Raw genomic sequence first — 71,564 nt, 5'->3', positions numbered from 1 at the left:
ACCAATCCTCTCAAACCCTGCCACTCCTCTATCAACTAAGTTTATGGAATATTCTAAGTCCTTTGTTGTTCTTTCCACAATGTTCACGGCATCTTCACCAGGAGTGGATTCCATCCCAAGAAACCACTTTCTTTGCTCATTCATAGTAAGCAACTCCTCATCCATTAAGATTGCAGCAATCTGGCTAGGTGCGGTGGCTCATGCCTGTAATCCCAGCACTTCTGTAGGCTGAGGCGAGTGGATCATCTGACGTTGGGAGTTCGAGACCAGTCTGACCAATATGGTGAAACTCCGTCTCTACTAAAAATACAAAATTAGCCGGGTGTTGTGGCACATGCCTACAATACCAGCTACTCGGGAGGCTGAGGCAGGAGAATTGCTTGAACCCAGGAGGCGGAGGTTGCAGTGAGCTGAGATCGCACCATTACACTCCAGCCTGGGCAACAAGAGCAAAATTCCATCTCAAAAAAAAAAAAAATTGCAGCAATTCACTCACATCTTCATGCTCCACTTTTAATACTAGTTATCTTGCTATCTTCACCACATCTGTGGTTATGTCCTCTGCTAAAGTCTTGAACCCCGCAAAGTCATTTATGAGAGTTGGAATCAACTTCTTCCAAACTCCCATTAATGCTGTTATTTTTACTTCCTCTGGTGAATCATGAATGTTCTTAGTGGCATCTACAATAGTGAATACATTTATAGAGCACAGGTAGAGTAGATTTAGCATAATTCTTAAGAGGTGCCCTAGGATTTATGGAATGGCAAATGAGCATTGGCTTGTAATAAGAGAGTCAGTCTGTCCTTTAAATCTTTTTTTTTTCTTGAGATAAGGTCTCACTCTGTTGCCCAGGCTGGATTGCAGTGGCATGATCTTGGCCCACTTCAGACTTGACCTCCTTGACTCAAGCAATCCTCCCACCTCAGCCTCCTGAGTAGCTGGACTAGTAGCATGCACCACCATACATGGCTTATTTTTTTTATTCACTTATTTTTGGTTAGAGACAGGGTTTCACCATGTTGCCCAGGCTGGTCTCAAACTCCTAAGCTCAAGCCATTCTCCCACTTCAGCCTCCCAGAGTGCTAGGATTACAGACATGAGCCACTTGGCCTGGCCTCTATATTCGTGTTATGGAGACTCATTTTCATGGTTAAAATGTCCTGAATTGACTGTGGCCTGTTGGGAGATGGGATGCAGGAAACTACTTATGGAAAATGAAGAAGAAAGGGAAGAACACCAGAAACAAGAAAGTGTCATTGATTTTTACATCAAGGACTCCATGGTAAAGAGAAAGAACAGGTAGCCTGTTTTCGTGGCTGACCATTGGACTGCAGACTGCACCTGCATCTACCAGGTTTTTCTGGATAGTCCCAGTTTTAAACTTTTGACCTGACGTTCATGAACACAGTGCTACTGGTCAGACCTTTGTCCAGGTTTAAGCTTCAGAAAATAAGGTCTTCATGCAGTGGGAGGCCTGGTTAGAATTATGATTCTGCCCTGGGGCATCTGCCCCTTCTGACCTGGAGGTAAGCTTGGCATCTACAATTTACCTCCACATTCGAACAGCCAAGGATGAGCTGAGCACAAAGGCTCACATCTGTAACTCCAACACTTTGGAAGACCAAGGCAGGAGGATCGCTTGAGGCCGGGAGTTGAAGTCCAGCCTGGGCAATACAGTGAGACCTTGTCTCTGTAAAAACAAACAAACAAACAAACAAACAAACAAACAAACAAAACCGAGGATGGGTTGGTGACAGGGAGCAGTTAAACATGGGAAACCATTAATCTGAGAGCTGGAAGGACCCTTAGACCAGCCCCCTGTTAACAGATGAGAATCTGCCCTGGGATTATAGCCTAAGGTAATGCATTGAACTTTTCTAGAGATTTGAAAATAATCAATCCTAAAACCCCCAAGCATACTGCTACTGTTTGCTATTGAATAGTCTTTTCTAGTCCAGGTGTGGTGGTTCATGCCTGTAATCCCAACACTTTGGAAGGTTGAGGCAAGTGGATCACCTGAGGTCAGAGTTCGAGACCAGCCTGGCCAACATGATGAAACCCTGTCTGTACTAAAAATACAAAAAATTAGCAGGCCATGGTGGTGCATGCCTGTAATCCCACCTGCTTGGAGGCTGAGGCAGGAGAATACTTTGATCCTGGGAGGCAGAGGTTGCAGTGAGCTGAGATTGGACCATTGCACTCCAGCCTGGGGTACAAGACTCAAATTCCATCTTGAAAATACTAATGATAATAATAATGTTTTCTACAAGCAAGGGGCTACTTTGTACTGGGAACCGGTGTGAAGGGATCCACCATGTGTCAGCTTTTGGATTGATGACAGTTATTTACAGATCATGGAGGTGGGAATGCTTGTTGATCATCTTCTATGTTCCTTGTTATATTGATTGATTTTTTTAAAAAGCTAGCATTTTTATAACAATAAAGTCATAAAAATAAGTAACTAAAATAAAGTAAAATAATCTAAAAAGGCCGAGGGCAGTGGCTCACACCTGTAATCCCAGCACTTTGGGAGGCCGAGGTAGGTGGATCACATGAGGTCAGGAATTCAAGACCAGCCTGGCCAACATGGTGAAACCCCATCTCTACTGAAAATACAAAAATTAACAAGGCATGGTGGCAGGCACCTGTAATCCCAGCTACTCAGGAGGTTGAGGCAAGAGAATTGCTTGAACCCGGGAGAAGGTGCTTGCAGTGATCTGAGATTGCGCCACTGCATTCCAGTCTTGGTGACAAGAGCTAAAATCCACCTCGAAAAAAAACAAAACAAAAATCTAAATGTAATTGAGTTGAATATTTAAACTTTTAACTGACATTTCAAATTAGATTCTAATTCCATTTAAAAGAGCATCTCATAGAAGTAAATGTACTCAATTATATTAACCTTGTGGTTTCATTTAAGTGATTTGTTTTGTGAAGGGACACAAATCCAACCAGATTTAAACAGTGTATAAATATATATTTATTACTTTAATTACAATGACACTACTCTCAACTCCCCATTTGAATAAAGGAGAGCATCTGATCTGTGTTCTGGGACAGCGTGCACTACAGGTGTGTGGAAATACTGATGCCCTCAGCTGTGTGGCAGGCTCAGTGGGACCTGGAGTGCAGGAGCCCCTGGGCCATTCACCTCTGGCCATAAAAGTCATTGTCCATTTACCCCGACTGCTATAGAAATATTATTTTCAGTGGTTGTCATGATGCAAAAGAAAAGAAGCAGGGAGATTTACTAAACCTTTACATATAAGTTATGTTAGTAAATAAAGTCTACTTTCTTCCGGCTTAACTAAAAATTTATACTAGTATTTACTCATTTTGGAAAATAAAGATGCCAATTTAAATATTATGAAGCAAAGTAATTGATTATTAAACAGCCAAGTACAACTGCAGAAATGTAGAGGTTATGTGTTACATGTATAAGAATATTTCATAGCAATAATCTTTTAAGACTATGTGAAGACACTCTACAGTGAAGCAGAAATTAGAACAGAATTAATAATACTATGTATGCTCTCAGTTCACCAATTTATCAAAACTAGCTTTATGATTCAGGAGGCTGTCAGCTCTTTTGCAATTGGAAGAAAAGAAATAATATTTTATTTTTCAACTCTTTAGATTTTCTTCATTAAAAGTATTTCCAAAGCTAAGTAAGGGAGTTGCAAGTAGCCCCAAGAGAAAAAAACAGTCTTGAGCAGCTTTTAAAGAATGGTCTTAAAATATGGAAAATGGAGCCAGGTGTGGTGGCCCACTCTTGTGATCCCAGCACTTTGGGAGCTTGAGGTGGGAGGATTGCTTGAGGCCAAAGGTTTGAGACCAGCCTGGGCAGCATAGCAAGATCCACATCATTACAAAACATAATAATTTTTTTTTAAATTAGCTGGATGAGGTGGTGCATGCCTTAGAGTCCCAGTTACTTGGGAGGCTGAGGTAGGAGGAGTTCTTGAGCCCAGGAGTTCAAGTCTGCAGTGAGCTATGATTGCACCAGTCCTCAAGCCTGTGCAACAAAGTGAGACCCTATCTCTCTCTATAAATAAATATATATATAATATATAATATATATATCCATATATAATATATTGATATTTTATTTAATATTTAAAATATTGATCTATTATATATATCTATATATATACACACATGGAAAAGGGAAGGGGCCAAGAATATCAAATACATTACTGAAGAAGAGGAAAGATTTGTGCTGGCAAATATCAGAACTTTTATAAAGCTACAGCAATTAAGACAGTGTGGTCTTCACTGATAAACTGACTAATGAAACAGAATGGAGAGTTCCCAAACAAATCTCCACAAATTTAATATTTGATATGTGATGTAGGTGACATGGCAGATCAGCAAGGAAAGAAAGGACTTTTCAATAAATAGAATAGAAAAATAATGGTTATTGTTATAGGAAACAAAATGAAATTATATTCCTACTTCACTCTATATACAAACATTAAATTCCAGAGGACCAAAGACTTACATGTCAGAAACAAAACTCTAAAACTTTTAGTAGAAAATGTAAGTGAATGAGACACAAAAAGCCATTTAACCATTAAAAAAGATAAGACATTTTGACTGTCACAAAATTAAGAATTTTTTACATCAAAAATTGGAAAGATAGGCTGGGCACAGTGTCTCAAGCCTGTAATCCCAACAGTAGATCACCTGAGGTCAGGAGTTGGAATAACAGAGCTAGACTCTGTGTCAAAAAAAATAGAAATTAAAAAATAAAAGTAAAAAAGTGAAAAGATAAACTATAAGTTAGAAGATATTTGCAGTACCTAAAACCTATGAAAGATTACATTCAGATCAACTAAGTATAAGGAGCTCCTATGAATTAATTTTAAAAATAGCAACCCAACAGAAAATTGGGAAAAGACATCAATAGGGATTTCACAAAAGAGAAAGCCTGCAAAATGTAAAAAATTTCTCAACCTCATTAGTAATCAGGAAAATGCACAAGATATTGCACATCTATTCTCCCCACAATTATTAAGAAGTTTGACAATACCAAATGTATTAGTCCACATTCACACTGCTGATAAAGACATACCGGAGACAGGGAAGAAAAAGAGGCTTAATTGGATTTAGGGTTCCACATGGTTGAGGAGGCCTCAGAGTTATGGCAGTGGATGAACAGCACTTCTTACATGGCAGTGGCAAGAGAATATGAGAAGGAGGCGAAAGAAGCAAAAGACAAAACCACTGATAAGCCCATCAGATCTTGTGAGATTTATTCACTATCACAAGAATAGCATGGGAAAGACCAGCCCCAAAGATTCAACTACTTCCCCCTGGTTCCCTCCCCAAACACGTGGGAATTCTGAGCAATACAATTCAAGTTGAGAGGTGGGTAGGGACATAGTCAAACCATATTTTTCCACTCCTGGCCCCTCCAAATCTCATGTCCTCTCCAAATCTCATGTCCTAACATTTCAAAACCTATTATGCCTTCCCAACAGTCCCCCAAAGTCTTAACTCATTACAGCATTAACCCAAATGTCCACTGTCTAAAGTATCATCTGAGACAAGGCAAGTCTCTTCTGCCTATGACCCTGTAAAATCCAAATCAAGCTAGTTACTTCCTAGATACAGTGGGGGTAAAAGTAATTGAGTAAATGCAACTCTTCCAAATGGGAGAAATTGGCCAAAACAAAGGGGTTACAGGCCCCATGCAAGTCTGAAATCCAGCAAGGTAGTCAAATTTTAAAGCTCCAAAATGATTTCCATTGACTCCATGTTTCATATCAAGATCATGCTGATGCAAGAGGTGGGCTCCCATGGCCTTGGGTAGTTCTGCCCCTGTGGCTTTGCAGGGTGTAGCCCACTTTCTGGCTGTTTTCAAGGGCTCATGTTGAGTGACTGCAGCTTTTCCAGGCTCACAGTGCAAGCCATCAGTGAATCTACCATTCTGGGGCCTGGAGGAGAGTGACCCTGTCCTCACAGCTCCACTAGGAAGTGCCCCAGTAGGGACTTTGTGTAGGGGCTCCAACCCCACATTTCCCTTCTGCACAGCCCTAGCAGAGGTTCTCCATCAGAGCCCCACCCCTGCAGCAAACTTCTGCTTGGACATCCAGGTATTTTCATACATCCTCTGAAATCTAGGTGGGGATTTCCAAACCTCAATTCTTGACTTCTATGCATGTGCAGGCTCAACACCACATGGAAGCTGCTAAGGTTTGATGCTTGTACTCTCAAGGCCATGGCCTGAGTTCTATATTGGCCCCTTTCAGCCATAGCTGGAGGGGCTGAAATGCAGAGAACCAAGGCCCTAGGCTGCACACTGCACTGTCAACCTGGGCCCAGCCCAGAAAACCATTTTTTCCTCCTAGGCCTCTGGGCTTGTGATGGGAGGGGCTTCTGTGATGATCTGTGACATGTCCTGTAGAAAATTTCCCCATTGTTTTGGGGATTAACATTCAGCTTCTCGTTACTTATGCAAATTTCTGCAGACTGCTTGAATTTATCCTCAGAAAATGGGATTTTCTTTTCTATCACGTTGTCTGGCTGCAAATTTTCCAAACTTGTATGCTCTGCTTCCTTTACAAAACTGAAGGCCTTTAGCATCACCCAAGTCACCTCTTGAATGCTTTACTGCTTAGAAATTTCTTCCAGCAGATAACCTAAATCATCTCTCTCAAGTTCAAAGTTCCACAAATTTATAGGGCAGGGGCAAAATGCTGCCATTCTCTTTGCTAAAACATAACGAGAGTCACCTTTGCTCCAGTTCCCAACAAGTTCCTCATCTCCATCTGAGACCACATCAGCCTGGACCTTATTGTTCAAAACACTATCAGCATTTTTGTCAAAGCCATTCAACAAGTCTCTAGGAGGTTCCAAAATTTCTCGCCTTTTCCAGTCTTTTTCTGAGCCCTCCAAACTGTTCCAACTTCTGCCTCTTACCAAGTTTCAAAGTCACTTCTACATTTTTGGGTATCTTTTCAGCAGCACCCCACACTACTGGTATCAATTTACTGTATTAGTCTGTTTTCACACTGCTGATAAAGACATACCCAAGTCTGAGAAGAAAAAGAGGTGTAAAGAAAAAGAACTGTAACTGGATTTACAGTCCCACATGGTGGGGGAGGCCTCAGAGTCATGGCAGGAGGTGAAAGGCACTTCTTAAATGGCAGCAACAAGAGAAAATGAGGAGGAACCCAAAGCAGAAACCCCTGATAAACCCATCAGATCTCATGAGACTTGTTCACTATCAAGAGAATAGCACAGGAAAGACTGGCCTCCATCATTCAATTACCTCACCCTGGGTCCCTCCCACAACATGTGGGTATTCTGGGAGATAGAATTCAAGCTGAGATTTGGGTGGAGACACAGCCAAACCATATCACCAAATATGGAGAGACTGTGGATCAACAAGATCATCTCGAACTAATACAGGAGGTGAGAGTTTAAATTAGAACAACCACTTTGGAAAACAATTTGGGTTATGTTATAATGTTGAGCATTCTCATACGTTATGGCAAAGTAATTTCTCTACCATAGGCCCTGGAGAAACTCTTGCCCATATATACCAGAAGTATTTAAAAAAATGCTCATGTAATGCCATTCATAATATCAAATATATGGAAACAAGCCAGATGTTCATTAACAGGAGAATGGGTAAATAAATTATACCCTTAAAAAACTAAATAATATGGCATTTAGGGCAATCAAATATATGCAATAAAACAATGTTTTTTTAAAGGCAGGGAATCCTAAACATAAATTCAGGGTAGTAGTTACGCTGGGGCTGAAGGGTGTAAATCAAGAAAAAGGACAGAGGAGGAGCAGATATTAGGTCAGAACCCTAGTTCTTGGGTCGTGTTGTGGGTTCACAAGTTATTACCATACTATTCAAATACATTCAAATACATTTACATAGAAGCCCAGGCACAGACAAGGGTGAAATAGGAGCCAAGGTATGCTATGACCCAAAGAATATGATTAATCAAATTTTGTGCACTTTAAGCCATTTGAAAAACAGAAAAGCAAAACAACAAAATAATTTTAAAAAATTGAATATAGAGTGCTATGTTCTGAATGTATCCCCCTAAAATTAATCACAATGTTATAGGATTAGGAAGTAGGGCCCTTAGGTAGTGATTCAGTCATGAAGGGAGAATCTTCACGAATGGGTTTAGGGTCCTTACACAAGGACTGGAGGGAGTGGGCTTCCCCTGTTTTGCCCTTCTGCCTTCTGCCACATGAGGGCACAGTGCATCTCCTCCTGAAGGCAGAGTGCACAAGGTACCATCTTGGATGCAGAGGCCAGGCCCTCACCAGACACCAATCCTGCTGGCACCTTGATCTTGGACTTCTAGCCTATGGAACTGTGAGAAATACATTTCTCTTCTTCAGAAATTACCCAGCCTAGTGTATTTTCTTATATAGTAGCACAAACTCATTAAGGCATAATGCTTCTTGTCATTTTCTTCTACAATTTTCTTTGTTGCCTCTTTAGCAGTGGGTCATTTTATATGTGATCCTTCATAATATCTCTTACTTTTGGTTTTTCACATTTCTGTTCCAAGTGTATTCTTAGATACATATTTTTCACTATTTGTTAGTATCCGGGTCAGAAAGTCCAGGATACATTTTTTTAAGGGTTTAGTTTCTGCAACAATGAAGTATTAATGCCTTCTGTAAACTAGGTATTTCCTTTCCAATTGTAACTGCCGTCTGGAAGCAAAGTGGAATTATAGGCTATGAGTGTGAGGTTGATATTTAGTGTATCTAGAGTATGGTTAAATGCTGGTTTTTAATCACACAGATACATCGATTGCTTGGCACACTAGGGTATCAGTTGCTAGTTATCTCTGTATTTATCCAAGCTGTTACAGAGGGAAAGTACAGACTGTGAAGTTGGACCAGCTGTCATACCCACAACATTTGGGGAGCTTTGATTTTTTTTAACCTTTAGCTTCTTAACTGTCACACGTAGCAGCTCAGGTGAAAAGCACATTTATTGTGGGGACTTTCCCTTAGTGCTCTGTGGCACAAAAGAGCAGACCTATGTAGAAGCATTTAAGTATTTTGTGCATCAACAGGACAATTAAAGGAACAAATTCTTATTGTATCCTTTAGTCCCTGAAGACAAAACCACAGTGACAGTAACTAGGTCATGGTATTGTATCCAGAGAGGGTCAGCCTTGGTCTTTGATAGTGAGTCCCCCTTTACCCCACTGTCAAGACTCACTGAGCAGACGGGAAAGTTCAGGTGGAACGTGCAGTGAAGAGAAAACACGGTGGGGGGCGCTCACTGTCAAGCCCTGCCATGCCCCCATGGTCAGCAGACCAGTCTTCTACTTGACAACAGGCAGGTTGAGAAACATTTTCTTGGATAGTTTCTTGATTCTTGCCAGTTGTGGCAGGATGGGCTGACTTAGAGGAGGTCAGGAAGGTTGTTAAACAACACAGAAACACAAGATGAATTGTACTCCTCAGCAGACCTATGTTAGAGCAGCAGGTCCTTGAAGCCTCAGCCACTCCTGGGACACAGCATAATGCCCCTAATGATTTGAAATTTGGTGGAGAGTGGGCTGCTAATCCCTGTGTCCAGGGACAAAAAGAGACATAAACAGCAAAAAGTTATAAAATACGTGGGCCTAACATCTGCTTATTGTGGAAGGTAGGGATTTAAGATATAAGAATTTAGCTGCATGTGGAAGCTCACACCTGTAATCTCAGCACTTGAGGAGGCCAAAGCAGGAGGACGGCTTGAGCCCAGGAGTTTAACATGAGCCAGGAAACACAGTAAGTCTCCATTCGTACAAAAATGTTTTTGAAGAAAAGTAGTTGAGTGTGGGGGCTCATGCCTGTAGTCCCAGGTAAGTGGGAGGCTGAGACAAGAAAATTGCTTAAATCTGGGAGATTAAGGCTGCAGTAAGCTGTGATCACAACAATGCACGCCAGCCTATGAGTCCGGAGACCAGAACCGGCACCCTGAAGCAGGGACCACCTCCACCGGTAGAAATCGGCTCAAGGAGGTCCTGAGGACAGGACTCCAGGGGGTCCAGCCCTGGGGGGCCCGAAGCCCCCACTCCCAAAATGTCCCCTACTACATCCCCGCTCCAGCAACCACCGCGAGTGCCACAGAAACCCCAGTCCACGCATCGCAGAACCTGTTTAAAGGAGCCACAGCCAGGCTTTGAACAGCAAAGCAGGAGTCGGCCTGGGAAATGCGCATGCGCGAGGCGCGAGCCCATTCTCCTGTCATAGTGACTCCAACGGTTGGCTGAGGACGACTCCTTGAACCTTATCAAAGCAGGAGCCCTTCAGGGCAGTGCGTCCGTGTTGAGGCTCCAGCCTGACCAATCCAGGGGCTTGAAAAAACAGTTTCAGGACACCACGATACACGGAGGGCTGACCAGGATGCAGAAAAAGCAGAGGGAGTCCTGGGAAAGCAGCGCAGCATCTCAACCTCAGGCCTGCACGGACGGCGTTCGGGTGAGTCCCCACAAAAGACGTGCCCCCCGTGATCTCGAGGACAGGTCGGCCTGTGTGCCCGTGGGCTGCTCTCTCACCCTAGGGTCGTACTCCCGAAGAGCAGAACCCCGCAGACTAAGGGATTGCCTGGGGATGTGCGTTTCTCTGCCACTGCTGTATATCTGTGTGCCTCTGTCTCCAATTCTCTCTTCTGTCTATGTCTCTCACTGTCTGTTTCTCTTGCTTTCTATCTCTCTCTCTCTCTCTCTCTCTCTGTGTGTGTGTGTGTGTGTGTGTGTGTGTGTTGGTAACAATGTGCCCAGTGAGCTACAAAGAGGTTTCATGCATGTCAGCGTGTCTTTAGTGGGCCTCTTTCTGCATTTCTGCCTGGGTCATGTGGCCGGTTGTCCATAGTTTCCGGGGCAGTTCCACATTGGTTTCTGAAGGCCTTGACGAAGTGAGGAGATCCGTCGGCCTCAAAGATATTGAAATTTCATCCCGATCCTCAGCTGCCTCTTTTCTAAGATCAACATGACCACACTGCAGGCAAAAAAAAAAAAAAAAAAAAAAAAAAAAAAAAAAAAAAAGTCTCAAAGGAGCTGCTTGTCTTGCAGGAGGGGAGCAGACCGACGTGAAAGGAGATGGTACTATCTCCTCGTGGCTCTTGTCTGAGAAACAAAGCCACATCACAAAATCTAAAAGAAGAAGCTAAGAACAGGACATGGCATGATTCTTCTCAATGGAACCCTAACCTCTCAGGACAAGTCACCCGTTTGGCTCTCCTGCCCTTATGCCCGTGGCGGTGGTTTCCAGGTGTTCTTTGATTTTCCCCGACATTGATGGAAATGTCACATTTGCCCCACTTCCAAGGGGCACATGCCTGGACACCATTGTTGGTTTTGCCATCGCCCCATATGCCTCCGGTGACACACATTCACACCATCTGCTAAGAGATACGCCAAGGCCACGCGTGATCACATTGTCTCCACCTCGGATTCACCCTGTCCCTATCTGCACGTGTCCTGGAAAGAGGTGTCAGCTTGCAGGAGCCCCAGGGCTTTTAGAAGCCCGGCAGGCAACTGCTCTTTCAAAAGAGTAGGGAGGCAGAGGGCTCATGGATCAGTGAATTTTCGGCTGACAACACGCCTTGAGGGCCATGGGATCATTCTATGCTGCGGTGAGGCCCTGCCTGAATCAACAGACACGGTGAGCCCAACCTTTCTCACCCGGAGGGGACCAAAATCGGATCTGAAGAGGAGTCCTCAGAACCCAGCAGGCGCCCTGAGGCTCCCCCACAATCGGTGGAAGTCGGCTCAAGGAGGTCCTGAAGACGGGAATCTTGGGGGCTTAACCCTGGGACACCCGCGGCCCCCTCTCCCACGCGGCCCCAAACTGGACCCAGGATCCAGCTGCAGCCGCGACTGCAGCAGCAGCCCAAGGTATCGCCGCACAGCCGCCATTATTTAAAGAGGACGCAGCCTGACTGCCAGGAGCAGAGCGCGAGGCGGCCCAGCCAATGCGCACGCGCGAGGCGCGAGCCGATTCTCCAGTCACAGTGGTTCCCACGGTTGTCTTAGAAACCAGTCCCTGAGGCTTTGCAAAGTGGAAGCCCTCCCTGGCAGCGCTTGGGTGTCGGGCCTCCGAGGCTCCGGCCTGACCTCTCCACGGGGTCCACAGGAACGTCTCCGGCTGCCAGGAGTCCCAAAGGGCCGACCAGGATGACGAAACCACAGGCAGAGTCCGGGGGAAGCAGCGTGGCATCCACGGCCTGCCCTGACGGTGTTCGAGTGAGTCTGCCCAGAAATTGTGCCCCCGAGATCTCCAGGACAGGTCTGCCTACGTGCCCGTGGGCTGTTCTCTCACCCGAGGGTCATTGCCATGGAGAGCAGAACTCCGCAGCCGCAGGGGTTGCCTGGGGGTGTGTGCTTCTGTGTCACGTCTGTAGGATTGCGTGTGTGGGTGTCTCTCCCATTCTCTCTTCTCTCTCTGTCTCTCACCCTCTGTGCTTCTTTCCCTCTCTCTGTCGGTGTGTGTGTGTGCCCGTGTGCGTGTGTGTCTTTGCACGAATGTTCCCTGTGCGTAAAAAGTGATTTCTTGCATGTCGGCCGGTCTTTGGTGAGCCTCTTTCTGCGTCTCTGCCGGGGTCCTGTGACTGGTTGTCCATCGTTTTCGCGGTGCTTCTACTTTGGGTTTGTGAAGGCCTCGATCACGTGAGGAGATGCGTCCGTCCCGGAGTAATGGAAGTCTCATCCCCATCCTGAAGGGCCTCTTTTCTAGGATCAAGTGGACCACACTCCAGCCCAGGACAAAAGCCCCACAGGAGCACATTGTCCGGCAGGAGAGGAGCGGACCCATGTCCAAGATGATTGTACCTTTCCTTGGCCCTTCTCTGCGAAATAAAGCCACACCACGATACAATCTTGAAGACGAAGCCGGGAATGGAAGACGGCAAAAATCCCTGTCCCTGGAACGCTGGCCTGTCTGGACAAGCCACCCATTTCACAACCTTCCCCTTATGCCCCTGGCGATGGCACGGTGCTGTACCCTTCCTGGGCTCTGGCCTCTGCTCTCTCCTGCCGCCTGCTCTGTCTCCGCTGTTTCTGAGGGGCCTAGATGCCTCTTGGTCTGGCTGAATATCTTCTACGAAGGTGACTTCCAAGTCCATCAGGGAGACACTTCCTGGAGATCCGTGTCATGACTGTATCTCTCTCCAAACATGTTTCTGCTGTATTGGGCAGGTATGATGACCCTGGAGCTCTTGGCTTACATACCTCTCTCAGGCAAGGAAGCTTCCTGGGACTCCATGTTTCACCTCATGGGTGGGCGGATTGCCTAGCATCAGCGCTAGGCGACCGTGACTGGCCTTGTCTTCTAGGACAGGTGCTGTCGCATTTCCTCTGCACTTCCTGTCTCACTCTTGGGGGACATCCTCTACTCTGCTCAAAGGCGGACTGACTCACTGAATTTTCTGGCTGTAAGGAATGTCAGGAAACCAAAGGGACTGCGCCGGACTGCGGCTGCGGTCGCGTGCAGGGGAAGATGTGTCAGGCGGTGGAGGCTTGGGGGTGGGGTGAATCTTGCAGAAAGCTCTTTGCTCCTCTGGCAGGCATTTCAAACTGTGGCTTGCACTGAGGCACAGGTCCCCTCCTGGTTCCCAGGTCTTCTTTCATTTCCCTTGGCACTCAGGGAAAGGCCACTTGCTCCCCCTTGCCACCGGGCACAGGCCTGAACACACTTGTTGGTTTAGCCATGGCCCCATATGCTTCCGGTGACATGCATTCACGCCATCTGCTCTGGAATACGTCAGTGCCGCGCCTCAACGAATCGTCTCCACCTCGGATTCGCCCGGTCCCTGTCTGTACGTGTCCTGGAAAGCGGTGTCGGCTTGCAGGAGCCCCAGGGCTTTTAGAAACGGAGCAGTCCACTGCACTTTCAAAGGAGGAGGGAGGCAGAGGGCTCACGGATCAGTGAATTTTCAGCTGATACCACGCCTCGAGGTCCATGGGATCATTCTGTGCTGCAGAGCGGCCCTGCCTGCCTCACCAGATGTGGTGAGCCCATCCTTTCCCACCCGGAGGGATCCAAAATCACACCTGAAGAGGAGTCCTGAGAACCCCGCAGGTGCCCTGAAACTCCCATAAAATCGGTGGAACTCGGCTCAAGGAGGTCTTGAACACCTGAATCCTGGGGCTTGGTCGTGGGACACCCGCGGCCCCTTCCCACACGTGGCCCCAAACTGCACCCTGGATCCAGCCGCAGCCCGGGCTGCAGCAGGAGCCCCCTGTGTCGCGGCGCAGTCGCCGTTATTTAAAGAGGACGCAGCCTGACTGCCAGGAACGGAGCCCGAGTTTGCCCAGCCAGTTCGCTTGCGCGAGGCGCGAGCTGATTCTCCCGTCACAGTGGTTCCCACGGTTGTCTTAGAAACTAGTCCCTGAGGCTGGGCAACGCGTGAGCCCTCCGTGGCAGAGCTTGGGTGTCGCGACTCCGAGGCTCCGGCCTGACCTCTCCACGGTGTCCACTGGGCGGATTGCCCTAGAATCCTAGAATCAGCACTAGGCGACCGTGACTGGCCTGGTCTTCTAGGACAGGTGGGGTCGCATTTCCTCTGCACTTCTTGTCTCACTCTTGAGGGACATCCTCTCCTCTGCTCATAGGCGGACTGACTCCCTGAATCTTCTGCCTGTAAGGAATGTCAGGAAACCAAAGGGACTGCGTTGGACTGGAGCTGGGGTCTCGTGCAGGGGAGGATGCTTCAGGGCCTCCTGGGCTGTGGAGGGTTGGGGGTGGGGTGAATCTTGCAGAAAGCTCTTTGCTTCTCTGGCAGGCATTTCAAACTGTGGTTTGCACTGAGGCACAGGCCCCCTCTTGGTTCCTATGTCTTCTTTCATTTCCCTTGGCACTCAGGGAAAGGCCACTTGTTCCCCCTTGCCACTGGGCACATGCCTGGACACCTTTGTTTGTTCCGCCATCGCCCCATATGCCTCCAGTGACACTCATTCACGCCATCTGCTGTGGGATACGTCAGTGCCGCTCCTGATTGCATAGTCTTCACCTCGGATTCGCCCGGTCCCTGTCTGCACTTGTCCTGGAAAGCGGTGTCGGCTTGGAGGAGCCCCAGGGCTTTTACAAGCGGGGCAGTCCACTGCACTTTCAAAGGAGGAGGGAGGCAGAGGGATCACGGATCAGTGAATTTTCAGCTGACACCATGCCTCGAGGGCCATGGAATCATTCTTTGTTGCAGCGAGGCACTGCCTGCCTCACCCAATGTGGTGAGCCCATCCTTTCTCACCCGGAGGGGTCAAAAATCACAACCCAGCAGGCACCCTGAAGCTCCCGCTACATCGGTGGAACTCGGCTCAAGGAGGTCCTGACGGGACTCCTGGGGGCTAAACCCTGGGACACCAGCAGCCTTCTCCCACACGAGGCCCCAAACTGGACCCCGGATCCAGCCGCAGCTGGGGCTGCAGCAGGAGCCTCCTGTGCCGCCGCGCAGCCGCCTTTATTTAAAGGGGATGCAGCCAGACTGCCAGGAGCGGAGCGCGAGTTGGCCCAGCCAGTGCGCATGCGCGAGGCGCGAGCTGATCCTCCTGTCACAGTGGTTCCCAAGGTTGTCTTAGAAGCCAGTCCCTGAGGCCGGGCGCGGTGGCTCACGCTTGTAATCCCAGCACTTTGGGAGGCCGAGGCGGGCGGATCACGAGGTCAGGAGATCGAGGCCATCCTGGCTAACACAGTGAAACCCCGTCTCTACTAAAAAAATATAAAAAATTAGCCGGGCGTGGTGGCGGGAGCCTGTAGTCCCAGCTACTCAGAGAGGCCGAGGCAGGAGAATGGCGTGAACCCCGGAGGCGGAGCTTGCAGTGAGCCGAGATTGCGCCACTGCACTCCAGACTGGGCGACAGAGTGAGACTCCGTCTCAAAAAAAAAAAAAAAAGAAAAGAAAAAAGAAACCAGTCCCTGAGGCTGGGCAAAGCGTGAGCCCTCCGGGGCAGCGCTTGGGTGTTGGGCCTCCCAGGCTGCGGCCTGACCTCTCCACGGGGTCCCCAGGTCGGATTGCCCTAGAATCCTAGAATCAGCGCTGGGCGACCAAGACTGGCCTTGTCTTCTAGGACAGGTGCTGTCGCATTTCCTCTGCACTTCCTGTCTCACTCTTGAGAGACATCCTCTCCTCTGCTCATAGGCAGACTGACTCCCGGAATCTTCTGGCTGTAAGGAGTGTCAGGAAACCAAAGAGACTGCGCCGGACTGGGTCTGGGGTCGCATGCAGGGGAGGATGCGTCAGGGCTTCCTGGGCGGGGGAGGGTTAGGGGTTGGGTGAATCTTGCAGAAAGCTCTTTGCTCCTCTGGCAGGCATTTCAAACTGTGGCTTGGCCTGAGGCACAGTACCCCTCCTTGTTCCCAGGTCTTCTTTCATGTCCCTTGGCACTCAGGGAAAGGCCACTTTTTCCCCCTTGCCACCGGGCACATACCTGGACACCATTGTAGTTTCACCATCACCCCATATGCCTCCGATGGCACGCATTCACGCCATCTGCTGTGGGATACGTCAGTGCAGCCCCTGATCGCATCGTCTCCACCTCGGATTCGCCTGGTCCCTGTCTGCACGTGTCGTGGAACGCAGTATCGGCTTGCAGGAGCCCCAGGGCTTTTAGAAGCGGGGCAGTCCACTGCTCTTTCAAAGGAGGAGGGAGGCAGAGGGCTCAGGGATCAGTGAATTTTCAGCTGACACCACGCCTCGAGGTCCATGGGATCATTCTGTGCTTCATCGAGGCCCTGCCTGCCTCACCAGATGTGGTGAGCCCATTCTTTCTCACCCGGAGAGGTCCAAAAACACATCTGAAGAGGAGTACTGAGAACCCCGCAGGCGCCCTGAAGCTCCGGCTCCATCGGTGGAACACCGCTCCAGGAGGTCCTGAACACGGGACTCCTAGCGGCTTGGCCCTGGGACACCAGCTGCCCCCTTCTGCACGCGGCCCCAAGCTGGACCCCGGATCCAGCCGCAGCCGGGTCTGAGGCAGGAGTCCCCTATGAGGCGGCGCAGCCACCATTATTTAAAGGGGACGCAGCCTGACTGACAGGAGCAGAGCGCGAGTTGTCCCAGCCAGTACGCATGCGCGAGGCGCGAGCTGCTCCTCCCGTCAGAGTGGTTCCCAAGGTTGTCTTAGAAACCAGTCCCTGAGGCTGGGCAACGCGGGAGCCCTCCGTGGCAGGGTTTGGGTGTCGGGCTTCCGAGGCTCCGGCCTGACCTCTCCACCGGGTCCACAAGGCGGATTGCCCTAGAATCCTAGAATCACTGTTGGGCGCCCGTGACTGGCCTTGCCTTCTAGGACAGGTGCTTTCACATTTCCTCTGTGCTTCGTGACTCACTCCTGAGGGACATCCTTTCCTCTGCTCATAGGCGGACTGACTCCCTGAATCTTCTGGCTGTAAGGAATGTCAGGAAACCAAAGGGACTGCGCTGGACTGTGTCTGGGGTCGCGTGCAGGGGAGGATGCGTCAGGGCTATCTGGGCATTGGAGGGTGGGGGGTGGGGTGAATCTTGCAGAAAGCTCTTTGCTCCTCTGGCAAGCATTTCAAACTGTGGCTTGGACTGAGGCACAGGCCCCCTCCTGGTTCCCAGGTCTTCGTTCATTTCCCTTGACACTTAGGGAAAGGCCACTTGTTCCCCCTTGCCACCGGGCACATGCCTGGAAACCATTGTGGTTTCGCCATCGCCCCATATGCCTCCGGTGACACGTATTCAGGCCATCTGCTCTGGGATACGTCTGGGCCGCAACTGATCGCATCGTCTCCACCTTAGATTCTCCCGGTCCCTGTCTGCACCTGTCCTGGAAAGAGGTGTCGGCTTGCAGGAGCCCCAGGGTTGTTAGAAGCGGGGCAGTCCACTGCTCTTTCAAAGGAGGAGGGAGGCAGAGGGCTCACGGATCAGTGAATTTTCAGCTGACACCACGCCTCGAGGTCCATGGGATCATTCTGTGCTGCAGCGAGGCCCTGCCTGCGTCACAAGATGTGGTGAGCCCATCCTTTCTCACCCGGAGGGGTCAAAAATCGCATCTGAAGGGGAATCCTGAGAACCCCGCAGGCGCCCTGAAGCTTCTGCTCCATCAGTGGAAGTCGGCTCAAGGAGGTCCTGAACACGGGACTCCTGGGGGCTTGGCCCCGGGACAATGTCGGCCCCCTCCTCCAGGCGGCCCCAAACTGCACCCCGGATCCAGCCGCAGCCGGTGCTGCAGCAGGAGCCCCAGTGAAGTGGTGCTGCCGCCCTAATTTAAAGAGGACGCAGCCTCACTGCCAGGAGCGGCGCGCGAAATGGCCCAGCCAGTGCGCATGCGCGAGGCGCGAGCTGATTCTCCCTTCACAGTGGTTCCCACGGTTGTCTTAGAAACCAGTCGCTGAGGCTGGGAAACGCGGGAGTCTTCCATGGCAGCGCTTGGGTGTCGCGACTCCGAGGCTGCGGCCTGACCTCTGCACGGGGTCCACAGGGCAGATTGCCCTAGAATCCTAGAATCAGCGCTAGGCGACCGTGACTGGCCTTGTCTTCTAGGACAGGTGCTTTCGCTTTCCCTCTGCAATTCCTGTCTCACTTTTGAGGGACATTCTCTTCTCTGCTCATAGGCGGACAGACTCCCTGAATCTTCTGGCTCTGAGGAATGTCAGGAAACCAAAGGGACTGGGCCAGACTGCCCATGGGGTCGCGTGCAGGGGAGGATGCGTTAGGGCTACCTGGGCTTGGAGGGTTGGTGGTGGGGTGAATCTTGCAGAAAACTCTTTGCTCCTCTGCCACGCATTTCAAACTGTGGCTTGGACTGAGGCACAGGTCCCCTCCTGGTTCCCAGGTCTTCTTTCATTTCCGTTGGCACTCAGGGAAAGGCGCCTTGTTCCCACTTGCCACCGGACACACGACTGGACACCTTTGTTGGTTTCGCCATCGCCCCATATGCCTCTGGTGACACGCATTCACGACATCTGCCCTGGGATACGTCAGTGCCGCGCCTGATCGCATCGTCTCCACCTCGGATTCGTCGGTTCCCTGTTTGCACGTGTCCTGGAAAGAGATGACGGCTTGCAGGAGCCCCAGGGCTTTTAGAAGCGGGGCAGTCCACTGCTCTTTCAAAGGAGGAGGGAGGCAGAGGGCTCACGGATCAGTGAATTTTCAGCTGATACCACGCCTCGAGGTCCATGGGATCATTCTGTGCTGCAGCGAGGCCCTGCCTGCGTCACAAGATGTAGTGAGCTCATCCTTTCTCACCCGGAGGGGTCAAAAATCGCATCTGAAGGGGAATCCTGAGAATCCCGCAGGCACCCTGAAGCTCCCGCTCCATAGGTGGAACTCGGCTCAAGGAGGCCCCGAACACGGGACTCCTGGGGGCTTGGTCGTGGGACAACCGTGGCCCCCTCCCCCAGGCGGCCCGAAACTGGACCCCGGATCCAGCCACAGCTGGTGCTGCAGCAGGAGCCCCCTGTGACGCGGCGCAGCCGCCGTTATTTAAAGGGGACGCAGCCTGACTGCCAGGAGCGGAGCGCGAGTTGGCCCAGCCAGTGCGCATGCACGAGGCGCGAGCTGAATCAACCTTCACAGTGGTTCCCACGGTTGTCTTAGAAACCAGTCCCTGAGGCTGGGCAACGCGGGAGCCCTCCGTGACAGGGCTTGGGTGTCGGGCCTCCGAGGCTCCGGCCTGACCCCTCCATGGGGTCCACAGGGCGGATTGCCCTAGAATCCTAGAATCACCGCTGGGCGCCTGTGACTGGCCTTGTCTTCTAGGACAGGTGCTGTCGCATTTCCTCTGCACTTCCTGTCTCACTCCTGAGGGACATCCTTTCCTCTGCTCATAGGCGGACTGCCTCCCTGAACCTTCTGTCTGTAAGGAATGTCAGGAAACACAAGGGACTGCGCTGGATTGGGTCTGGGGTCGCGTGCAGGGGAGGATGCGTCAGGGTTATCTGGGCGTTGGAGGGTTGGGGGTGGGGTGAATCTTGCAGAAAGCTCTTTGCTTCTCTGGCAGGCATTTCAAACTGTGGCTTGGACTAAGGCACAGTACCCCTCCTTGTTCCCAGGTCTTCGTTCATTTCCCTTGGCACTCAGGGAAAGGCCACTTGTTCTCCCTTGCCACCGGGCACATGCCTGGACACCATTGTGGATTCGCCATCGCCCCATATGCCTCCGGTGACACGCATTCAGGCCATCTGCTCTGGGATACGTCTGGGCCGCAACTGATCGCATCGTCTCCACCTTGGATTCGCCCGGTCCCTGTCTGCACCTGTCCTTGAAAGCGGTGTTGGCTTACAGGAGCCCCAGGGTTGTTAGAAGCGGGGCAGTCCACTGCTCTTTCAAAGGAGGAGGGAGGCAGAGGGCTCACGGATCAGTGAATTTTCAGCTGACACCACGCCTCGAAGTCCATGGGATCATTCTGTGCTGCATCGAGGCCCTGCCTTCCTCTCCAGATGTTGTTACCCCATCCGTTCTCACGCGAAGGGGTCAATAATTACATCTGAAGAGGAGTCCTGCGAACCCCGCTGGAGCCCTGAAGCTCCCCATCCACTGGTGGAAGTCGGCTCAAGGAGGTCCTGAACACGTGACTCCTAGGGGCTTGGTCGTGGGACAACCGCGGCCCCCTCCCCCAGGCGGCCCGCAACTGGACCCCGGATCCAGCCACAGCTGGTGCTGCAGCAGGAGCCCCCTGTGACGCGGCGCTGCCGCCGTTATTTAAAGGGAACGCAGCCTGACTGCCAGGAGCAGAGCGCTAGTTGGCCCAGCCAGTGTGCATGCACGAGGCGGGAGCTGAATCAACCTTCACAGTGGTTCCCACGGTTGTCTTAGAAACCAGTCCCTGACGCTGGGCAACGCGGGAGCCCTCCGTGACAGGGCTTGGGTGTTGGGCCTCCGAGGCTCAGGCCTGACACCTCCACGGGGTCCACAGGGCGGATTGCCCTAGAATCCTAGTATCACTCCTGGGCGCCTGTGACTGGCCTTGCCTTCTAGGACAGGTGCTGTCGAACTTCCTCTGCACTTCCTGTCTGACTCCTGAGGGACATCCTTTCCTCTGCTCATAGGCGGACAGACTCCCTGAATCTTCTGTCTGTAAGGAATGTCAGGAAACAAAAGGGACTGCGCTGGACTGGGTCTGGGGTCGCGTGCAGGGGAGGATGCGTCAGGGTTATCTGGGCGTTGGAGGGTTGGGGGTGGGGTGAATCTTGCAGAAAGCTCTTTGCTCCTCTGGCAGGCATTTCAAACTGTGGCTTGGACTGAGGCACAGTACCCCTCCTTGTTCCCAGGTCGTCTTTCATTTCCCTTGGCACTCAGGGTAAGGCCACTTGTTCTCCCTTGCCACCGGGCACATGCCTGGACCCCATTGTGGTTTCGCCATCGCCCCATATGCTTCCGGTGACACGTATTCAGGCCATCTGCTCTTGGATACGTCTGGGCCGCACCTGATCTCATCGTCTCCACCTTAGATTCGCCCGGTCCCTGTCTGCACCTGTCCTTGAAAGGGATGTCGGCTTGCAGGAGCCCCAGGGTTGTTAGAAGCGGGGCAGTCCACTGCTCTTTCAAAGGAGGAGGGAGGCAGAGGGCTCACGGATCAGTGAATTTTCAGCTGACACCACGCCTGGAGGTCCATGGGATCATTCTCTGCTGCAGCGAGGCCCTGCCTGCCTCACCAGATGTGGTCAGCCCATCCGTTCTCACCCGGAGGGGTCAAAAATCGCATCTGAGGAGGAATCCTGAGAACCCCTCAGGCGCCCTGAAGCTCCCGCTCGAGCGGTGGAACTCGGCTCAAGGAGGTCCTGAACACGGGACTCCTGGGGGCTTGGCCCCGGGACAACGTCGGCCCCCTCCCCCAGGCGGCCCCAAACTGTACCCCGGATTCAGCCGCAGCCGGTGCTGCAGCAGGAGCCCCAGTGAAGTGGTGCAGCCGCCCTAATTTAAAGAGGACGCAGCCTCACTGCCAGGAGCGGCGCGCGAGATGGCCCAGCCTGTGCGCATGCGCGAGGCGCGAGCTGATTCTCCCTTCACAGTGGTTCCCACGGTTGTCTTAGAAACCAGTCGCTGAGGCTGGGAAACGCGGGAGTCTTCCATGGCAGCGCTTGGGTGTCGCGACTCCGAGGCTGCGGCCTGACCTCTGCACGGGGTCCACAGGGCAGATTGCCCTAGAATCCTAGAATCAGCGCTAGGCGACCGTCACTGGCCCTGTCTTCTAGGACAGGTGGTGTCACATTCCCTCTCAATTCCTCTCTCACTCTTGAGGGACATTCTCTTCTCCGCTCATAGGCGGACAGACTCCCTGAATCTTCTGGCTGTGAGTAATGTCAGGAAACCAAAGGGACTGCACAAGACTGCGACTGGTGTCGCATGCAGGGGAGGATGCGTCAGGGCTACCTGGGCCGTTGAGGGTTGGTGGTGGGGTGAATCTTGCAGAAAACTCTTTGCTCCTCTGGCAGGCATTTCAAACTGTGGCTTGGACTGAGGCACTGGCCCCCTCCTGGTTCCCGGGTCTTCTTTCATTTCCCTTGGCCCTCAGGGAAAGGCCCCTAGTTACCCCTTGCCACCGGACACACGCCTGGACACCTTTGTTGGTTTCGCCATCGCCCCATATGCCTCCGGTGACACGCATTCACGACATCTGCCCTGGGATACAACGTCTCCACCTCGGATTCGCCAGGTCTCTGTTTGCACGTGTCCTGGAAAGCGGTGTCGCCTTGCCGGAGCCCCAGGGCTTTTAGAAGCGGGGCGGTCCACTGCTCTTTCAAAGGAGGAGGGAGGCAGAGGGCTCACGGATCAGTGAATTTTCAGCTGACACCACGCCTCGAGGGCCATGGGATCATTCTGTGCTGCAGTGAGGCCCTGCCTGCATCACCAGATGTGGTGAGCCCATCCATTCTCACCTGGAGGGGTCAAAAATCACATCTGAAGAGGAGTCCTGAGAACCCCTCAGGCGCCCTGAAGCTCCCGCTCCATCGAGGGAACTCGGCTCAAGGAGGTCCTGAACAAGTGACTACTGGGGGCTTGGCCCTGGGACACCAGCGGCCCCCTCCCCCAGGCGGCCTCAAATTGGACCCCGGATCCAGCCAAAGCTGGGGCTGCAGCAGGAGCCCCCTGTGACGCGGCGCAGCAGCTGTTAGTTAAAGAGGACGCATCCTGACTGCCAGGAGCGGAGCGCCAGTTGGCCCAGCCAGTGCGCATGCGCGAGGAGCCAGCTGATTCTCCCAACCTAGTGGTTCCCACTGTTGTCTTAGAAACCAGTCCCTGAGGCTGGGCAACGCGGGAGCCCTCTGGGGCAGCGCTTGGTTTTCGGGCCTCCGCGGCTCCGGCCTGACCTCTCCACGGGGTCCACAGGGTGGATTGCCCTAGAGTCCTAGAATCACCGCTTAGCGACCTTGACTGACCTGGTCTTCTAGGACAGGTGCTGTCGCATTTCCTCTGTACTTCCTGTCTCACTCCTGAGGGACATCCTTTCCTCTCCTTATAGGCGGACTGACTCCCTGTATTTTCTGGCTGTAAGGAACGTCAGGAAACCAAAGGGACTGTGTCGGACTGGGTCTGCGGTTGCGTGCAGGGGAGGATGCCTCAGAGCTACCTGTGCGGTGGAAGGTTGGGGGTGGGGTGAATCTTGCAGACAGCTCTTTGCTCCTCTGGCAGGCATTTCAAACTGTGGCTTGGACTGAGGCACAGGCCGTCTCCTGGTTCCCAGGTCTTCTTTCATTTCCCTTGGCACTCAGGGAAAGGCCACTTTTTCCCCCTTGCCAGCGGGAACATGCCTGGACATCTTTGTCGGTTTGGCCAGCGCCCCATATGCCTCTGGTGACACGCATTCACGCCATCTGCTCTGGGATACGTCAGTGCCGCACCTGATCGCATCGTCTCCACCTCGGATTCGCCCGGTCCCTGTCTGCACGTGTCCTGGAAAGGGGTGTCGGCTTGCAGGAGCCCCAGGGCTTTTAGAAACGTGGCAGTCCACTGCTCTTTCAAAGGAGGAGGGAGGCAGAGGGCTCACGGATGAGTGAATTTTCAGCTGACACCACGCCTCAAAGGCCATGGGATCATTCTGTGCTCCAGCGAGGCCCTGCCTACCTCACCAGATGTGGTGAACCCATCCTTTCTCACCCGGAGGGGTCCAAAATCACATCTGAATAGTCCTGAGATCCCTGCAGGCGCCCTGAAGCTCCTGCTCCATAGGTAGAACTCGGCTCAAGGAGGTCCTGAACGGGGGACTCCTGGGGGCTTGGCCCTGGGACACCCGCGGCCCCCTCCTCCACGCGGCCCCATACTGGACCCGGGATCCAGCCGCAGCCGGGGCTGCAGCAGGAGCCCCCTTTGCCGCGGAGCAGCCGCCTTTATTTAAAGGGGACGCAGCCTGACTGCCGGGAGCGGAGCGTGAGCTGTCCCAGCCAGTGCGCATGCGCGAGGCGCGAGGTGATTCTCCTGTCACAGTGGTTCCCATGGTTGTCTTAGAAACCAGTCCCTGAGGCTGGGCAACGCGGGAGTCCTGCGTGGCAGCGCTTGAGTGTCGGGCCTCCGAGGCTCTGGCCTGACCTCTCCACGCGGTCCACAGGGCGGATTGCCCTAGAATCCTAGAATCAGCGGTGGGCGACCGTGACTGGCCTTGTCTTCTGGGACGGGGCTCCCATTTAATTATCAAGCCCAAACCTCCAGTGGGCCCTGGATGATGTCCTACAAACTCACTCATTTCCTGAGTCTTAAGTCGGCCTGGCTTCTTTATTTTATTTGTTATCTTAATATAAATATATATAATATTCTAAGAATGTTATGAATACCAACTGATTTAATTATCATAAAACTCTATGAATCTGTTCTATAATCATCACCATTTCACAGCTGAGGAGATGCCAGCACAGGAAGAGATGAAGTGACTTGCCTTGGAGCCCAGGCACCCAGCTCTGGACGTGCTGCCCTGTCCCCAAGCAACAGTATCGTGCCCTCTCCTTCCTCCTTAAACCTCTAAAACCTTCGCCAGCCTTACTTACACCTGCTGCCGTGCTTCCTATTTCAATTTGAAAATAGATGCAATAAAGAGAGAGCCTTCCCTGGATCCCACCCCCCACATCTCCCCAGCTGCTTGCCTCTTTGCTTCCTTCTCCACCTTCGTTTCTTATTGTAGCTGGAGTGTCTGCACTCATATTAGGGGCGACTTTTCTCCATCATATCCACATTTCAACCCTCAGGTTCTTTCCTGAGTGTCCGCTTTGCACCTGCCCGTTTTCGCAATGCAGCTATCCTGCCCATCTCACACCCTGCATGCTTACTTAACATCATCTGTTCTGCTCTACTACAGTAAGGGCTACACAGGGGCAGGGATTCTGGGTATCTTACTCACTGCAGATTCCAGCATCTAGAGCAGTACCTGGCACCTAGAATGTGTTGGTATTTAATGAAGTCAGTCATTATATATATATATATATATATATATATATACACACATATATATATATATATATATATCAGGCTCTGGCCTGGTGGTGGGGACACTGGGGTGATTCAGACAGGTCCCTGCTTATACCAAGTTTACAGTCCCATAGGGGAGACAAACACATTACCTGACAGATTTGCAGGCAGCCATTTATATTTTACATCTTACAAAGCAGTCCTTATCGTACTTGAGAAGAAATGCACTCAAGCGGTGAGCGGCAGCCCCACCTCCCCTACTTCAGGACAGAAAGCCCTGGGCTCCAGCCCTTACATTCCTGGGCCTCTAGGGCTCGCAGCACTTTAGGAAACAGCTAGTAAGGGAGTCTAACTCCACTTTGACTCAGAGCTGTGGGATGTCAACAAGGTGCTTCCCCTCTCTGGTCCTCAATGTCTTTGTGTGTTACAAGAGATGATGGTGCCAGCTCAGCAAGCTCCACGGGGCTGGGGCAAATGGGACAGGGAGGGTGACAATGCTTTGTGGACAGAGAGGAGGAATTCTGAGTGGCTACCGGAAAGGCACCATGTTTATTTGACAATTTCAAACATGACAGAACTGCAGAACACAGACAGCAAGACTCCCCTATAATTCCATTTGGAGTCTAAAGCTTAGATTTTGTTTTGTTTAAGCAGTGGCAAACATTATGTATAGATATGTAACCAGTTAATTGATATGGGATCATAACATGTGTTTAAAAGTTATTGATGTGGGACAACTTTACATATCAATATACAAGCATTTATTTTATTTGTTTTAATCACTGTGAAATATCCCACTGTATGAAGAGACTAAAATCTGTCCTTCTATTGTGGATATTTGGATTGATGAACCATTGGAACAAAACAGAGAGGGCAATCAAAGCATTTGACAGCCTGGCAGATCAAAATGAGAGGTTTATTATGGAAGACAGTAATGCTAAAAGAGGAGGAGAGCTAAGTGAATCCACCTGCTGCAATCAGAGCCCAGAATCCCACCACCATAAGAGGCAGGAGACAACATGGCCAAAAGGGCAGAGGCCCCCAGGGCTCCCAGCAGTGTCAGATGCAAACCTGTTATCCCACCCTGTGTTTGGGCTTCTTATGCCCTGGACAGTCTTTCCTGAGGCAGAGGCTGTTTTAAGAGCTTAGAGCACCCATTCTACAGCAGAATTTCTTATGAATGATGTCCCTGTTCTGTGCTCCTCACCTATCCTGGGCCCTTTTCCCAACTTGACTTTGGGTAGTGGGTAGATGTAGGCCCCAGGTAAACACCAGGCCCCAGGTGGACATCAGGGCTCAAGTGGACACACAGGATCCAGGTGTATATCAGGCCCCAAGTATATACCACTTTCCTGGTACGTATTAGTAACCAAGGGGACACTGGACTCCAGGTGTACATCAGGCTCACAGGTGGACACCCAGGCCTGATATGGACACCAGCCTACAGCTGAGCATCAGGCTGCAAGAAAATACCCAGGCCTTAGGTAGATATCAGGCCCTATAAGGACACTAGGCCTCAGGTGGACATCAGGGCCCAGTTGGAGACTCAAGTTCTAGGTAGACACCCAGGCCTCAAGTAGCATCAGAGCCAAGGTGGATACTAGACTCCAGGTGGACATCAGGCCCTAGTTGTACGCTAAGCCCTACGTGTACACCTAGGACCCTGGTGACCATCAGGCCCCAGATTAACTCCAGGCCTCAGGTGAACATCTGGTCCCATTTGGATATCAGGCCCCAGGAGAACATCAGTCCCCCTATGGAGATCAGCTTCCAAGTTGACATCAGGCCACAAGTGGACACTAGACTTGAGGTGTACATCAGGCCTCAGATGGACACCCAGGCCCCAGGTGTATACCAGGCTCAGGTGGAAATCAAGGCACAGGTAACACCATGCCCTAGGTGGTTACCTAGGCTTCAGGTAGACATCAGACCCCAGGTGGACACCTGGGCCTCAGGTGGTCATCAGGCCCTAGGTGGAAACTCAGGCCCCAGGTGCACATCATGCTCCAAGTGGACACCCAGGCCCCATGTTGATACCCAGGTTCCAGGTGGGCACTGGGCCCCAGATGAACACCAGGCCCCAGGTGGATAGCAGAACCTGGGTGGACACCCAGCTCTGTGGTGGATATCGGGCTCCAGGTGGACATCAAGCCTCAGGTAGATATCTAGTCCCCAGGTGGATATAAGGCCCCAGTTCGACACCAGACTCTGGGTGGATACCTAGGTCTCGGGTGGATGCATCTTCAGCTGGACATCAGGCTCCAGGTGGACACCCAGACCCTAGGTCAACACTAAGTCTTAGGTGGACATTAGGCCCCAAGTGGACAACCAGGCCCCAGCTGGACACCCAGCCTTAAGATGGACATCAGGCCCTAGGTAGACAGCAGGTTCAAGGTGCATATAAGGCTCCAGATGAACACCGGTCCCCAGGGAGACCCTTGTCCCCAGGTTAAGACCAGCACCCAGGAAGACATCCACCTCCACCTGCACATCATTCCCCAGGTGTATACCTAGGCCCTATGGGAGCACCAGGCCTCAAGTGAGTACCCAGATCCATGGTGGCCATTAGGCACCAGGTTGACACCCAGGGCTTAGGTGGACATGAGGCCCCAGATGAATGCTACTCCTCAGGTGGGTAAATAGGCCCCAGGCATATATCAGGTCCGAGGTCTATACTCAGTCTTCAGGTGGACACTAGGCCCCAGGCAGACACCGGACCCCAGGGGGATACCAGGCCCTATGCAGACACCAGTCTGCAGGTGGACAGCAGGCCCCAAGAGGACATTATGCCCTGGGTTGACACCTAGGCTTCAGGGGAACACTAGACCACAAGTGGTTACCTATGCCCGAGGTGGACATCAAGCCTTAGTGGAATTCCTAGTCGCCAACTGAACATCAGGCCACAGGTGGATGCCCAGGCTCTAGGTGAATACCAGGTTTCACATGGACATTAGGCCCCAGGTGAACATCAAGTCTGAAGTGAATACCTAGGTTCCTGGTGAACATCAGGACCCAGGTGGCACTCAGGCCCTAGAAGGACACTCAGGCCAAAAGTGGAAATCAGAACATACGTGGACACTCAGGGCCCAGGTGGCTATCAGGCCCCAGGTTTATATCACTTTCCTGGTAGACATCAGTACCCAGATAGACACTGGATTTCAGGTGTACATCAGGTTCCTAGGTGGACACCCAGGCCCCAGGTGGACACCAGCCTACAAGTGGACATCAGACCACAGGAGGACACCCAGGCCTCAGATAGATATCAGACTCCAGAGGAGGACCCAGGCCCCAGGTGGACATCAGGTCCCAGGTTAATTCCAGGCCCCATATGGACCTCAGGCCCCACCTGGACACAAGTCCCTAGGTAGATACATAGGCCCTGGGGAACATCAGGCCTTAGGTGAAGTTCTAGGCTACAGGTGGACATCTTGCTCCAGTTGGACATCTGGTCCCAAGTGGACATCAGTCTCCAGGTGGACACAAAGTCCAAAGTTGGACATCAGGCACCAGGAGGACTTTAGTCCTCCAATGAACACCAGCTCCCAGGTTGACATCAGGCTACAAGTTGACACTTACGGCCCAGATGGACATGTGGCCCCATATGAACACTAGTCCCCAGTCAGCTAGGGCCTGGGTCCACCTGGAGCCTGATGCTTAGCTAGAGACTGGATATCCACCTGAGGCCTAGGTATCTACCCAGGGACTGGTGTCAAAGTGGGGCCTGATATCCACCTGGGGACTAGGTGTCAACCTGAGGCTTGATGTTCACCTCGAGCCAGATGATCTTTTGGAGTCTGATGTCCACCACAGGCCTGGGTGTCCATCTGGGGCCTGGTGTTGATTTGGATTCTAGTGTTTACCTGGAAACTGGGGCCATGTTGTCCACTTGGAGCCTGCAGTTTTCACCTAGGGCCTGAAGATCACCTGGGACCCAGGTGTCCACCTGGGACATCAGGCTCCAGGTGTACACCCAGGCTCCAGGTGAACAACAGGCCCTAAGAGAACTCCACACAGTATTTAAACATCAAGTCCCAGGTGCACGCCCAGGCCCCATGTGTACACCAGGCCCAGGTAGACAGTGGACGCCAGCTGAACATCAGCCCCAAGGTTAGCACCCATACTACAGGTGGGTATCAGGCCCCAGGTGAATACCTGCGTTTCAGGTGTGCATCAGTCCCCAGGTGGCCACAGATAGACATCAGGCCTCAGGTGCACATCTGGCTCCAGGTAAACATCAGGCCTTAGATGCATACCCAGTCCCCAGGTAGACATCAGAGACCAGGTTGACACAAAAAAATCCTGGTGGGTATCATGTCCCAGTGGACGTCCAGGCTCCAGGTAAATACCCCAGCCCCACTGTAACCGTAACCACCGTAACGAGAAATGGTAGGTCTAAATACCATCATGCTCCTTGCTCACAAAAGGATGCTTAGCTATTTTATTCAAAATACAACTCCATTCATCACTCTGAGCAGCGATGTGTAGAAAGGAAAAAAATAAACCAGGCCTCAAGGAATCCATCCAAAATGAGGTAGATATTATAAGGGACAGAAATCCCCAAATGAAATGTTATAGTTGACATAGAATAGTCTTTAAAACCCATTAATTTTCTCACACATTTGATACAAAGCATTATTTCCAGAGACTGAACCTAGAAAGAATTGCTTAAGACTAGGAGTCTTGTTCCAGCCTAGATCCCACACTGTTGAACGTCTATACTTAGTTCACCACATTATACATAGCACTGACATGACCTGTGTGTATTTAATTTTCTAATACTTGTTGATCTCTGGCATACTTTATATATATATATATATATATAAAACATACATACATACACACAAGTACACACACACAAAGTATATAAGGGTGGGATAGTATAATTGTGCAGTAACGTTTTCTGTGAAAGTGGTGGAAACTGGATTGCATTGGCGACATGCTAGAATATGCTTCCATTGGCAGAAGTAAGGCTTTCAAAACTAGTCGTTTTTATTTTTCTCTAGCAGCTGGGAATATTAATAATTGAAGATGTGTTGGTATAAAAATAATAATCACAATGAAGTGGTGTTAATAATTATATCACAAGATATAATAGACATTATAGATATTATAAGATGTCAAAAAAAGAAGATGTCATAAAATCTTTGAGATGATTGACACGTTAAATGCGGCCTCCTGTGCCGCCCTGGGGCGCCACTCTCACTGGGTTCTTGGCGGTGCTCACCCTACTCCAGCTGCTCAGCCCAGGCTCCTGTGCCCCCGGAGTCGCGCCCTGGGAGCGAGTACCTTGCCGCGGCCCTAGACAAGGACCATGAGGAGGGGGTGCACGTGGAGTCCCCGCGGAGAGGCTGGACGCCAGGCAGGAGCCTTTGCGCGGGTGCACAGCCTCCTCTGGAAGCCTTGGTAGCTGCCCGGTGCCTGCTGTGCCCTGCGAGTTCCGCGCCGGTGGAGCCAGGCCTGCGCTGCCGGCTCTCGGCCCCGCCTGCGGACCCTCTGCCCTTTGTCTTGCCGGTGGGGCCCGGGCCTCAGCTGGCCCGGGGTTCCTGATGTTAACTGACGATGGGCTGGCCTCTGGGACTGGGTCGTGGGCCTCGTGCAGTGGCCGCCGCGTCACCAACGCCAGGACTCTCCGCGGTGCTGCTGGAGACGCGGGATGCCCGGGCTCGGGCTCTGCTGGGTCCCCTGGCGCTGAGAACCCCGTCACCTTCCATCGCGGCCACCATGCTGCCCGCTGCTCAGCCCTGGTCTGCAGCCTTCCTGGGACCCCTCCGGCCCCATGGAAGCATCACTCACAGCCGCTTGCGACACCGGGGCCGCCTGAACCTCCGCCAGGGCTGCACCGCGCAAGTGCCTCAGCCCTGGTCCATGAGCGAGACTTTCTGCTCCCCGAGAAGATCGCCCTCGGCAGGCATACATGACTGTGGAGGATGCAGCAGATACCTTCCAAAGTTTGGGGACACTCTTCCGCCACACCAAAAGTTTCACCATCAGCTGCGATGCCGACTGGGGCGCAGAGACCCCTCCGTGATGTAGACCAGGCAGTGCCTTTGCTGGGCATCCGCAGTGCTGACCACCCCAAGTGCAGACCCTCACTTCGTGTTCCTCCTCCTCCACGTTCCACATCCAAAGTTCTCTCCTTATTTCTAAGCAGGAGAAATCAAAAGAGACTGAAATCAGAAAGAAAGAGAGAGAGAGAGAGAGAGAGAGAGAGAAAGCCAGGAGCCAAAAAAAAGAGCAAAATCTTTTGGAAAGCATAAAATGCCCCAAGGCCAAAAACTAATTCTTATCTCTTTTAAACCTTCTGCACTTCTCCAATGATGAATGATTTTTTTTTTTTTTTTTTTTTTTTTTTACCAAAGGCAATTAGTAATTATTAACTTCTCCGGCATTAATGAATAGAAATTGAATCACATGTGGGAGTATAATTTGTATTATATGAAGCTTTTCATATTTTAAAAAATAATTGTTCAGTTTTTCTCCAGGTATTAAAAATTAATGGGAAATTTTCAACATTGCTGTGTTAATGTCTCCTGAGATAATTAAATGTGAATAATTTTTATAAACAGAATTTCCTGGGTGGAATTTCTCATCTTTGGGAGCTCCATAAATAACCATATCCCAAGAGAACTGTGAATTTGGGAACTGCAAGAACTGAGTCTCAACTTTCCAGCCTGGAAGCTTTTGGGTGATCACTCTTGCAGGTGACTTCACTGCCTTCTGCTGAAGGGCCAGTGAGAGCCTGGGGATTCCAACCTGCAAGAGCCTTACCATTTTAGGGTTAGCATTGACAATGAGGAAAAGGCATATTTTTTGATATTCTCCGTATGTAATAACATAGTTATCAAAACAAAGCAAAATGTGAATGGTGACTATTGAGAGGACCCTTTCTATCTTTGCTGGATTCTCAGAGATATCTGGGTTTCTTTTGGAGTCAATAGTATTTCCATGTTAATTCTGAGCTCTTAAAACCCACAATATGAGTTTCAGCCAGTGACTAGAGTTGCAGCCAGTGACTAGTGTTGCAGCTTGTTAAACTGATCACTGGTGGTAGAGCCTTTTCATTCTGCTCACTTCTTAAAATGTCAGCTTGGTCAGGGATTAGGGCTACCATGCCAGAAATAAGCAGTTAGGAATCAAGTAAAGGAATCAGCTAAAAGCATAATTACTAAGTAGTGAGGTCACAGCTAGATGGTTGTTGATCTCATTTTTTCTCTGCTGCTGATTTCAAGGCTTTATACCGTGTTTTGATGTAACATAGAATGTATACTATGAAGGACAAATAGTCTGTTAGCTTCTTGGAGCTACACTCCATTACTGGAGCAGGGGACAACAATTTGAAGGACATTACTACTTAGACAGTTTAATCTGCCTTTGGCTAGAATAAACTTCAAGTTCCAAGGGCTGGGTTCAGTTGTTATGCAAATTTAGATTGTTGTGGTAAAATTTCCAAAAAAGAGGATAGGACTCTTTAGATGAAATAAGAATTTAACTGTATTTGAACTCTGTTGAAGGCAAGACAAATTTAGGCAAAATCCCACGACTGAATACTCTGTGATGAGTCCCTTTAAATTCCAACATATAATCTATGTTGGTAAATATGATACGTGCACTGGAAAAGGATGTGTATTCAGTAGTTGTTGAGTGTTGTGTTCTGTATATTCAGTTTATGTCAAGTTTGTTCATTGTGTTCATCAAATCTCCCTTTCTCTTACGGATTTTTTTTCTGTTGGTTCCATTGGTTTTTGAAAGGTATGTTAAAATCTGTATTGTAGATGAGTCCATTTTTCTTTTAGTTATATCAGTTTCTGTAGTAAATAATTTGAAGAGATATTTTATAATTATACATATTTAAAATTGGCATACTTTTCTAGTGACTGACATCGTAAAATCTTTTTTATCTGTAGCATGGTTTCTTGGCTTAAGTCTAAACTGTTAATAACATAGCAACATGAGCTTTGTGCTGATTAGTGTTTGCAGGGCATATGTTTCATTGTTTTACTTCCAAATGTCTGGATTCTTGTATTCAGATAAATTAAGTAAAACATAAATCATAAATATAATATAAAACATTAAAAAGTAAATATTCTAAAAATCCAGCCAGAGATGTTTCACTTTTAATTGAAGTGCTTAGGACCACAGCTCTCACACTGTGTGCTAAGGTGCCCTGAGATGCCGTGTTTAACTGACAGGGGCACCAGCACATCGCTTGTGAGTATATGTATGTGTGTGTGTTTGAGATGGGGGGTCTCACTCTGTCCCCCAGGCTGGAGTGGAGTGGTGAGGTCTAGGCTCACTGCAGCCTCTGCCTCCCTGAGTAGCTGGGACAACAGGCGTGCACCACCACGCCTGGCTAAGTTTTGTAATTTTAGTAGAGACGGGGTTTTGCCATGTTGCCCGGGCTGTATATTTTTGAGGGAAACAAAGCAACATTTGCTGGAGATCTTAAGAACTACTAGCCTGAGGCAGTTCATAGTTTCAAAAGCAGTTAGAAGTACATTTCTTTACCTTTAAGGTGGGTGTTGTTAATTACCACGATAAAAGCAAGTATTGTGCTAAAGTCAATGTGGAATAGGAATAAGGTCCAGTGGTTGAGATCCAGTCCGATTTTAAGATTTGAAAAGTTGTGCTGTGTGCCCAACAGGCACACACATCCCATTAGTAAGTAAATTGTGCTTTTTTAAGAATGAAACAAAAATACTGTTTCTACTTCCATTATGTGTTATTTTTTATATGTACTTGCAAATCCATCACCAAAATAAAAATAATGAACATATCCAGCACTCATAAAAGTTTCCCCTTGCCCTTTTATAATCCCAAACTTTCTGTATCTTCCTACCTTACCACTCTCCCTGGCAATCACCAATCTGTCACCATAAAATAGTTTGCCTTGTCTAGACATTTATACAAATGAAGTGTAGTATGGACCCTTTTATGGAGGGGTCTGGCGTCTTTCACACAGCATAATTATTTTGAGATTCAGCTATATTGCAGGCATCAATAGGTCATTAATTTTATTACTGAGTAGTATTCTATTGTGCAGATTGGTCTCAACTTGTATATCCATTTGCCTGTTGATTGGTTTTTGCATTGCTTCCAGTTTTGGACTTATACAAATACATTTGCAATGAACATTCATGTACATAAGTTCGTATAACTTTGAGTAAATATTAAGAGTGTAATAGCTAATAGGTTTAGGTTTAGTTTTAAGAGGCTGTCAAAATGTTTTCCAAAATGGTTGTACCATTTTATATTTTTATCAGCAGTATATGAGAATTCCACACTCTTGCCAACACTTTGTATGGGCCTTCTTTTAAAATTTTAGACATTTTCATGTGTGTACAATAGTATTTTATTGTGGTTCCATAATGCCTAATAATATTTAGTATCTCTTTATGTACTTACATGCCATCTGTATATATTTGGTAAAGTGTATGTTCACATTTATTTTTTTGCTTCTTCCTTTTTTGTTTTTTTCTTTGCTTATTTTCTCATTATTAAATTTTAATACTTTCTTTATATACTCTGGATTCAAATCCCTTATTAGATATGAGATTTGCCAGTATTTTCTCCTTGAGTTTTCTTTTTGGTTCTCATAACACTATCTTTCAAACAGCAGATGCTCTTAATTTTGATGGGGTCCAATTTATTAATTGTTCTTGTGCATTTGGTTTTTGGGGCTTCATCTAAGACATTTTTGATTAATTGAATATTACAAAGTTTTTTTCTGTATTTTCATCTAAAAGTTCATAGCTTTAATACTTTATTTTATGTTTAAGTCAATGATCCTATAAGTGACAGAACTTTAACCCAAGTCGCTGTCATGCTTAGCTGGATCCAGGGGCTTATATAAAATCATCAAGAAATGTTCTCCTTCCTTCTCTTGACACTTTTCCTTTTGTTTTAGCCGCATTTTTTCCTTCCGAAGATGACTCTCTTCTCTCTCTGTAGCAAGAGATAGTGCTACAAATAACCCAGTTTACTTTGTCCTTGCAGACCACAGCAATAGAAAAAGCAAGAGTCCTTCCTGATGATTCCAAAAAAAAAAGTACTGAAACAGTTGCTATGATCCAAGGGTAGAGTATTTTGCCAGAGCTGGGCATCATGATCACCTCTAGGGCTGGGGCTGGTAGGTTGGGTCAGGCCCAGTTGGTGCTCATCGAAATGGTCCTCAAAGAAAAGGGGGGCTGAAGAGGAGAGCTGCTGAACACCCCACCAAAAAATAGCCACCGCGTACATACCTACAATTCCCTGCCATTTTATAAGCAACTGTTTGGGTGGAAAATGACTAGAAATTCAGTTGTCATTAACTTTCCTTTATAATATCAGCAGAATGAGCCATACATTTCACATGTTGTGGGTTATGTCCATGATAGTCATTTCTGTATATTAGGTACCAATTTGGAGTATCATCTGAAGAAAGATACTATTTTGTGACGTTATCCTTAAATTAATATTTTCAGGATAAAGAATTATAGGATGAAAGAAAAGTCTAGGATAGAAATAAAAGAATAGAGAAAATGGGAGCATGGATATACTGCAGAAAATGGCCAAATAGGAAAAGTACTTGTGAGAGGTATTGAAGTACATAATTGATATCATGTAGACCTCCAGGAATTCACAACTACTGGCATAAGAACAAACTATCTGAATAGTCTTTGCTAATACTTAGTCTTTTCTGCTTGCAAAAGAAGTAAGAATGGTAAGGAATTGGGACATTGTTCAGATAGGCCTCAATGCATTTTTCATTTACCTGTTGATGGGGTTTGGTGGTATTAATGAAGGATGTTAATAAATAATAATGGGCATGTTAGGTAATCATAATTGATTTGTCCATTTGGTCTGAAGAAAATTTTGCCTACCTTCTTCTTTGTCGAGGAATTCACTTTTTAATGTCATGTTGTATTCTATGGGTTACTAAATGTGTAATTGCCTATTTATGGATTCTGAAGAATTTCATAAAATGTATTTACCAAACATTTTGAAAGCTTAGAACTTCTCCAAGGAAGAAGATCTTTAGTGCTTTAGTGCTACCCTGACAAATATGGTAGCCACGCCATGTGAATATTGAGAATTTGAAATTGGCTAGGCTGGACTGAGATGTGCTGTCAGGGTAAAACACACACCAGATTTTGAAGACTTAGTAGGAAATAAAATTAAACAGATCTAATTAATAACTTTTATATTGGTTAGACTTGAAATACTATTTTGTATAAATTTGACATACAAATATACATTCATGTGTATATGTAATTAATCTCTTCATATGAAATACTTATCAATTGGAAGAATGATGACTTTGTGGTGGAGAAATCTGGCACAAACTTGATCGTATGACTCCTGCTGTGATGTCCTAGAAAGATCACAGCATTATTTCTGTGGTTTTCTTGTGAACGATACATGACCTAAGTCTGGATGTGGAAAAACGTCAGATGGAAAAAGGTGAACACATCCTTCAGAAGGAAATTCTTATGTTCTTTGAAACTCTTAAGGTTGTGAAAAATAGGGCAAAACAGAGGATCTGTTTGAAGTTGAAGGAGCTTAAGAGACATGACAATTAATGCGGTTGGAAATCCTGGATTGGATCCTGGATTACGAAGTTTAAAAAAATGTATTTAGGGCACAACTGAGAAAATTTGAATGAGATTATAGCATCTGTTGATTGGACAGTAGTGCTGGGTGAGTGCTGATATCCTGATATGGATGACTGTATTCTGGTTATGAGAACCTTGTGTTAGTATCCTTGTGTAGGAAAGGCTACCAATAAAGGGCCATATGATGGCTGATCTGTGGATACCAGTCAGCCTATTTCCCAGCTTCCTCAGCTTTTGCCCAGTGGGTTCATGGACAATGTGGCGATGATAGCAGGAGAGGATGCTACATGTTTCCAATCACATGAACTTCCCTGCACCAGTGCTGCCTACTGCCCAGATGAGTGCCCTGACTGCCAACAATGAGCAATGCTGAGACCCTGGAAAGAGGAACTACCTTGCCTAGATCAGACAGATTTCTGGTAACATTGTAATAATATTCTTTCCCTTCATTCATGGAAGTGGTAAAGAATTGCCCTCACTGGAATAGATGCATATCAGAATATGGACTCCCCTTCATATGCTTCTCATAGCATCAAATTATTTACATTTGCTGAGTTCTTATTCTCTGCTATCATACAATTACTACTGATGATGGAGCTTATTTTACAAAAAAAGAAGTGATGCGATGGGCTTCAGCTTGTATTTATTGGTCTTGTGACATCCCACATCACCCAGAGGAACATGACCTCACAAGAATCAGTTACTCCACCAACTGTGAGACCCTGAGGGACTGCGTTTCTATCCTACAAGATATGTTAGATGCCCCTGACCCAAGATCCCTCATACCCAGAATGCATGGCTCCATGTAGCAAGGATCATTGTGATGGTGATGATTATGATGGTGAGGATGGTGATGGTGAAAGTGGAGGTGGTGATAATGAAGTGATAGCTATGTTGAGGATGATGATGGTGATGATGACGGTGAGAATGGTAAAGGTGAACATGGTGATGGTGGTGATTGTGATGGTGATGATAAGGATCATGATGGCAAAGGTGGTTTTGATAATAGTGATAGTTATGGTGAGGATAATGGCGATGATGATGATGACGATGATGGTGAGAATGGTGAGGGTGAGAATGGTGATGGTGATGATGATAGTGATGGTAATGATGATAATGATGATGATTATGAGGATGGGGAGGGTGACAATAATTATTATGGTGAGAATGGTGATGGCGAAGGTGGTGATAATGATAGTGATAGTTATGGTGAATATGCTGGTGTTGATGGTGAGAATGGTGAGAGTAAGAATGGTGATGGTGATGATGATAGTGGTGGTGACTGTAAGGATGGGGACGTTGATCATGGTGATGATGATAATGGTGCTGACTGGGCTATGAGGTAATGGAGGCAGAAAAGTGGCAGTTTCTAGGAAGTCTAGAGCCAGCTGGGAACTGCAAGGCAACCTTAGTGGGGGTGGAAGATGTCGGGCCCCTGCCTCATTTCTAGACATCTGGGGAAGCTCACCCCTCACAGTAGTTCCAGGAACCCCTCCATCCAGCATTTCCTTCTCGCAATCAGCATGGAGCTTTTCGGGTGTGGAGAAGTGTCTTCTATTCACTGCACTCTGTGGGAAGGGAAAAGGGGGAGTGCTATTTATGAACCCAGTATAATACAGTAGGGTCTCATCTAATATTGGAAGAATTTTCAGCTGAGGAGAGCAAGCCTCAGAGAAGTCAGGTAACTTTATCTTCAGTAAATCCAGTTGTGATTTTTTGAGCAGTTACTATGTGCCAGGCAACATGCTGGGTGGTTCCTTATTTGTTATCTCATGAAATCGCTACAGCAACACAAGGAGTCAGGCATAACTACCCCATTATAAAAGTTGTGGTAAAATAAACGTAAAATTTACTGTCTAACTATGTTTAAGTACACATTTCAGTGGCATTAAGTACATTCACAATGTTGTGCAACCACTTTCCAGAATGCTTTTCATCTTGTAAAACTACAACCCTGTAACTCATTAAAAAACAACTCCCCATTCACCACCCTCTCCAGGACTTGGTAGCCACCATTCTCCTGTCTGTCTCTATGGACTTGACTACTCTAGGTGCCTTGGAAAAGTGGAATAATACAGCATTTGTCTTTTTTGTCTGGCTTATTTTGCTCAGCCTAATGTCCTCAAGGTTCATTCTTGACGTAGCAGGTGTCAGAATCTCCTTCCTTTTCAAGGCTGAACAATATTCCGCTGTATGCACAGACAGCATTTTGTTGATCCGTCCGTCCATCATCCATGGACACTTGGGTTGCTTCCACCTTTTGGTTATTGTGGATGATGCTGCTCTGAACATGGTTGTGCAAGTATCTCTTCCAGGCTAACCCATTACACAGAGGAGCATAGAGAGATTTTGGAGGGATGACCTGTCCGGGGCCCTTGGTGAGGTCCTGGTGGAGGATCTCCCAGACCCAAAGGCAAAGCTCCTCTCCTTACCCCACTGCCTTTCTTAGGACCTGCCTCCTACTCCACCACACAGTGCCCACTCCCTGGTACTAGACTTGCTAAGGCCTCTTGATCCTGAAAGTTCAGGGACAGTACCTTGTGGGCACAACCACAGTCACGCACTTCTCTGTCCCCTATTGTAGATTCAGTGCCAAACAATACATGACAATGACTTGTTTTCCACTCTTTCACCAGATGTGGATGAGGTGCCTACTGCATGCCAGGCATGTGTGAGCACTGGATGGAGGCCCCTGGGAAATGAGAAGATATGAGTTCCTCAAGGCCAGAGGCATCCCTTTCACTTGCTGCTACCCTGTGAGGGACGGAGGGGAACCCTGAAGGATTGGAGAAGTGCATGAGTGACCTAGCTCAGATGATGATATCATAGTAGCCCTGTTTATTATCACTTACCATGTGCCAGGCATTGTGCCAAGTACTTTGCACACATTACCTGCTGTAAAGCTCAGAGACAACTGTAGGAGTGAATCTCTTATACCTCCCACTTTACAGGGTAGAAAACTGACGTCCAGAGAGGTGAACCAGGCTTCCCCAGGCCTTGCAGCTAGTCTCTGGGATGTGGATCCAGGCGGTCTAACTCAGAGATCCCCTCATCCTCTTGGTTTTTGCCCCTGCAGCCCTCTGGCCTGTCCCCAGGGCCCTGTACCCTTGGCCACCCCAAGATGACCTGGACATGGGCTCCAGCAAAGGCAGTAACCCCAGCGCATCTCCATTTGATAGGGAGGAACCTCAGGTCCACCACAGGAGCCCTGGGCTGCAGGTGGTGCAGGTGTTGGCTGAACCAGAATGCACCCATGTTGCAGGATGCACCCTAGGACAGGCAGCAGCAGGAGGCCACCCTGCTCAACAACTGGTAGTGGTACCTGAGAACAAAGGAGGAGGAGAAGGAGGCTTTGGACACAGGCGTGGAGAAGCTCAAGGAAGAGGAAGACTTGGACTATGGGCTGCTGAATGGCCTCAAGGACCCTCTCCCAGAAAAGGAACTTTGGGCCTTATACCCAGGGCTGAGCTGAAACTACTCCCTATTTTCTATCTGGAACGCTGCAAACCTCAGTGTGACATCACAGGGCCTCGTTTGCCTATTTGCAAAATGGGATTATATGGGGATTCCAATGAGACGCTGGACCCAAGAGCACTTTAAGAATTGTAAAAAAATGTACAGTGAGGGGTAATTATTATCAATGGAGCATTGCTATTCTAATAGTATTCTTTAGCAAATATTTGAAGGTAAAATATGATTTGTTGAGGAGGTTTGCAGCAGCTGAGGCCCTCAAGAGTCTTTTCTGTCTCTGTTCAAAGCTGGCCTCTGACAGGGACCTTCTTGGTGCTACCCCTGGGCCCCTCATCCTTTGTGCAGGCTTCTCAGGGTTGTTATTTCTATTGCATCTTGTGATTCCCCTGGTGGATGGCATGCTCCATCTTCACTCAGAGCTAACAGCATCTCCTCCAGGCCCATGTCACTTGTGCGGCACCCACTGCTACTTCACCAGGATTTAAAACCTTTTGTGACTGACCTCTGCTGACTTCCCAAATTTATCCCCCCTCATTCTTTCTGCTCCTCCAATTCCATGTCTGTGCCCCTCAATCCTGTGGCTCACACTCTTACCCAAGCTGTTCTCTTCCATCAGGATTTCCTTGGCTCCCTTGTCTGCTGGGCAAATTTGTGTTCATCCTTCCAAGCCCTGCACAGATGTCCTCCTCTGAAAGCTCTTCCTGAGGTCACAGCCTCCTGGAACAAAGCAATCCTTGCTCCTCTGCTGCCTCTGGGTTTTGTGCCTTTATCACTTTGGTGTGACTGTGCCTCCTGCTGAAGGGAGGCACTTTGGCTTTACTCACCTCAGTATCCCCTGGGTCCAGCTGGGTGTCTGGCCTGGCCCAGAATCGGTGCTTATCGAGGGTGTATAGAACTCACAAGGGCCGGGCGCGGTGGCTCACGCTTGTAATCCCAGCACTTTGGGAGGCCGAGGCGGGCGGATCACGAGGTCAGGAGATCGAGACCACGGTGAAACCCCGTCTCTACTAAAAATACAAGAAATTAGCCGGGCGTGGTGGCGGGCACCTGTAGTCCCAGCTACTCGGAGAGGCTGAGGCAGGAGAATGGCGTGAACCCGGGAGGCGGAGCTTGCAGTGAGCCAAGATCGCGCCACTGTACTCCAGCCTAGGGGACAGAGTGAGACTCTGCCTCAAAAAAAAAGAAAGAGACATGAACTACTGACACAGTCCTTGACCCCAAAGAACTCAGAATCCAGTGAGCTTGATTTCTTGTAAGTTAGAGACAGAGTTCAGAGCGGAAGCTCAGGCAGGAGAAGAGAAGAAAAATGGACACACCAGAGGCAGTGACAGCTACACAGCTGTCCGGGGACACTGACTGCAGCAACAAATAGCTTAGGCTGCCTTGGCAGCCCAATAAGGCGTCACGGTTTCCTACTGCAGCGTCTCAGCGATGCTTTGGTTATGCTGATCTCTGCAAAGCCCCTCTGTGCCCCAGCCCAGGATGGTGGCAGCCATGCTGTGGAGAAGAGGGCAGTGACCAGGACCACAGGCTCAGAGTTGCACCCTGGACCACTTGGGAATGGGAGCCCTTCACATGTTCTCTGCCTCTGTGTTCAGGTTGGGGGTCCTGGCCAAGGAATGGAGATGCCCCCCATGCTGGGTCAAAAGTCACACCCCCGGGAACACACTCCCTCTTCTTTCTGGGTCATTTCTGCCTTTGCAGTGAACGGTGCCACCAGGCACATCCTCTCTGCTGGTGTGACACAAGGACAGGCGTTCCTGCTCATGGCCTGAATCTTCAGATGAGGAGAGATGTAGCACACTGCTGTGCTCTGCTGACTAAGGCAGGGATGCCTGTCACCCCATCAGAATGAGTGCCAGACCAATGGCTAAAATAAAATCACTTCCAACATTCAAAGGGATCACCTTCATTCATCTACAAATACAAATACTTTTCCTTGCCTTTTCTTTTCTTTTCTTTTCTTTCTTTCTTTTTTTTTTTTTTTTTTGAGATGGAGTCTTGCTCTGTAACCTAGGCTGGAGTGCAGAGTGCAGTGGCCTGATCTTGGCTCACTGCAACCTCCACCTCCCGGGTTCAAGTGATTCTCCTTCCTCAGTCCCCCGAGTAGCTGGGACTATAGGCGCCCACCACCACATCTGGCTAATTTTTGTATTTTTAGTAGAGACAAGGTTTCACCATATTAGCTGGGCTGGTCTCGAACTCCTGAACTTGTGATCTGCCGTCTTGGCCTCCCAAAGTGCTGGGATTATAGGTGTGAGCCACCGCACCTGGCCCAAATTGTTTTCTATAAAACCACCTATTCCACTCAGGATAGGGTAAATGATGCATCATGCCCACTGCCAACATGGGCCCTATCTGAAAAGCGAGTGCCCACCACCATGGCACAGCGCTGTGCAGTGCCTGTGTGGTGCTGAATCTCAGGAGCAGCCCCCACCCTCTGAACCACAACTACAGGGACCTTAGATATAAGCAAGGACCTCTGGTGGCCAGGCCTGCCAGCAAGCAGATGCTAACCCTGTCCTGGGGGTCTGCAGGGAGGTCGGGCCAGTGGAGAGCTAGCGAGACCCATGTGTGGTCTCCCCAACTCCTGCCATGTTGTGTAATGGGGGTGACCACACACCTGATCTGCCGGGGAGGGTCCTGGTGTGCCCACTGCCTCACTGAGCTATGAGTGGTGCTGCCTCTCACATCTCACCAGTATCGCATTTGAAGGACAAATTATGTCTTCCCCTTCCCCACCCTGTGAACCTCCGTTTCCTCATGTGCAAATGGGGGATGATATGCTTACATGGTTATGCAGTGGGGGTATTGATGGGATCCATCTGTCAATACCCTGCATCCAGCCACCACCTGCAGCACACGTGCAGTTCACAAGCTGGGCTTCCTGCTGCAGTGAGGTGAGCAAGCACTGCCTGGAGCCAGGGAGCATCTCTGAAGGAGGTGTTGGAAAGGATTTGTTCCAGAATTTGGGCTTGTACTGGGGGTTTGGGGGAGGGTTGAAGGAAGCCTTTGCTCCAGATTGGATGCTGTCAGAGGAAGGGTGGATTCTATTACCTGGCATCTTCCTCAATTTTACCTGGAAGGAAGGAAGACAAGACCAAAGCTAATGCTGCAATTGACAAAGAGGTTGTGGTCATGACATAGACACAGGGGAGGGGGTGTGAGGTCATTTTTGTCCATGTTTTGCATGAGCTGAGCCATGATAGCTACCAAGTGACCTTGCTTTGTGTTGACCCATCATGGTCACAGAGCGACTTTGACGCTGACAACCTGTGCAGTTCAACAGGAGAACACCAAGGCCTGGCCAGCAGTGGTTGCCGCCCTCCCGAGGCCTCGCCGCTCCTCCTCTGGAGCCGTGGGAGGTGTGGAGTGGGAGGGGAATGTGCCGTGGGTTTTTTTTTGCAGATCAGGGGCAGGGGACTCTGATGCCTTCAGCTCTGGCCGTCCTGAGTGCTGTGATCTGCCTCCCCTGCTTCCTACACCACCCGCAATCCCACCATGCTGCTGCCATTACTGCCAACTCACAGTGCTTTCTAAGGGCCCCAGTGTCTCTGGGACACCCCCTCTCCCCTGGGAGGGAAGCCAGGTGCTCATAAAGGTCCCAGGTGGAGGGTGCTGAAAGGGTGTGGAGGGGCCTTCTTGAGTGTCAAAGTCTGGGATTCCAGCTTTCAGCCTCAGGCTCCAGGTGTGTGTGCCCAAGTGGAAGATTCTGCTCTCACTCGCTCTCTTGTCTAGTCAGAGAAACTTGGGGAGTTTTCTCTCTGGGGGAGGGAAAGGCTCTGGAGAGGCGGCCTTGCCCTGAACTGGGAAGGGGTGGGCACGGGAAAGCCGGGGCCTGGGCTCTGCCTACTGCTTGCTGACAGCTTGGTCACAGCACTGCCCTCTCTGGGCTCCTGTCTCTTTTCTCTGTATGATTAGGTGAAGGTGGATGGGATTCTGCTTCTACTCCCAGTCCTTGGGCATCATGTCAGTTACTCACACACTTATGACCCCATCTGGTCCTTGAAACAGCCCTGGGGGATGGATCTGTCAACCTCACGTTGCACATGTTTGTTCTAAATCCCACACTCTGAAGTCAGAAAGACCTGGGTTTGCCTTCAGCCACTGACCATTGCTTGCTGTGTGACTTTGGACAAGTCACTGCCCTTCTCTGAGCCTCAACACCCACATTTACACAGGGGAAGAATAATACCTCCCTCTTGGGCTGTTGTGAAGCAGAGCTAATGGGTACATTGCCTCAGGCACATTGCAGGTGCTCAAAGTGTTGGTCTTTCCTTCCCTTTCTAGGTCTCCATTTCCTCATCTACGCAGTAGGGAGCAACTGTGTCCTGATTATAAATAAGACAATGGGTGAATGAACTCAGCAAGCCTGGGGGCAGGGATGTGTAGAGAAGCTTCTTGCAAGGGTGAAGAATGCATGCTCTGAGCCCCGTGCTGAGAGGCAGGTGAGAGGACAGTAAGCCCAGTGACTGAGGCCTACAAAATGCCCCCTGCAGAGAGGGAGGAGGAGCAGTGTTCTAAGGCAACGGGGGAGGCAGCATCCCCAGTGCTTGCAGGAGGAACAGGACTGCTTGTGCTTGCTCAAGTGGGTGGTAGGTTAGGTTCTTAGGCATCTGCTGGGTATCAGATGCTGCACAAGCATCATCTCCCTGAATTTAATCTTTCCATCATCCCTGAGAGGTGGGCATTACAGGGGCATAGTGGGATTGAAATACAGGTCCCCTGAGCCTGTGCCTTTTCTACAAGGCAACTTGGTTCACTTGTAATAATAGGACCCAAAAATGCACCTGCTATGCTGTGCTCACCTGATTTCATAATATCCTCGTGACCTGCGAGGTTGGTATACCGTCCTCATTTTATGGATGAGAAAACTGAGGCTCAGAGAGGCTGAATAATTTGCTCATCCTTCCAAAGAACTAAAGGGAAGAGAGGTGCTATAGCTGTGGGGCCCTCAATTCCTGGCAGGATGTGTCCAGTACCCCAGGCCATTCTGACCATCGTGCACGCAGGAGAAAAGGCACGTCAACAAATCCAGCAGCAAGCTTCCACTGAGGGCCTCCCTGGCCTTTCCTTGCACTAGTGCTGAGGGAGAAACAGCCTTGTTCCTTCACCTAACATGGCTTCCTGCCACCCCCTGGATAAAGGTCAGAGTCCTCAGGTCTGTGTTTTAGACTCTTCATGGTCTGGTTCCACCTGCATTTCTAGCCAAATCCTTCTCCATGGCCCCCAGTGCAGCAGCCCTGGCCACCTGTCCCATCCTACCATCCTGCCTTGGCTTACGCTGTTGCCTCTGTCCCATGCTATTCACACATAGAACAAGGAGAAGCTTGATATAGGCTGATCTGAATTTTACATATGAGAGCATTTTCAGCTTCTAGAAATTGAGACATTTCACCCAAAATTCCAGATTCTCTGCTTCTCTGAAAATAAATAAATAAATACATACATAAATCTGCCCTTACATTGCACTATTCTGTTTTTTGAGACAGAGTTTCACTCATTGCCCAGGCTGGAGTGCAGTGGCGTGATCTCCGCTCACCGCAACCTCCGCTGCCTGGGTTCAAGCGAGTCACCTGTCTCAGCCTCCCGAGTAGCTGGGATTCACAGGCATGCACAACCATAGCCGGCTAATTTTCATGTACTTTTTTTTAGTAGAGATGGAGTTTCACAATGTTGATCAGGCTGGTCTCCAACTCCTGACCTCAGGTGATCCACCAGCCTCGGCCTCCCAAAGTGCTGAGATTACAGGTGTCAGTCACCTCCCTTGGCTAGTCTGCACTATTCCTTAGTGTCAGACAATTTGAGCCAAACAATGTCTTTCTCATTTGGACGTGACATTCAGGGTCTAATTTTTGTATTTTTAGTATAGACCAGGTGTTTTTTTTTTTTTGACAGACTTTCACTCTTGTCACCCAGGCCTGACAGTGCAGTGGCATGATTTCAGTTCACTGCAACCTCTGCCTCCTGGGTTCAAGCGATTCTCCTGCCTCAGCCTCCCGAGTAGCTGGGATTACAGGTGCCTGCCACCACACCAGGCTAATTTTTTGTATTTTTAGTAGGGTTTTGCCATGTTGGGCAGACTGGTCTCAAACTCCTGACCTTAGGTGATCCACCCTCCTCAGCCTCCCAAAGTGTGGAATTACAGGCATGAGCCAGCGCCTGACCTCACCTGGCTAATTCTTTGTATTTTTGAAGAGACAGGGTTTCACCGTGTTGGCCAGGATGGTCTTGATCTCCTGACTTCGTAATCCACTGGCCTCAGCCTCCCAAAGAGCTGGGATTAGAGGTGTGAGCCACTGCACCCGGCCTCAATGTAGCTTATTATCAAAGTATTTACATAGAAAAATTAATCAAAGGGCACAAGCATTTCAATACTTAGGTTGTTTAAGATGAAATCTGGGGCAGGAAGAGTGCCAGACACACATGAAATGTTTCATGCATGAAGGAACCACAACTTAAAATGATTTTCTGTTATTCGTTTTGGTGTGTTATTTTGGAAATGTGATTAATCACATATGTCAAGGATGTCGGGAAGAATTTCCAGATACTCTGATATGCATGACATCTTAATCATACAAAATAAAGCAAGGCTATCTTAGGAAATTAGGTATCACTGCCAAGGACATTTACATGAGAAGATAAATTAAAATTACTATTAAATTTGTAACAATCAGATGGGCTGGCAGGCAAGTTGTGTCATTTTTTCCTCAGTATTTTTTCTTTTCCTTGATTCAATAAAACAAACTTAAATGCCAGCTATCTGCAGAACCCTCACTAGACTATGTGTAATAATATGTGAAACACAGTCTGCACACTGACGTCCCGTTCCCATCCTCTCAAAACCTGTGTTATCCTGTGGCTAGATTTCTCAGTGAGATGAAAGAGAGAGACAAATGAGAACCATTTTCTTTGAGGTCGTTCTACACAGCTCCTGCAGGTAGACAATGACCTCTCCTGTGAGGCTTTTATCTTGGCTGGGGGCTGGAGGCCTTAATGCTAGAAAAGAGGCCTCAGGGTGGGGAGGTGATTTAAATCCTTACCAGAGAGACGCAGCTCCCCACCTCATCTGGACACTCACAAACCCAAACTGGAACCGCCGGAAAAATGACTGACAACCGGCCACACGACCCAGGCAGAGACGCGGAGAGAGGCTGACCAGAAGAAAGGCTGACGTAGAAGACACTGCCCTCTGCTGCACAGAGCACATGTGTCCCAACACACACACATGCACACACAGACGGACACAGAGCAAAAGAGCGAGAAAGGGGAGAGAGAGAAATAAGAGAGACATACGCACACAAACGCACAAAGACATACAGCAGCGGCACCCTAACACCTACCCCCAGGCAGCCCCTGAATTTTCAGGGTTCTGCTCTCCGCGACTACAACCCACTGGTGAGAGAGCAGCCCACGGGCACCCAAGCAAACCTCTCCCTTTTTGAAGAGACTCAGTTGTACACCGTCGGTGCAGGCCTGAGGCTGGGATCCCGCGCTGCTTCTTTGGCCCTCTGCCCGCAGTTTCTTCCTCCTGGACGACCCTCCGTGAATCCTGGTCTCTGCCCGGCCTCCAGAGACCGTCCTGTTGATGCCCTGGCCTCTGACTAATCCCTCTAGCCCCAGGTACTCGGGAGGTGGAGGCAAGAGAATCACTTGAACCCGGGCGGCAGAGTTTGCAGTGAGCTGAGATCCCGCCACTGCACTCGACTGAATGACAGAGTGAGACTCCGACTATAAAAAAAAGAAAGAAAGAAAAGAAAAATAACCGCCGAGCGGCGGCTGCGGGGACTGGGGCAGCGGCGGGTGAAGTGAAGATTGGGAGCGGGGCCTCGTTGACCCTCCCGGAATCCGGGCCTGAGGCTGGGATCTCGCGCTGCCGCCCCGGCGATCCGCCTGAGGTTTCTTCCTTCTGAGGTTTCTTCCTTCTGAGGTTTCTTCCTGGTGGTCGACCCTCCGAGAATCCCAGTCTCCGGAGACCATCCTGTTAATGCCCTGGCCAGGACTGCTCTCAGCCCCGACTCTGACGCACTATCACACAGGGCTCCTACTTCGCCAAGTCTCAGGGACCCATCCTCGGGCAACGATGGCAATCACTGCGACCAAAGCGGAGGCTCGGGCCTCGCGCATGCGCACTGGCGAGGCCGAATCCCCCATTTCTCCGGAGTCAGGCCGCGGATCCTTCAAAAAATGGCGGCGACGCGCGGCTGAGGGGACTGGGGCAGCGGTGGCCGCGGCAGCGCATTCCGAGGCGGCGGGTGGGAAGAGGACTACAAGAGGGTCCGGCGGGAGACCCAAGGGTTGGACCCATAGAGGTCCTGTCATCAGGATCTTCTTGATCGGTCTTCTGCTTCGGTTCCCGGTGGAGGAGGAGCTTCAGGGTCCGGCTGGGCTCTCCCGACTCCTCTTCAGATCTGATTATGGATCCAACAGGGTGATCAGGAATGGGGTTACAATGTAGTGGGGCGGGAAGGGTCTCGCTGGGGCACAGAAAGATCCCAAGGGCTGCGAGTCGTAATGTCAGCTGAAAATGCACTGACCCGTGAGCCCACTGCCTCCCTCCTTCCTGGGTGTAGCAGTAGCCTGACTTCATCTCCAAGGTCCCGGGCTCTGGCATCTCGGCACTGCTTTCCATGACATGTACAAAGAGAGACAGAGGCGAGTCCGAGATGGAGCCAATGTGACCACACGTGGCACTAATGTTCCCCAAGAGCAGACGGAGTCAGCGTGTGTCTCTGAGGCCGTATGGGGCGATGCTGAGACGGATAGTGACGTCCAAGTGTGTGCAGGTGGGTCACTGGGGCCTCCCACACAAAGCCGAGGAAAAGCCAAGCACACTAGAAAACCTGTGAGACAGGCCTGTGCCTGAGTCCAAGCCACATTCAGGGATGACTGCCAGAGGGGCCAAGAGGTTTCGACAAACTACACCACACTGACATCCCGCCACCAGTAGGTACCCGATGCCACCTCCCCTGCACCCAGTAAAACCCAGTCCCTTTGGCTCCCTGACATCCGTGGCAGCCAAAAGATTCAGTGCTTGAAGGCAACTTCCCCAGAAGCAGAGGAACCGGATGGCCCTCAGGAATGAGAGAGGAATGGTAGGTGGGATGCAACACCAACTTTCCTAGAAGGCAAAGGTCAGCCACGGTGGGGTTGCCTCCCGCTCTTTCTGGACTGACCACGAAGCCATCAATTGGGACATGCAGAAAAAGGGAGCTTCCCTGTCCAAGACAAGTACGGAAGCCCAGAACTCCAGGATCATCACACTCTATCATCCAGAAATAGGTTTGGAGAGGGAAGCAATCATGAAAGGGACCCCAACGAAATTTCTCCCTAATGGACTGGGAAGTGTTCTTTGTTGAAGACATTGAGCCAGACTAAGAAGCCTCTAGGCTTCACAGGAACTGGGCAGACAGAGCAAGAGGGAAGACAGAGCAGAGGCCAACGCCCAGGCAGGATACAGCACAATGCCACTATCACCGGCATCCGGGAAAAAGTGCCAAATGGGTGACTTGACCAGGAAGGCCAGCGTTTGAGTGACAGACATGCTTGCCCCATCTCGTTGCCGGCTTCCTTCTCCGTCCCATTGCGTAGCTGTGGGTAGATTTCTCAATGAGGGCAAAGGGCGAGAGAAGTGAGAACCATCTTCTTGAAGGTCTGTGGGCACCCTCCTGTGGGTGGACAATGAGCATTTGTGAGGCCTTTGTCCTTGGCTGGGGTGCGATCCTCTTGATCCTAGCAAGGAGGCAGCACAGGATGGGAAGGGTATTAAAACTCCTGCAAGACAGGCCGGAGGCATGAAGCCCCTTCACCGAAGCACAGCCATGGAGAAATCCTGCTATGCCAAAATTCAGGGACTGGATATTAAGACAACAGTGGAAATCACTGTGACGAGACAATCAGCTAGAGCCTCGCGGAGGCACATTGGCTAGGCCGACTAAAGCTCCGGTGCTGGAAGTCAGGCTGCGGCCCCTTTAAACAATGGCTACTGCGCTGTAGCAGAGGGGCTCCTGTTGCAACCTCGGGGGCGACTGGATCCGGGGTCCAGTTTGGGGCGACCAGGGAGAGGGGGCCACGGGTGTCCTGTCCCAGGGCCAAACCCCCAGGAGTCCTGTCGTCGGGACCTCCTTGAGCCGACTTCCACCGAGGGAGGGGGAGCTTCAGGACGCCTGCTGGGTTCTCGGGACTCCCCTTCAGATCCGATTTTGGCCCCCTCTGAGTGAGATAGAATGGGCTCACCACACCTGGTGAGGCAGGCACGGCCTCGCTGCAGCACAGAATGATCCCATGGGTCTCAAGGCGTGGTGTCAGCTGAAAATTCACTGATCCATCAGCCCTCTGCCTCCCTCCTCCTTTGGAAGCCTGCCCCGCTTCTAAAAGCCCTGGGGCTCCGGAAAGCAGACCGCGCTTTACAGGACAGGTGCAGACAGGAACAGGGGAGAATCCGAGGTGGAGACCATGCGACCACGCGTGGCACTGGCTTATCCCAGAGCAGATAGCGTGAATGTGTGTCACCAGAGGCATATGGGGCGACGGGAAACAAACCGTCGTTTCCAGGCATGTGACCAGTGGAACGGGGGAACAAGTGACCTTTCCATCAATACCAAGGAAAATCAAAGAACACCCGGGAACCAGGAGGGGGCCTGTGCCTGACCCAAGCCACATTTGGAAATGCCTGCCAGAGGAGCAAGGAGGCTTCTGCAAAATTCACCCCACCCCCAATCCTCCACCGCCCAGGTAGCCCTGAGGCAACCTCCCCTGCACCCAGCGCCAGCCCTGGAAACCAGGAACCCTGGAAGCCCTGGAAACCATGGAACACCTGGAAACCACCGCCACGGGCATAACGGGAGGAGTACCAAACAGGTGACTTGTCCTGAAAGGCTAGCGTTCCATTGACAGGCATTCTTGTCATGTCCTGTTCTCAGCCTCTTCTTTAAGATTGTTTGGTAGCGTGGCTTCATTTCTGAGAGAAGGGCCGCGAGGAGATAGAACCATCTCCTTTCACATTGGTCTGCTCCCCTCCTGCAAGACGATGAGCTCCTTGAGGATTTTTTTTTTTTTTTTTTTTTTGGTTGGAGTGTGGTCATCTTGATTCTGGAAACGAGGCAGCTCAGGATTGGGATGAAATTTCACTTTCTCTGAGACCGACGCTTCTCCTCACGTTGTCGAGGCCTTCACAAAGCCAAAGTGGAATCCCCATGGAAACGATTGACAACTGCCCACATGACCCAGCAGAGACGCAGAAAGAGGCCCACTAAAGACACGCTGACATGCAAGAGATCGCTTTGTAGCGCACTGGGCACTTAAACACACATGCACACAGGCACACACACACACACAGACAGAGAAAGCAAGAGAAACAGAGAGCGAGAGATAGAGAGAGAAGAGAGAATGGGAAACATACGCACACAGACATACAGCAGTGGCAGAGAAACACACCCCCCCAGGCAATCACTGAGGCTGCGGGTTTCTACTCTTGGGGAGAATGACCCACGGGTGAGACAGCAGCCCTTGGGCACAGAAGCAGACCTGTCTTCGAGATCACGGGGGGCACGACTTTGGAGGGGACTCACCCGAACACCATATGGGCAGGCCTGAGGCTGGGATGCCGCACTGCTTTCCCCGGACTCCATCTGCTGTTTCTGCATCCTGGTAGGCCCTCCGTGTAGCATACTGTCACGAATCTGTTTTGTCGACCCCTCAGATTGGTCAGGCTGGAGCCTCAACACCGACGCACTGCCACGGAGGGCTCCTGCTTTGTCAAGGCTCAGGGAATCGTCCTCAGCCAACCGTTGGAGTCACCGTCACGGGAGAACCGGCTCGTGCCTCCCGCATGCGCATTGCCCAGGCCGACTCCTGCTTTGCTCTTCAAACTCTGGCTTTGGCCCCTTTAAACAGGTTCGGCGACACGTGGGCGGAGGTTCTGTGGCAGTCGCAGTGGCTGCTGGAGCGGGCATGTAGTAGGAGACGTTCTGGGAGTGGGGGCTTCGGGTCCTCCAGGGCCGGACCCCTGGGGATCCTGTTCTCAGAACCTCCTTGAGCTAACTTCTACCAGTGCAGGGGGACCCCGCTTCAAGGCGCCAGGTCGGGTCTCCAGACTCACAGACTGGCGTGCATTGTGGTGATCAGAGCTCACTGCAGCCTCAATCTCCCAGGCTTAAGCGATTTTCTTGCCTCAGCCTCCCACGTACCTGGGACTACAGGCATGAGCCCCCACACTCAACTACTTTTCTTCAAAAACATTTTTGTACGAATGGGGATTAACTATGTTGCCTGGCTCATGTCAAACTCCTGGGCTCAAACCGTCCTCCTGTGTTGGCCTCTCCAAGTGCTGAGATTACAGATGTGAGCTTCCACATGCAGCTAAATTCTTATATCTTAAATCCCTACCACCCACAATAAGCAGATGTTAGGCACACTTATTTTATAACTTTTTGCTGTTTATGTCTCTTTCTGTCTCTAGACACAGGGATTAGCGACCCACTCTCCACCAAACTTCAAATCATTAGGGGCATTATATTGTATCCCAGGAGTGGCTGAGGCTTCAAGGACCTGCTGCTCTAACATAGGTCTGCTGAGGAGTACATTTCATCTTGTGTTTCTGTGTTGTTTAACAACCTTCCTGAGCTCCTCTAAGTCAGTCTATCCTGCCACAACTGGCAAGAATCAAGAAACTCTCCAAGAAAATGTTTCTCAACCTGCCTGTTGTCAAGTAGAAGACAGGTCAGCTGACCATGGCATGGAATGCCAGTGCATGACAGTTAGCGCCCCCCACCGTGTTTGCTATTCGCTGCATGTTCCATCTGAACTTCCCCTCTGCTCAGTGAGTCTTGACAGTGGGGTGAGGGGGACTCACTCTCCAAGACCAAGGCTGACCCTCTCTGGATACAATGCCTTGACCTATTTACTGTCACTGTGGTTTTGTGTTCAGGGACTAAAAGATACAATAAGAATTTGTTCCTTTAACTTTCCTGTTGGCACACAAAATACTTAAATGCTTCTACATAGGTCTGCTTTTTTGTGCCACAGAGCACTAAGGGAAAGTCCCCACAATAAAAGTGCCTTTCACCTGAGCTGCTACATGTGACAGTTAAGCAGCTAAAGGTTAAAAAAAAATCAAAGCTCCCCAAATGTTGTGGGTATGACAGCTGGTCCAACTTCACAGTCTGTACTTTCCCTCTGTAACAGCTTGGATAAATACAGAGATAACTAGCAACTGATACCCTAGTGTGCCAAGCAATCAATATGACTGTGTGATTAAAAACCAGCATTTAACCATACTCTAGATACATTAAAAATCAACTTCACACTCATAGACTGTAATTGCACTTTGCTTCCAGATGACAGTTACAATTGGAAAGGAAATACCAAGTTTACAGGAGGCATTAATACTTTGTTGTTGCAGAAACTGAACCCTTAAAAGAATGTATCCTGGACTTTCTGACCTGGATACTAACAAATAGTGAAAAATATGTATCTAAGAATACACTTGGAACAGAAATGTGAAAAACAAAAAGGAAGAGATATTATGAAGGTCAAATATAAAATGACACACTGCTAAAGAGGCAACAAAGAAAATTGTAGAAGAAAATGACACGAGGCATTATGCCTTAATGAGTTTGTGCTACTATATAAAAAATACACTAGGCTAGGTAATTTCTGAAAAACAGAAATGTATTCCTCACAGTTCCATAGGCTAGAAGTCCAAGATCAAGGTGCCAGCACAGTTGGTGTCTGGTGTGAGCCTGGTCTCTGCATCCAAGATGGCGCCTTGCACACTGTGTCTTCAGGAGGGGATGCACTGTGTTCTCATAAGGCAGAAAGCAGAAGGGCAAAACAGGGGAAGCCCACTCCCTCCAGTCCTTGTGTAAGGACCTTAAACCCATTCACGAAGACTCTCCCTTCATGACTGAATCACTACCTAAAGGCCGTACTTCCTAATCCTATGACATTGGTGATTAATTTTAAGGGGACACATTCAGAACATAGCACCCTGTATTCAATTTCTTAAAAATTATTTGGTTGTTTTGCTTTCCTGTTTTTCAAATGGCTTAAGGTGCACAAAATTGGATTAATCATATTCCTTGGATCACACCATACCTTGGCTCCGATTTCATCCTTATCTGTGCCTGGGCCTTTATGTAAATGTATTTGAATAATATGGTAATCACTTGTGAACCCACAACACAACCCAAGAACTAGGGTTCTGATCCTAACATCTGCTCCTCCTCTGTCCCTTTTCCTGATTTACAACCTTCAGCCCCAGGGTAACTACTACCCTGAATTTATGTTTAGGATTCCCTTCCTTTAAAAAAAAATTGTTTTATTTCATATATATGATTGCCCTAAATGACATATTATTTAGTTTTTTAAGGTTATAATTTATTTACCCATTCCCCTATTAATTTACCCTTTCTCCTATTAATGAACATTTGGCTTATTTCCAGATTTTTGCTATTATGAATGGCATTACATGAACATTTCTTTTCTTTGTTTACTACTTCTGGTACATATGGGAAAGAGTTTCTCCAGGGCCTATTGTAGAGGAATCACTTTGCCATAAAATATGAGAATGCTCATTTTTATAAGATAATCCAAATTGTTTTCCAAAGTGGTTGTTCTAATTTAAACTCTCACTTCCTGTATTAGTTCGAAATGACTTTTTGATCCACAGTCTCTTCATATTTGGTGATATGGTTTGGCTCTGTCCCCACCCTAATCTCAGCTTGAATTCTATCTCCCAGAATTCCCACATGCTGTGGGAGGAATGCAGGGTTAGGTAATTGAACCATGGGGGCCAGTCTTTCCTGTGCTATTCTCATGATAGTGAATAAGTCTCATGAGATCTGATGGGTTTATCAGGGGTTTCTGCTTTGGCTTCCTCCTCATTTTCTCTTGCTGCTGCCATGTAAGAAGTGCCTTTCACCTCCTGTCATGACTCTGAGGCCTCCCCCACCATGTGGGACTGTAAATCCAATTATAGTTCTTTTTCTTTATACTTCTTTTTCTTCTCAGACCCAGATATGTCTTTATCAGCAGTGTGAAAATGGACTAATACAGTAAATTGGTACCGGTGGAGTGGGGTAGTGCTGAAAAGATACCCAAAAATGTGGAAACAACTTTGAAACTTGGTAACAGGCAGAAGTTGAAACAGTTTGGAGGGCTCAGAAGAAGACTGGAAAATGTGGGAAATTGTGGAACCTCCTAGAGACTTGTTGGATGGCTTTGACAAAAATGCTGATAGTGTTATGAACAATAAGGTCCAGGCAGAGCTGGTCTCAGATGGAGATGAGGAACTGGAGCAAAGGTGACTCTCGTTATGTTTTAGCAGAGAATGGCAGCATTTGGCCTCTGCCCTAGAGATTTGTGGAAATTTGAACTTGAGGGTGATAATTTAGGGTATCTGCTGGAAGAAATTTCTTTTTTTTTTTTTTTTTTGAGACGGAGTCTCGCTCTGTCGCCCAGGCTGGAGTGCAGTGGCGCAATCTCGGCTCACTGCAAGCTCCGCCTCCCAGGTTCACGCCATTCTCCTGCCTCAGCCTCTCCGAGTAGCTGGGACTACAGGTGCCCGCCACCACGCCCGGCTAATTTTTTGTATTTTTAGTAGAGACAGGGTTTCACCGTGGTCTCGATCTCCTGACCTCGTGATCTGCCCGCCTCGGCCTTCCAAAGTGCTGGGATTACAAGCGTGAGCCACCACACCCAGCCTGCTGGAAGAAATTTCTAAGCAGTAAGGCATTCAAGAGGTAATGGGTGATATTAAAGGCCTTCAGTTTTATAAAGGAAGCAGAGCATACAAATCTGGAAAATTTGCAGCATGACAATGTCATAGAGAATAAAATCCCGTTTTCTGAGGATAAATTCAAGCTGTCTGCAGAAATTTGCATAAGTAAGAAGTTGAATGTTAATCCCCAAGACAATGGGGAAAATGTCTACAGGGCACTTCAGAGGTGATCACAGCAGCTCCTCCCATCATAGGCCCAGAGGCCTAAGAGGAAAAAATGGTTTTGTGGGCCAGGCCCAGGTTCACTGTGCTGCGTGTAGCCTAGGGCCTTGGTGCTCTGCGTTTCAGCCACTCCAGCCATGGCTGAAAAGGGCCAACATAGAACTCAGGCTATGCATTTGAGATTGCAAGCATGAAGCCTTGGCTGCTTCCACATGGTGTTGAGCCTGTGTGTGCGCAGAAGTCAAGAATTGAGGTTTGGAAACCTCCACCTAGATTTCAGAGGATGTATGAAAATGCCTGGATGTCCAAGCAGAAGTTTGCTGCAGGGGTGGGGCTCTAATGTAGAACCTCTGCTAGGGCCGTGCAGAAGGGAAATATGGGAAAGGAGCCCATACACAGAGTCCCTACTGGGGCACTTCCTAGTGGAGCTGTGAGGAGAGGACCACTGTCCTCCAGACCCCAGAATGGTAGATTCACTTACAGCTTGTACCGTGAGCCTGGAAAATCTGCGTACCCTCAACATCAGCCCATGAAAACAGCCAGGAGGTGGGCTACACCCTGCAAATCCACAGGGGCAGAATTACCCAAGGCCCTGGGAGCCACCTCTTACATCAACATGACCTTGATGTGAAACAAGGAGTTGAAGGACATTATTTTGGAGCTTTAAAATTTGACTACCTTGCTGTATTTTGGACTTGCATGGGGCCTGGAACTCCTTTGTTTTGGCCAGTTACTCCCATTTGGAACAGCTGTATTTATTCAATTACCTGTACCCCATTGTATCTAGGAAGTAACTACCTTGCTTTGGATTTTACAGGGTCATAGATGGAAGAGACTTGCCTTGTCTCAGGTGAGACTTTGGACAGTGGACATTTGAGTTAATGCTAAAATGAGTTAAGATTTTGGGGGACTGTTGGGAAGGCATGGTAGGTTTTGAAATGGGAGGACATGAGATTTGGAGGGGCCAGGAGTGGAATAATATGGTTTGGCCATGTCCCTACCCACATCTCAACTTGAATTGTATCACTCAGAATTCCCACATGTTGGGAGAGGGACCCAGGGGGAGGTAGTTAAATCCCTGGGGCTCATATTTCCCATGCTATTCTTGTGATAGTGAATAAGTCTCAGAAGATCTGATAGGTTTATCAGGGGTTTCATCTTTTGCTTCTTTTGCTTCCTTCTCATACTCCCTTGGCCATGTAAGAAGTGCTGTTCATCCACCACCATGACTCTGAGGCCTCCTCAGCCATGTGGAATGTGGAACCCTAAATCCAATTAAGCCTCTTTTTCTTCCTTGTCTCAGGTATGTCTTTACATACAGCAGTGTGAATGTGGACTAATACATTTGGTATCTTCAAACTTCTTTATATTTGTGGAGAGAATAGATATGTAGTATCTTGTGCATTTTCTGGATTACTAATGAGCGTAAGAAAATTTTTATGTTTTGGGGGCTTTCTCTTTTGTGAAATCCCTATTAATGTCTTTTCCCAATTTTCTGTTGGGTTGCTATCTTTAAAATTAATTCATAGGAGCTCCTTTTACTTTGTTGATGTGATATTAATCTTTCATAGGTTTTAGGTACTGCAAATATCTTCTTCTAGTTTATAGTTTATCTTTTCACTTTCTTACTTTTATATTTTATTTTATTTTATATTTTTAAGACAGAGTCTCCCTCTGTCATTCGGAATGGAGTGCAGTGGCTCACTGCCACCTCCACCTCCAGAGTTCAGATAATTCTAATGCCTGAGCTTCCCAAGTAGCTGGAATTATAGGAGTCTGCCACCAATGACCGGCTAATTTCTTGTATTTTTTGTAGAGATGGGGTTTCACCATGTTGGCCAGACTGGTCTCAAACTCCTGACCTCAGGTGATCTACTGTTGGGATTACAGGCTTGAGACACTGTGCCCAGCTAATCTTTCCACTTTTTGATATAAAAAGTTCTTAATTTTGTGATAGTCAAAATGTCTAATATTTTTAATGATTAATGGCTTTTTGTGTCTCATTCATTTATATTTTCTACTAAAAGTTTTAAAGTTTTGTTTCTGACATGTAAGTCTTTGGTACATCTGGAATTTAATGTTTGTATATAGAGTGAAGTAGGATTATAATTTCATTTCCTATATCAATAACCATTATTTTTCTATTCTATTTATTGGAAAGTCGTTTCTTTCCTTGCTGATCTGCCATGTCACCTACATCACATATCAAAGATTAAATTTGTGGAGATTTGTTTGGGAGCTCTCTATTCTGTTTCATTAGTCAGTTTATCAGTGAAGACCACACTGTCTTAATTGCTGTAGCTTTATAAAAGTTCTGATATTTGGCAGGACAAATCTTTACTCTTCTTCAATAATGTCTTTGATATTCTTGGCCCCTACCCTTTTCCATGTATATATATATATATATATATATATATATATATATATATGTGTGTGTGTGTGTGTGTGTGTATATATATATATGTGTGTGTGTGTGTGTATATATATATATATATATATGAGAGTGGAGAGAGAGAGAGAGAAAGAGAGAGAGAGAGAGAGGGTCTCACTTTGTTGCCCAGGCTGGAGGACAGTGGTGCAATTGTAGCTCACTGCAGACTTGAACTCCTGGGCTCAAGACCTCCTCTTACCACAGCCTCCTAAGTAACTAAGACTCTAAGGAATGCACCACCACATGCAGCTAATTGTTTTAAATTTTTTAATTTTTTTATAATGATGGGGATCTTGCTATGCTGCCCAGGCTGGTCTCAAACTTTTGGCCTCAAGCAATCCTCCCACCTCAGGCTCCTAAAGTCCTGGGATCACAAGAGTGAGCCACCACACCTGGCTCCATTTTACATATTTTAAGACCATTTTAAAAAGGTGCTCAAGCCTGCTTTTTTCTCTTGGTGCTACTTGCAACTCCCTTACTTAGCCTTGGAAATACTGTTATTGAAGAAAATCTAAAGAGTCAAAAAATAAAATATTCTTTCTTTTTTTCCAATTGCAAAAGAGCAGACACCCTCCTGAATCATAAAGCTAGTTTTGACAATTGGTGAACTGAGAGTGTACACAGTATTATTAATTCTGTTCTAATTTCTGCTTCACTGTGTAGTCTCTTCACATAGTCTTAAAAGGTTATTGCTATGAAATATTCTTATACATGTAACCCATAACCTCTACAATTCCGCAGTTGTACTTGGCCGTTTCGCCTAATAATCAGTTGCTTTGCTTCATGATATTTAAATTGGCATCTCTATTTTCCAAAAGGCATAAATACTAGTATAGATTTTTAGTTAAGCCAGAAGAAAGTAGACTTGATTTAGTAACATAACTTATATGTAAAGTTTAATAAATCTCCCTGCTTCTTTTCTTTTGCATCATGACAATCACTGAAAATAATATTTCTATAGCAGTTGGGGGTAAATGGACAATGACTTTAGTGGCCAGAAGTGAATAGCCCAGGGGCTCCTGCACTCCAGGTCCCACTGAGCCTGCCACACAGCTGAGGGCATCGGTATTTCCACACACCCGTAGTGCATGCTGTCCCAGAACACAGATCAGATGCTCTCCTTTATTCAAATGGGGAGTTGAGAGTATTGTCATTGTAATTACCGTAATAAATACATATTTATACACTGTTAAAATCTGGTTGGATTTGTGTCCCTTCACAAAACAAATCGCTTAAATGAAACCAGAGTTAACATAATTGAGTACATTTACTTCTATGAGATGCTCTTTTAAATTGAATTAGAATCTAATTTGAAATGTCAATTAAAAGTTTAAATATTCAACTCAATTACATTTAAATTTTGTTTTGTTTTGTTTTGAGACGGAGTTTAGCTCTTGTCACCCAAGCTGGAGTGCAATGGCATAATCTCAGCTCACTGCAACCTCTGCCTCCCAGGTTCAAAGGATTCTCCTGCCTCAGCCTCCCAAGCAGCTGGGGTTACAGGTACACACCACCATGGCCTGCTAAATTTTTTTTGTATTTTTAGTAGAGACGGGGTTTCACCATGTTGGCCAGGCTGGTCTCGAACTCCTGACCTCAGGTGATCTGCTCGCCTCAACTTTCCAAAGTGTTGGGATTACAGGTATGAGCCCACCACACCCGGACTAGAAAACATTATTAAGTAGCAAACAGTAGCAGTATGTTGGGGGTTTTAAGATTGATTATTTTTAAACTCTAGAAAAGTTCAATGCATTACCTTAGGGTATAATCCCAGGGCAGATTCTCATCTGTTAATGGGGGCTTGTCTAGGGGTCCTTCCAGCTCATATTAGTGGTTTCCCATGTTGAACTGCTCCCTGCCACCCACCCATCCTCCGTTTTGTTTGTTTGTTTGTTTTTACAGAGACAAGGTCTCACTATATTGCACAGGCTGGTCCTGAAATCCTGGCCTCAAGCAATCCTCTGCCTTGGCCTCCTAAAGTGCTGGAGTTACAGATGTGAGCCTCTGTGCTCAGTCCATCCTTGGCTGCTCAAGTGTGGAGGTAAATAGTAGACACCATGTTTACCTCCAGGTCAGAAGGGGCAGATGCCCCAGGGCAGAATCATAAACCCTAACCAGGCCTCCCACTGCATGAAGACCTTGTATTCTGAAGCTTAAACCTTGACAAAGGTCTGACCAGTAGCACTGTGTTCATGAATATCAGGTCAAAAATTTAAAACTGGGACGATTCCAGAAGAACCTGGTAGATGCAGGTGCAGTCCACAGTCCATTGGTCAGCTATGAAAACAGGCTACCTGTACTTTTCTTTATCATGGAGTCCTTGATGTAGAAATTGACACTTTCTTGCTTCTGGTGTGCTTCCCTTTCTTCTTCTTTTTCCGTAAGTAGCTTCCTCCATCCCGCCTCCCAACAGGACACAGTCAACTCAGGATATTTTAACCATGAAAATGAGTCACCATGACAAGAATTTGGCTCATGCCTGTAATCCCAGCACTCTGGGAGGCTGAGATGGGAGAATGGCTTGAGCTTAGGAGTTTGAGACCAGCCTGGGCAACATGGTGAAACCCTGTCTCTAACATAAATATTAACAATAATAAACCATGTATGGTGGTGCCTACTACTAGTCCCAGCTACTCAGGAGGCTGAGGTGGGAGGATTGCTTGAGTCAAGGAGGTCAAGTCTGGAGTAGGCCAAGATCACGCCACTGCAATCCAGCCTAGGCAACAGAGTGAGACCTTATCTCAAGAAAAAAAGATAGATTTAAAGGACAGGCTGTCTCTCTTGTTACGAGCCAATGCTCATTTGCCATTCTATAAAACATAGGGCACCTCTTAAGAATTATGCTAAATCTGCTCTGCCTGTGCTCTATGAATGCTTCTGAAACACTTGAGTGTCTTGCACCCATCCCCTGCATTATTTAGTCAATCCTAAAAGAAGACTTCTAGGATGGATTGGTAGAGAACTGCTGGCATATTGAGCCCTCTCTCTTTGTATCTGGAACTTTCATAATTATCTTAGTTCCCCATGCCAATTTTGCAATTATCTTTGTTCTCCAATTTAAAAAATACATTTACCTCCGACAGAAGATGAGCACATAAAAGGGACTTTGTCCAGTGGTACATGTGAGGCAGGAGACATGATATCTTTAAAAGTATAAACTAAAAACTTTCTTACACCAAAAGCATAAGTAACAAAAAAAAAGTAAATTGGACTTCATTGAAATTTAAAACTTTTGTGCAATCAGAGGACAACTGGCAGAATGGAAGAAAATATTTCAAATAATATCTTTGATAGAGGATCAATATGCAAAATATATAAAGAATTCCTACAACTCAACAATAAATAAACAACCCAATTAAAAAAAAGGCAAATGGCTTACATAGAAATTTTCCCAAAAAAGATATACAACTGGCAATCAAGCACATGAAAGACGCTCAACATCACTGATTACTAAGGAAATGCAAATCAAAACCAAAATAAGATACCACTTCATACCCACTAAGATGGCAATCATCAACAAACCAGGAAATAATAAGTGTTGCTGAGGATGTAGCCAAATTGAAACTCTTGTGCATTGCCAGTGGACTCTACAGCGGCATAGTCATGGTGGAAAAGAGTACAGTGTTTCCTAAATTACAAAGAAATGGAACATAGGCTGGGCTCAGTGGCTCAAGCCTGTAATCCCAGCACTTTAAGATGCTGAGGCAGCCAGATCATGAGGTCAGGAGTTCAAGACCAGCCTGACTAACATGGTGAAACCCTGTCTCAACTAAAAATGCAAAAATTAGCTGGGTGTGGTGTTAGGTGCCTGTAATCCCATTTTCTCAGGAGGCTGAGGGAGAAGAATCATTTGAACCTGGGAGGTGGAGGTTGCAGGGAACCGAGGTCACACCAGTGCACTCCAGCCTGGGTGACAGAGCCAGACTTTGTCTCAAAAAAAAAATTAAATAAATAAAAATGGAACATAGAGTTACTGTATGAGTCAGCAAATCCACTTCTGCATTTAAACGCACAAGAATTGAAAGCAGGGACTTCAACAGATATTTGCAAATTCATGTTCATAGCAACGTTATTCATGATAGCCAAAAGCTGGAAGCAGTCATTGACAGAGGAATGGATAAACAAAATGCGGTACAGACATACAGTAGAATATTATTAGCCTTAAAAAGAGACATTCTGGTGCATGCTAAAACATTGATGGACCTTGACATAATGCCAAGTGAAAAAAGCTGGATACAAAAAACTAATACTGCATAACTCCACTTATATGAGGTATGCAGCATGTAATATTCATAGAAACCAAAAGTAGAATGATGGTTCCCAGGTACTGGGAGAAGAGATTAAGGAAGGGCTATTGTTTAAAGAATACAGAGTTTCAGTTGGGCAATTGAAAGGGAAACAGCTCTAGAGATGATGGATGATGGTGACGGTTGTACAATCAGGTAACTGTATTTAGTGACACTGAACTATGCACTTAAAAATTGTTAAAAAATGACAAATTTTATGCTATGTATATTTTGCCAAAGTAAAATTACAAACTCTCTTAAAATTAAAAGCTTTAGAAGAATTAATTAAAACAAAAGTAATTAAATCTACTTTTAAATTAAAGCTAAAATGAATTCTCCTTCAATCCCAATAACTATGTGCCAAAAGTGCTACTTCTGCTCTGATCATTCTACCTACTGTGAATATCCATATATGACTTTTGGCTCATTCATAAAATAAACCTGAATGAGCATTAATTTTTTTCTAATTCTCTTTCTCTATCCACCAGCTACATTCTACATCCTACAAATTGCAGACCACACCCGATACAGATGAATCATTTTTCTGCTCCCTCTCCCAATTCTGTGACTTACATATGCCCTCCTGCTGCTCTAGGTCCAAGCTCTGTGCAGTTGGATGTCTTGGCTTTGGTAACTCTTGACTTGGGTAAGCAAGAAACACAGTGAAATTGATGTTTTCTCTTTGAAGATGACCTTGAAATAGGAGAATCTTTGGGTAGTGCATCCATGTCCATTCAGTCCTGTTAACAATGTTAACAAATATTTTCTAGCTTAGGACATTACAGTAGGATAATTTTCTTTTATTTTTTATTTTATTTATTTATTATTACTATTATTTTGAGATGGAGTCTCTCTCTGTCACCCATGCTGGAGTGCAGTTGTGCAATCTCAGCTCACTGCAACCTCTGCCTCCTGGGTTCAAGTGATTCTCCTGCCTCAGCCTCCCAAGTAGCTGGTATTACAGACAAGTGCCACCACGCCTGGCTAATGTTTTGTATTTTTAGTAGAGACGGGGTTTCACCGTGTTAGCCAGGATGGTCTTGATCTCCTGACCTCATCCACCCACCTCTGCCTCCCAAACTGCTTGTATTACGGGTCTGAGCCATTGTGCCCAGCCTAAAGAAACAGAATTTTATTAATTTATCAGCTGAGTTAGCATTACAGTGGCTTACGAAGCATTTGCATTGTTTAGGGTTGCAGTGAGGACAACATGAAACACCTGGTGAAAAACTTTCACAAAACCTGGTCTGTTTCCAACAGCTTAGTTATGTAAGAATAGCTTTTATAACATGACAACCCTAAAAATAAAACCATTTTAATGTTAAAGCTGTCCTTCCAGTTGCTATTTCAAACTTTAGCCCAAGAACTGAGGTGCCGTTCAGTAAAACACAACTAGAGGCTTCTCAGCAGTAAGGCTAAGTACTTGTTTTATGTTTTCTGGTGATAAATTTATTTCTTGTGTTTGAGTTTACAGTGACAGCTATAAAAGTGATTGTCAATAGTATTAGTATAATTTAATTTCTAGTAGAATAAGTTTTCCATGTATGTGTTAGTCAGAGCTATGATATTCTTAATAATACCAGAACTTATTTTGTGCTCTATGATGATGATATTAGTGATCTGTTTTCTCAGCAATATTTTACAGTGCTTCAGGCTATTAATATACTCATCTGTGTTTTTGGCTGGATGCTGTGGCTCACGCCTATAATCCCAGCACTTTTGGAGGCTGAGACGGGTGGATCACTCAAGCTCAGGTGTTCAAGACAAGCCTGAGCAACATTGCGAAACACCCTCTTTACTTTTAAATTTTGTAAAAATACAAAAATTAGCTGGCAGTGGTGGCAGGTGCCTGTAATCCCAGCTACTTGGGAGACTGAGGCAGGAGAATCCTTTGAAACCAGGAGGCGGAGGTTGCAGTGAGCCAAGATCGCATCATTGCACTGCAGCCTGGGCAACAAGAGGGAAACTCCATCTCAAAGGAAAAAAAAAAAGAGTAAATAGTAAGGTCGGGCACGGTGGCTCACGCCTGTAATCCTAGCACTTTGGGGGGCCGAGGCGGGTGGATCACCTGAGGTCGGGAGTTCGAGACCAGCCTGACGAACATGGAGAAAACCCGTCTCTAGTTAAAATACAAAATTAGCTGGGCTTGGTGGTACATGCCTGTAATCCCAGCTACTCGGGAGGATGAGGTAGAAGAATCGCTTGAACCCAGGAGGTGGAGGTTGCAGTGAGCCGAGATCATGCCATTGCATTCCAGCCTGGCAACAAGAGCGAAACTACGTCTCAAAATAAAATAAAATGAAATAAAATAAATAAAAAATAAAAAATAAATAAAGATAAAATAGTGAATAATATTCCTTTGTGTATGTGTGTGTGTATATGTATATATATGTATGTGTATATATATGTATATATATGTGAGTACATATATATATATATATATAACATTTTCTTTATACATTCATCCAATGCTGGCCTCCTACATTGCTTCCATATCTTAGCTATTATGAAGAATGCTGCAGTGAATATGGTAGTGCAGTTATCTCTTCAGTATGCTGATTTCAGTTCCTTTAGCTATACACCCACAGGTGGGATTGCTGGAACATACAATAATTCTATTTTTAGTTTCTGATGAATCTCCATATTATTTTCCATAATTACTGTTTTAATTTATATTGGGAAATGTAATTACTTTTGATGTTGTTGGGAATGGACTGGCTTATTCAATAAATCATGTTAGGTACATTGACTAATAGTGTGTAGGAGTGAAGTTATATTTACTGAATTCTTTACATTAAGTTATAGTCAAAACAGACTGAATAAATGTAAAAATGATCTCCAGAAAACCTTCTTTGTTTTGTTTTGTTTTGTTTTGTCTCACTCTGTCATCCAGGGTGGAGTGTAGTGGAGCGATCTCGACTAACTGCCACCTCAGTCTCCTGGGTTGAAGTGATACTCCTGCCTTAGCCTCCCAAGTAGCTGGGATTACAGGCATGTGCAACCACACCCAAATAATTGTATATGTTTTAAAATAGGAATAGATTTTCTAAGCTAAATTGAAGAGAAATGCTAAGGAAATAGTGAGATTTGACTAATAAAATGAAAACAGGCCAGGGGCAGTGGTGCATACCAGTCATCCCAGCACTGTGGGAGGACAAGGCAGGCAGCTCACTTGAGTCAAAGAGTTTGAGACCAACCTGAGTGACATATCAAAATCCCATCTCTGCAAAAAATACAAAAACTAGCCAGGTGTGGTGGCTCACGCCTGTAGTCCCTGCTACTTTAGAGGCTGAGGTAGGAGGATCACCTGAGCCTGGAGATGTAGAGGGTGCAGTGAGCTGTGATCATGCCACTGCACTTCCAGCCTGGGTGAGAGACCCTGTCCCAAAGAAATTAAAAATAAAATGAAATGACAACAAACACAAGACAAAAATTGATGGACTTGTTTTAACACATAGTATGATGAACACACATAGATAACAATACTAACCCAGTGTGTTTTTGTCAGTCAAACTCAGTCACTAGTCTAAAGGAAATAGGAATAATGACTATGAATTCACAACCATTTACAACATTAGAAATACAAATTATCATCAGATATATCAGACTCACAATTATTTGACCTTTTAAGAATTCATCCTGCTCTCCATAATGAATAAGAAAATATTGATAACTTTTTTCCCTTAGCTTAGCCCTTTGTGCTTCTGAATCTCTGAATTTGTGTTCACATCTTAACACTCTTTTTTTATAATTATTTTCTATAGCTTTTTCTCTTCCGTTGAGACACCTCTTATATTCTCTTTACACTTTTCCACAAATGACTCAATTTTTTCATAAGCATCATTGATGAGTTCCACGTATGTAATGATAGTGTAATGATAAATTATCAATGTAGTTTCCCTCCTGTCTTGTTCATTATTGAAGTGACTCTCCTTGGTTTAGCAACGGGCTAGGAGGTATCTATGACATTATGTTCAGGTTAAGCAGTAAGAAGAAAACAAAATCTACATTGCCTTTTTCATATTTTAAACACAAGCCAACAAATAATTTGGAAGGACCCATGATTAGACAGTGAGGATTTTATGTTCCCTCAAGAGTAATTGAGATTGTTTAATTGTATGGAGGAATGAGCATATCTCAAAGGGAAGCAAGAAGATATAATATTTAGATGGCAGAATCATTAAGAAGTGGCTTTGCACCCTGGCTACAACACTGCACACAGGAAATATTAAGATGCAGTGGCACATGCCTGTAATCCCAGCACTTTGGGAGGCTTAGGGGGGTGGATCACCTGAGGTCAGGAGTTCAAGACCAGCCTGACGAACATGGTGAAACCCCATCACTACTAAATACAAAAAATTAGCTGGGTGTGGTGGCACATGCCTCTAATCCCAGCTCCTTGGGAGGCTGAGGGAGGAGAATCACTTGAACCTGGGAGGTGGAGGTTGCAGTGAGCCGTGATTGCACCATTGCACTCTAGCCTGGGCAACAAGAGTAAAACTCTGTCTCAAAAAAAAAATCACTGCCCCACGAACTTTTTCACATAGGATGATTAAGGATTCCAGAGCCCATTCTATCTCTAGGGGCTCCTACCCCTGCCACACCACACATATATCTTGACAGGGCCTGTTACAGAGAAGAAAAGGCTCAGTAAATTAATATCACAATCATTGCCCCATACCCACCAAAAAACTCAAAAATTAAAATTTTAACAAAATTAAGGGTCAACAAGAATGCGAAGATTTGGCAATTATCAGACATTGTAATACTGTCAGTTGGTGTGTTAACATTGGGATGAAACCAATAATACCTAGTAAACTGAAGATGTATTTACCCTGTAACCTATGGTTTTACCTTTTGCTTTATGCTGTACATAAATACACACTAATGGTAACCGAATAGAAATAGAAATACAAAGATGTTCACAACAGCATCATTTGTAACTGACAAAAATGAACACAACCCACATGTCCACCAACAATGAAGGGATATGCACTGGTGTACTGCATTTTTATTTTTATTTTTATTTTTAGACAGAGTCTTGATCAGTCGCCCAAGTTGGTGTACAGTGGCGCGATCTCAGCTCACTGCAACCTCTTCCCTGCTGGGTTCAAGCAATTTTCCTGTCTCAGCCTCCTGAGTAGCTGGGATTACAGGCACGTGCTGCCACTCCTGGCAAATTTTTGGATTATTAGTAGATATGGGGTTTCACCTTGTTGTTAAGGCTGGTCTCAAACTCCTGACCTGAGGTGATTCACCTGTCTCGCTTGGCCTCCCAAAGTGCTGAGATTACAGGTGGGAGACACTGTGCCTGGCCTTTTTTTTTTTTTTTTTTTTTTTTTAACTGAGTCTCACTCTGTTGCCCAGGTTGGAGTACAGGGGCACGATCTTGGCTCACTGCAACCTCCACCACCTCCCCGGTTCAACTGATTCTCCTGCCTCAGCCTCTGAGTAATTGGGATTACAGGCATGCACCACCACAAACACCTGGCTAATTTTTTCTTTAAAACACAGTCTAGTTCTGTCTCCCAGGCTGGAGTGCAGTGGCACAAACTTGGCTTACTGCAACCTCTGCCTCCCAGATTCAAGTGATTCTCCAGCCTCAGCCTCCCATCTAGCTGGGACTAGAGGCGCGTGCCACCACGCCTGGCTAATTTTTTGTATTTTTAGTAGAGATGTGGTTTCACCATGTTCGCCAGGATGGTCTTGATCTCCTGACATCATGATCTGCCTGTCTTGGCCTCCCAAAGTGCTGAGATGACAGGCATTAGCCACCGCGTGGCCTAATTTTTGTACTTTTAATAGAGAGGGGGTTTCACCATGTTGGCTAGGGAGATCCACAGTGAGATCGCCTGACCTCAGATGATCTGCCTGCTCTGGCCTCCCAAAGTGCTGGGATTATGCTGGGATTACAATCATGAGCCATCACTCCTGGCCAGAAAGAAAAGTTTAGATTTTTAAGAGACAGCAACCAGGTGCAAACTTGAATCTTGATTACCTCCTGGAATCTAAAAAACTATGAAAGGCATCCTGGGGACAATTGGAAAAATGTGAACATAGACTGGATAGTCTATAATATTAGGATAATATTGTTAATCTTCTAAGGTGTGATAATGGTATTTCATTATATGGGGGGAGCTGCTTTTTTTTTCCTTTTTTTTTTTTTTAGACAGAATCTTGCTTTGTTGCCCAGGCTGGTGTGCAGTGGTGAGATCTCTGCTCGCTGCAACCGCGGCCACCTGGGTCCAAGTGATTCTCCTGCCTCAGCCTCCCAAGTAGCTGGGATTACAGGCATGGACCACCATGCCTGACTAATTTTTGTATTTTTAGTAGAGACAGGGTTTCACTGTGTTGGCCAGGCTGGTCTCAAACTCCTGACATCTGCTGATCTGTCCGCCTCCACCTCCCAAAGTGCTGGGATTACAGGCGTGAGCCACCAAGCCCCACTGGGAGCTCATTTTTTTGGTAGAAAATGCATATTTAATTTTTTGGGAGTAAAATATCATGATGTCTCAGTACACAAAATAAACACAGGGATACAGACATACAAAACATGGCAAAATATTAATTATTGAATCTACATGGTGGGTACATAAGAGATTGTTTTACTATTATTTCAGCATTTGTTATGTTTTAAAAATGTTCATATGAGAAAATAATTGAATGGCTGGGCATGGTGGCTCACACTTTTAATCCCAGCATTTTGGGGCCAAGAGTTCAAGACCAGCCTGGCCAACATGGTGAAACCTCATCTCTACTAAAATTACAAAAAATTAGCTGGGTGTGGTGGCATGCACCTATAATCCCAGCTGCTCAAGAGGCTGAGGCAGGAGAATCACTTGAACCCAGGAGGTGGAGGTTGCAGTGAGCCCAGACTGCACCACTGAACTCCAGCCTGGGCAACAGAGCAAGACTATGTATCAAAAAAAAAAAAAAGAAAAATAAAAAAAGAAAAGAAAAAAGAACTGACCAATATTTCCACACACAAAAATATCATAATTTAACAGCACCTCATGCATTCTCAAACTACTGATCAGAAACATAAAACATGACCTTCCTTTCAACAGAATTATAATGCAGACTATAGATAGCAAAATCCAAAAAACATGTTTAAGATATCATTTACTGAGGACTTGTAAGTTCTTCTGGAAAACATGAAGTAATGGACAAGTGGAGGGAAGATGAAAAAATGCAGAAGTAACAGAAACATTTTAATGAAAATTGAATTCATGTTTATATGATAAGTAGTACCTACATAAGTAGAATATTTCATAATCAAAGGCCAAGATTCAAAAATTTTATAAAGGGAAAGAAGCATGGTCATATTTGTAGTCACATAATTTGTATTTTTTTTTTAGATGAAATCTCACTCCGTTGTCCAGGCTGGAGTGCAGTGGCGTAATCTCAGCTCACTGCAACCTCCACCTCCCAAGTTCAAGTGATTCTCCTGCCTTCAGCGTCCTGAGTAGCTGGGAAAATAGGTGTGTGCCACCGCGCCCAGATAACTTTTGTATTTTTAGTAGAGACAGGGTTTCACCATGTTGGCCAGACCAGTCTCAGACTCTTGTCCTCAGGTGATCCACCTGCTTTGGCCTCCTAAATTGCTGGAATTACAGGCGTAAGCCACTGCACCTGGCCTAGTATGTCTTCTTAAAGGCTTGACTGATCCTACTACAAAGACCATGAGAAAAGAAATAATCCAGAAATAACATAAAACTGGTCTGAGGTAATCTCTGGATCTGAAAACAATGGGATGAAAATTTTAATTTGGGTAGCATTCTGAAACAATGAGAATGAAGTTAGACAGCAGTCTGTCCAATAAACAGGTAACATTGTGTCAGGCAACACAGAAACTCTGGCAATGTCAAAATAAGAATTGATATTATAGTTACTTCTAACTTAAGAATGAGTCTGCATGTAGTGGCTCACACCTGTAACCCTAGCACTTTGAGAGGTCAAGGCAGGGAGATCACTTGAGGTCAGAAGTTTGAGACCAGCCTGGCCAACATGGTGAAAAATTACAGTCACCCGGCCAAAAAGAACTAACTTTTCTTTCTTTCTTTCTTTCCTTCTTTTTCTTTCTTTCTTTCTTTCTTTCTTTCTTTCTTTCTTTCTTTCTGTCTGTCTGTCTGTCTGTCTGTCTGTCTTTCTTTCTTTCTTTCTTTCTTCTTTCTTTCTTTCTTTCTCTCTTTATTTCTCTCCCTTTCTTTCTTACTTTCTTTCTTTCTCTTTCTTTCTTTCTTTCTCTCTCTATTTCTCTCCCTTTCTTTCTTTCTTCTTCTTTTTTTTTTTTTTTTTTACAGAGTTTTGCTCTTGTTGCCTAGGCTGGAGTGCAGTGGCACAATCTTGTGATATTTTGTTCATTGGCTCACCCCAACTCCTGTGTCCCGGGTTCAAGCGATTATCTTGCCTCAGCCTCTGAAGTAGCTGGGATTAGAGGCACATGCCACCACACCAGCTAATTTTGTATTTTTAGTAGAGTCAGGATTTCTCCATGTTGGT

General features: G+C 47.4%; 2 protein-coding genes and 1 long non-coding RNA gene across 3 annotated transcripts; 1 reads left to right on the top strand and 2 right to left on the bottom strand.

Moving 5' to 3' along the window:
- The first annotated feature begins 18,265 nt into the window (after positions 1-18,265).
- On the top strand, positions 18,266-24,987 carry LOC129464743 (uncharacterized). Its single transcript, XR_008651713.2, has 2 exons — positions 18,266-18,490; positions 24,774-24,987. It is a non-coding gene; the product is annotated as an uncharacterized lncRNA (long non-coding RNA).
- A 5,391-nt stretch (positions 24,988-30,378) lies between these two features.
- Positions 30,379-35,595, bottom strand: LOC129464565 (protein FAM182B-like). Its single transcript, XM_055245925.2, is given in 3 exon segments — positions 30,379-31,448; positions 31,450-31,483; positions 35,579-35,595. Coding segments are annotated over 3 exon segments (459 nt in total). The 3' UTR covers positions 30,379-31,040.
- A 1,962-nt stretch (positions 35,596-37,557) lies between these two features.
- LOC129464564 (uncharacterized) lies at positions 37,558-52,216 on the bottom strand. Its single transcript, XM_055245924.2, has 3 exons — positions 51,973-52,216; positions 43,194-43,481; positions 37,558-38,499 (listed from the first exon to the last, which is right to left on the bottom strand). Exons 1-3 carry the CDS (start codon positions 52,069-52,071, stop codon positions 37,765-37,767), a joined length of 1,122 nt encoding a protein of 373 aa, XP_055101899.1. The 5' UTR covers positions 52,072-52,216; the 3' UTR covers positions 37,558-37,764.
- Positions 52,217-71,564: the final 19,348 nt, after the last annotated feature.

This window comes from Symphalangus syndactylus, chromosome 16 (genome assembly GCF_028878055.3).
Source record: "Symphalangus syndactylus isolate Jambi chromosome 16, NHGRI_mSymSyn1-v2.1_pri, whole genome shotgun sequence".
Lineage (NCBI taxonomy): Eukaryota > Metazoa > Chordata > Mammalia > Primates > Hylobatidae > Symphalangus > Symphalangus syndactylus.
This window is presented reverse-complemented; position numbering and strand designations above follow the sequence as displayed.

Excerpts from the sequence above, each read along its gene's own strand:
- LOC129464564 (XM_055245924.2), bottom strand. The coding sequence starts at position 52,071 with ATGCTACACGGAGGGCCTACCAGGATGCAGAAACAGCAGATGGAGTCC. Across the intron at positions 43,482-51,972 it reads CCTGCCCATATGGTGTTCGG|GTAAAATTGAGGAAGATGCC; the intron begins GTGAGTCCCCTC and ends CCTTCCTTCCAG. Across the intron at positions 38,500-43,193 it reads TACCCCCACTGCATAACCAT|AGTGCAGTGAATAGAAGACA; the intron begins GTAAGCATATCA and ends CCCTTCCCACAG.